The sequence below is a fragment of the Apodemus sylvaticus genome, chromosome 1 (assembly GCF_947179515.1).
Source record: "Apodemus sylvaticus chromosome 1, mApoSyl1.1, whole genome shotgun sequence".
NCBI lineage: Eukaryota > Metazoa > Chordata > Mammalia > Rodentia > Muridae > Apodemus > Apodemus sylvaticus.
The window spans coordinates 192,639,628-192,711,716 of record NC_067472.1 but is presented as its reverse complement, the minus strand read 5'-3'; the positions used below and the strand labels follow the sequence as shown (position 1 = coordinate 192,711,716).

Below are 72,089 nucleotides of genomic sequence, written 5' to 3'. Positions count from 1 at the left end.
ATGGGACATCTAGGTTATTTCCAGCTTCTGGTTATGACATATAAGACCACTATGAACATAGTGGAACACGTGAACCTGTGGCATGGTGGGGCATCTTTGAGGTATATTCCCAAGAGTGGTATTGCTGGGCCTTCAGGTAGATCTATTTCCAATTTCTGAGAAACCTCCAGATTGATTTCCAGAGTGATTGTACCAGTTTGCAATGGAGGAGTGTTCCTCTTTCTCCACATCCTCTCCAACATATATTGTCGCCTGAGGTTTTGATTTTAGCCACTCTGATTGGTGTAAGGTGGAATCTCAGGGTCATTTTGATTTGCATTTCTCTGATCACTAAGGACTTTGGACATTTCTTTAGGTGCTTCTCAGTCATTCAAAATTCCTCAGTTGTGGAATCTCGGTTTAGCTCTATACCCCATTTTTTGATTGGGTTTTTTTTTTTTTTTTTTTTTTTTTTTTTTTTTTTTTTTTTTTGGTGATTAGCTTCTTGAGTTCTTTATAAATTTTGGATACTAGCCCTCTATCAGATGTGGAGTTAATGAAGATTTTTTTTTCCCAATTAGTAGGTTACCTATTTGTCTTATTGACTAAGTTCATTGTCTTACAGAAGGTTTTCAGTTTCATGAGGTCCCATTTATCAATTCCTGATCTTAGAGCCTGAGCCATTGGAGTTCTGTTTAGGAAATTTCCCTGTGCCAATGAGTTCAAGACTCTTTCCCACTTTCTCTTCTATTAGATTCAGTGTATCTAGTTTTATATTGCATCCCTGGGATGAAGCCTACTTGATCATAGTGAATGATGGATGTGTGTGTTTTTAGTCCGGAAGACTGGTATTCCAAGATTAAAAGTTAGGTTGGATAACTTGTATCTGAAGGGTTCAGAACCCAGGGTAGGCGTCAAATACCAGGGTGTAGCATCCTACTAGACCCAGTTTTGGTCCAGGCTGGAAGCAAGCACATGGGGACTGTCTGTGAAGAATAGGTCAAGGGAAGCCTGACAGATGGATCTGTGTGGACGGCAGACTGGTACAGAGAGCAGGGGACTGGTCTCTTGGATACAGTTAAGTTATCGTTGAATAGAGTTGTTCAGCTTCCATGTGTATGTGGGCTTTCTGTTGGTGGTTGTTGTTGTTGTTGAAGAACAGCCCTAGTTCATAGTCTAATAAAATATGTGGGATTAATTCAATGTTCTTCTTGTATCTGTTGAGGTTTGTTTTGTGTCCGATTATATGGTCCATTTTTGAGAAAGTACCATGAGGTGCTGAGACGGACATACGTTCTGTTCTTTTAGGATGAAATGTTCTGTAGATATGTGTTAAATCCACTTGGTTCATAACTCCTGTTAGTTTCACTGTGTCTCTGCTTCTGTTTCTATGATCTCTCCATTGATAAGAGTGGGGTGTTGAAGTCTCCCACTATTATTGTGTGAGGTGCAATGTACTCTTTTAGCTTCAGTATCATTTCTTTTACAAATGTGAGTGCTCTTGCATTTGGAGCATAGATGTTCCGAATTAGGAGTTCATCTTGGTGGATTGTTCCTTTGATGAGTACTTAGTGTCTGTCCCCATCTTTGCTGATGACTTTTGGTTGAAAGTCTATTTTGTTGGATATTAGAATGGCTATTCCAGCTTGTTGCTTGGAAATATTTTCCCATCTGTTAACTTTGCAATAGTGTCTGTCTGTCACTGAGGCATGGTTCCTGTGTGCAGCAAAATGCTGGGTCCTGTTTACATATCCAATTTGTTAGCCTAAGACTTTTTATTGGGGAATTGAGTTCACTGATGTTGAGAGATATTAAGGACCAATGATTGTTGCCTCCTGTTATTTTTGTTGTTAGAGGTAGAATTATGTTTGTATGGTTCTCTTCTTTTGGGTTTATTGTGAGATTATTAATTTCTTGCTTTTTCTTGGGTGTAGTTTCCCTCCTATTGTAGTTTTCCTTCTATTATCCTCTGTAGGACTACACTGGTGGAAAGATATTGTTTAAATTTGGTTTTGTCATAAAATATCTTGGTTTCTCCATCTATGGTAATTGAGACTTTTGCTGGATATAGGACCCTGGACTGGTATTTGTGTTCTCATAGGATCTGTATGCGATCTGCTTTTAGAGTCTCTATGGAGAAGTCTGGTGTAATTCTGGTAACAATACCTTTATAAGTTAATGACTTTTTTCCCTTACCACTTTTAATTTTCTTTTATCTATGCATTTGGAATTTTAATTATTGTGTGACTGGAGGAATTTCTTTTCTGATCCTATCTGTTTGGTATTCTATCTATAGATAGACAGACAGACAGACAGACAGACAGACAGAAAATAGAAGAAAGAAATTTCAAAGGAATCACTGAATAAAAAGGGAAAGAAAGTCACGAGCTCATTTCTTGCCACCAAATAAAACTTACAGTTCTAAAAATGGGTTAATTGGGCCATTGTCAAAACGAGACCTATGGAAACATCCAAACAACCCAGGCTACTGCTAACACTATTAGTTGCTCTACACAAAATGAATGTAAGGCCCTATTGCTGAATACAATGCTGACACGGCTTATTGAACTCTGGTGAAAGCTAATGGTAATGGAAAGCACTCTGCATGCTATCTAAAGATAAATGTAAACATCAGCCCAGCTACAAACTCTCTGATTAACAATAGTTTCCTTCCTCCAAGATACAAGTATGCAATAGTGCAATAGAGGCATAAAACTTATGGACTAACCAAGCAATTTCTGGTTGTATTTAAGGCCTATTCCTCAGTGAGATGGAACCCAGCACTGCCTGGGCTGCCAAAAACCTGAAACTAGATAGGCCTGGAATGAGGCAGAAACCAAATAGTGTTGTTCTGCTAAATGAATGATAAAATAAAATGTCTCATTAGAATATTCTGTTATATTCATAGATCAGTGTTTTACTCAACAGTCATTAGGCAAGTTCCCTACAACAGTAGCACACTCAACTCTAAATGAGATGTATCCATAAACCTATTCAGGGCTCAGAAAATGCAGAAGTGGATTTGAAAAAGTAAGAGCCAGAGAATATGCAAGAAATGAGGTCTTTTAAACATAACTAGACTGATGGATGTATGAACTCACAGAGACTGGAAGCATGTTGAAGACCTGTACACAAGCCACCATCCTTAATTCAGAAGCTATTTGGAAGCTATAACAAGCCCCCATCCCTAACCCAATGGCAAATACAAAAAATAATTGTCTCCAAATGAACCTTTTTTTTTTTTTTTAGAGACAGGGTTTCTCTGTGTAGCCCTGGCTGTCCTGGAACTCACTCTGTAGACCAGGCTGGCCTTGAACTCAGAAATCCACCTGCCTCTGCCTCCCAAGTACTAGGATTAAAGGCATGTACCACCACTGCCCAGCAGGGGGTTAATTTTTTAGCTATGTATGACATTTGTATACTATGTATTTTTTGCTGTTGTTATGTTTTGTTTTTATGGGTTTCTACAAAAGAAAACACAACAGGTGTATCTCTGCATCTCTATGTATCTCTGCTCCTTGTTCTTTTTCTTTGGTTCATTGTATGTGTGTGTTTATTTGTTTTGTCCTATTTTGGTTTCTTTATTTTTATCTTACTGTATTAGAATTTTAGATGCCTTTTTGTTATCTAGTAACAGAGAGAAAGAATGGCGGTGGATTTGTGTGGTATGAGATGTGGAGATGACCTGAGGAAAGTGGTGGAGAAGAAAATGTAATAAAATATACTGTGTGGGGAAAAAAAACTAAGTTTTATGAAAACTAAGAAAGGGGGAAAGAATATGCCTGTCCTAATTCGAGCAAATACTGAGAAGATATTTAAACATGGATTTTTGGAAATAGAAGCATTCAAACTGTAAAAGTCATTGCACTAAACTTAACACATATGATATGTGATATGAGTCTTCCTCCTAAATATTGTTCTACATTCTGTTCAGGTTTAAGTTGAGGAACTACCAATGTATTTTGGCCATGATGTTTGCCATTGAAGAGATCGACAGCAACCTCTATCTTTTACCCAACATATCTCTGGGATTTCATGTCAGTAATGTGGCACACGGTCAAAGGTACACTCTGGTCAACACGTTTGACTCACTTTCAGCATCTAATTATGACATCCCTAAACTACAGAATAACTGAGAGCAATGCAGCTGCTGTACTTACAGGACCATCATGGGAAATATCTGAATACATAGGGACACTGATGGATCATTACAAATTTCCACAGGTGAGAGAAAGTGATGGGATATAATGAGGTTAGTTGGACATTGTGCCCTTCCCCCAGCCTTGAGTAGGCTAAAAAAAAATCCGTGATGTGCCACACCAAACCCAGTAGAATCTGTGTGACAAGTTTCACAGACCGAGGAGTTAGACTTCAAAAGAAGGAGGTCTCCTAGAATCGGTTGTGGAACTCTTGGCCCGAGCAAACATGTTGAGCTATAGTTCTCAGGGCAATTTATCTGTCTTGTTTTCTTTTATTCCTTTTCTTATTTACATGGTCCTGGTAGCTTGGACCAAAACCTTAAGCAAGAATAATTGTTGTGATCATAAAAAGAGAAAGAGGTTAGAGAATATGTTCTGTGTCAGTTGGGGGGAAGGGAGTGCCTCAGTGGGCGCATGACGAGTCACCCCTTGCCCTGAAGGACCAGACAAACACCAGCATAGTATAGAATAGAGTTTATCCAGGGCATGGGATGAGAGTTAAGGTGGGTTGGGGGAGGGGACGCAGAGAAAGGGAGAGAGAGAGAGAGAGAGAGAGAGAGAGAGAGAGAAGAGAGAAGAGAAGAGAAGAGAAGAGAAGAGAAGAGAAGAGAAGAGAAGAGAAGAGAAGAGAAGAGAAGAGAAGAGAAGAGAAGAGAAGAGGAGAAGCCAAGGCTGGCCATGACCATGTGGAGAGAGAGAGGAAGGAAGGAGAGAAGCTGAGAGTGAGAGAGGTAAGAGAGAGATAACAGACAGAGGAGGGGTGAGCAGCCCCCTTTATACCTACCTGGCTATTGCTAGGTAACTGTGGGGTGGAGCTTACACAGAACCCTAACAATAATGGGTAAGAAACAATCCCTTGAGATAGGGTCACTAACACGACCTTATCTCTGGGGAAACCAATGCTTTACTTTATATATCATTTACAAAATTATATAATAGTATTTTGATAGATAAAAACTTTCCAAACAATAAAATTTCATATGGCTACATGTGTGTCATTAGAGGTGTGCTTTGGTATATGGTAAAGAAAGCCTTAAATAAAAAATTAAAATAGTTGAAATTTATGCATTGGGGATTTATAAAAAAAAAATAGGCATTAGATGTTAAGCAATAATTGATCACAAAGATTTCTTAACCTGCTCTTGGAAATATGCCACTAGCTTTGGATGACTGCCCACTGAATACATCCTTTCAGAGTTGTTATATTTGTATGATTTCTATTAATAGTGATGTTACCTGTTCTGTTTGTGCTTCACTGAGTACATATTTTCAGAGTTGTAATGCTTGGATGATTTTTTTGTGCTTTACTATGCCAAATGATAATGTTGGTATTTGTGATTGCTTCACCGAACGGTTTCTAAGAGTTGTAATATTTGGTTTTTTAGTGTATAAAAAACCCTCTAGAGAACTGCAAAATACACTCAGATTCAAACTGCCTCTGTGTTTGTTTCTGTTTGTCACCGCTGAATCCTTACCCACCTAGACGTCAAGGACCCTCATCCCAAGGACCTCCATACCTGACTGGGGTGGTCCCAGGCAATGATGGTTTTACAACCTAGCAGGAGTCTCCTGGCCTTGCTGCATTTGCAGTTTCCTACCTGAGCTTTGAGGAGTTGACCGCCTGCTGACCTGGCCTTGCAGCTCAATCTAGCTGAAGAAAAGGATGGGTCTGTGGGGTTTCCCTATATAGATGCAGAGCTCAAAATTAAACTTTGAGCCTTGATCAGAAACCTTTGTCTTGGCTTCATCTTCTCTTGTCCACCCATTCTTTTTCATTTCCAGCCTCCCTTTCAGGTACCCAGTTCATCCATGGATGCTGGACAGCTACAAATATGGTGATATTTTAAGAGGCTGTGAGAGAAAACAGGGAAACTTAAATCACTCTTCACAGATAGGGAGATGAGGCAGATAGTTAATGGTACGTTTGTATTTCTGTAGCTAAGAATAGATAAAGGGGGAAGGTAAAGTAGACACAGCACACTATTTAACTTAAAAAAATGTTTGTACTTTTCTGGAAAACACATAAAAAGGCAAGTTTGATCTTCAGAGCAGGATTGTCCTAAAGACTTCAAACCATTGCTGTAGAATCAAGTTGAATTTTACGACAATGTTCTTGTGTCTATTTTTTTTTCCTACAGCTTACTTTTGGGCCTTTTGATAGTTTCCTGAGTGAAGAAAGACAGTTTTCCTCTCTATACCAGGTGGTCCCAAAAGGCACACCTCTGACACATAGCATTATATCTTTGATGCTTCATTTCTACTGGATCTGGGTGGGGTTATTCAACATTGATGACTACAAAGGTGCCAAACTCTTATCAGATATGAGAAGTGAGATGGATAAAAACAGAATCGGCACAGCATTTGTAGAAATGATCCCAGTCATCAAGGATTCACTTTTTACCAAATCCTGGAAAAATCAGGTGCAGATCCTGGAATCGTCATCAAATGTCATTATTATTTATGGGGACTCTGATTCTTGATTAAGCATAATAGTAAATATTAAGCAGAAGTCACTCACATGGAAAGAATGGGTACTGATCTAACAATGGGATGCTTTTAAATTTGATGATTATTTCATGATAGACTCGTTGCATGGGGATCTTATTTTTTCACACCATCATGAGGAGATTCCTAATTTTACAGATTTTATGCAGAAATCTAACCCTTCCAAATATCCAGAAGACACTCATCTTCATGTATTGTGGCACATATTCTTCAACTGGTCATTTGTTAAGATTGTAAAATTGTGCACAACTGTTTGCCTAATGCCTCATTGGGATTCTTACCTGGGAACATATTTGACATGGCCATGAGTAAAGAGAGTTACAATGTGTACAATACTATATATGCTGTGGCCCATGGTCTGCATGAGATGATTCTCAATCAAGTACAATTTCAAAGTCATAAAAATGGAAAAAAGATAATATTCTTCCCTTGGCACGATAATATCACTTCAGTGGTATTATGATATCAGCAACATGACACTTGAAGACTATAAATTCACTCAAACTAGGCAATACATAGTTTAGATTATTTTGTCAACAATCTGCAAGAGAGACTGTACAACACACACACACACATATGGGAGAGAGAACTATCACACCTCTAAAATGCTTACATTATATAAATGATCACTCATAAAATCATTAATTTTACAGTGTGAAACTCTAAATACGTTTAAAATGTAATTGGGTATGACTATTTTCAAAAAAGCTGAGTGTTTTTTCTATGCACCATCATGACTTAAGGGTGCTTGGTTCTAACTATTTTAATGAAACTGCTTTGAACATTTTAGAAGATAATGATGTTTTTGGTATCAAGTGTGATTATAGATAGATATGATTGATACCTATATTAAAGATGCTTTTCACATCAGGGATTAAAATCAAATAGAGATATTTCCTGATTCTGCTTGGCCTTCACCTGTCTGGAGTTTATGTAATATAATTGCATGCATCTCTTTTAGCATCACCCCTTTCTAAGAAAACACAATACCTCAAAATAAGGATGGAAAGAATGTGGTTCTGGGTTGGAAAAGGAAATCACATGTAGAGTATGACATTCTCAACTTTTGGAATTTCCCAAAAGGTCTTGGGCTAAATGTGAAAGTAGAAACATTTTCTTCAAATGTTCCAAAGGACCAGAAATCATCAGTATCTTCTAACATGATACAGTGGACCACAGGATCGACATATCTATATTTTTAACAGTATGTAAATCTCAAAATCATGTTTCTGAGTGCCAGGATTCTTCATCGCTCACACAGGACCCACTCAGGCAAGTAATGACCACCAATATACAGAATTAACACCTAATTTTGCAAAATGAACTATTTATTTTCCAATCTTCTTATTTACTTAATATCATGAATACAGAATTTTAAGGATGATTTCCATCACTATGTCAGACCATCTGACAGCAAGTTTGTTTTGATCCTGGCGTGGAAGTTTTCAGTTAATGGTTAGTTGGCCTTTTTCTTCTAGGCTCCAGTCAGGACAGAAGATAATGATGGGAATGTGTAGCTGTGTTATTTATTTGTTTTGCTGTTGCAAAAATGCTACCTAGCAAAGTAATGTGGGAGCATTTTTCTAGGCTCACAGTTTGAGAGCATATTCCATCACTGCAGATATCCATGTTCTTAGGTGGTGGAGACAGTGGTTCACATTACACTAACAGTCAGGGTACAGATTTGCTGAGTGTTTCTGTTAACATCCTTTCCTGCTTTTCATTTATTCAGGCACCGTGGTCAATAAATCAGAGCCACCCACTATTAGAGATGGTCTTTTTACCTCAAGTAAACTAATCTAAAAAAAAAAAAAATTCTCAATAATTCTCATAGATTCTTTTTTTTTTTTTTTTATGAGACAGGGTTTCTCTGTATAGCCCTGGCTGTCCTGGAACTCACTCTGTAGACCAGGCTGGCCTCAAACTCAGAAATCCACCTGCCTCTGCCTCCGAGAGTGCTGGAATTACAGGCATGCACCACCACCACCCAGCTATAGATTCATTTCTACAGTGATTCTAAAACACATCACACTGACATGATGAACATTTACCCATGGGAAAAATGATTTGTGTTTGTAATAAAGAGTAAAGAGGTGTAGATTTGTAGTCAGACCAAGATATGATATCAAGAACATAAACTTTTACTTCTATGATTATACATCGAAACCTTTCAACAGTTTTCTAGCAAAGTCGCATTATTAGGGCCAAGCATGGACTACATGGGCCTGTGAAGGACAATTCCTAGTAGTAAAAACAATTCAACTATCTGCCTTTAGAGAAATTGACATAAGTAAATTAATGGTTCTATATTCAAAACTACTCTCCTGGAGATTCTATTCAAAATCTGACCATTTGCTATCATGCATTCCATTCTGATTCCACAGTCTGTATGTAGTGAGAGTTGTCTTCCTGGATTCAGGCAAACCCACCAAGAGGGCAGGGTTGCCTGTTGCTTTGACTGAACTCCTTGTCCTCAAAATGAGATTCCCAATGAGACAGGGATGTGTCAGTCATGCAGAAGATATTCATACCTGTCCACATCTGCAATATCTAAGCAAATGAAAAACATCTGTTAAGTAAACTGCAATCAGTTCACTTCAGTAAAGATAATTCTTTTCCTTCCAAATGTCAGAAAAGCACACATTGCAGCTCATTTTTTCCCATTGAAATAATACATTCTTTACAGTGAAATTCATACCTTCTTTGTGTTCTTGAACCACTGCGGTTGAGGCTGCCTGCAGATAACCACTTTTTCCACACCAATACTCTGTTTCATTTCACCATCCATTTTGTCTTGGTTTCTTTCCTATGGATATGACAAAGCAATGTGATGAAGTGACTTATAAAAGAAGGCTTTTAATTAGCTTATATTTCCAGGTACTTAAGAGTCAGAGTACAGGCATGTGTGATAGTCTGGATGAGAAGGGCCCCCATATGATTTTATGGTTGCATACTTGGGCTACAGTTATGAAACTGTTTGGGAAGGATTAAGAGGTGTGGCTATAATCTCTGATAAATGGATATTAATTAGTCCAGAAGCTCTGAATACCCGAGGCACAATTATCATAACAAATGACTCCCATGAAGAAGTAAGGAGAAGGTCCTGATCTTGGAAAGACTTGAGGCAAAGGAGGGAGGTGACTGGAGAAAGGGTGGAGAGAAGAAGGTTTATGGGACATATGGGGAGGGGGGAACTGGGAAAGGGGAAATCATTTGGAATGTAAACAAAGAATATAGAAAATAAAATATATAATCAAAAAAAGATCAGGAATAAATTATTCAAAATGGCTCCTATGAACGGAGAATCAATGATTCAGTTAAAAAAGAAAAGAGGTGTGGCTATATCAAGGAGGACTGTCCCTGAGGGTATCACTGCATTTAGCATTCACTCTCCCTCTCTCCCATCTCTCTCCATCTCCCCTTCTCTCTACTCTACCACCTCCAAGCTTTCTGCTATTTTTTTCCAGACCCCTTCCATCCCGTGCCGTTTGCCATGTTCTCCACGTGAAACTGTGAGTCTGCAAGTTAAATGCTTTCTTTTATAAGTTGCCTTGGTCATGATGTCTCTTCTCAGCAATTGAAAATTAACTAAAACAGCCGGGTGGTGGTGGTGCGTGCCTGTAATCCCGGCACTCTGGGAGGCAGAGGCAGACAGATTTCTGAGTTCGAGGCCAGCCTGGTCTACAGAGTGAGCTCCAGGATAGCCAGGACTACACAGAGAAACCCTGTCTCGAAAAAACAAAGCCAAAAAAAAACAAAAAAAAAAAAAGAAAAAAGAAAAGAAAATTAACTAAGACAGTATAACAAGAACAGTTGTCAGCTCACATGCTGATCCACAAGTAAAGACAAAGAAGATACACTGAATTATTAGATCCTTAAAGCATTTCAACAGCAGCATGCCTCTCCCAATAGAGCAGCATCTCCTAATCCTTTCCAGATAGTTGCACCAGTGAAGGGCGAATGCATAAAAATATGTATGGGGTGAGGAACATTCTCATTCAAACCACATTTTGCTCCCTAACACCTATGTTCTTGTTAGCAAATCATAATGTTGTTTTTTACTTTGAGTTTATAAAATTTTATGTATTATACAACACATCCTGAGCACAACTTCCATCCTCCCAGTCAACACCACTGACCTCCAAACTCCAACAAATCCAATGCTCTTCCAGTTCCCTTCAGAAAATGACAGAGATATCAACTGAATATGCCATGACAAGATGCTGGGACTGTGCATAAGCCCTCACGTCAAGTCAGGACACGACAACCCAGAAGGAGCAAAAGGGTCCCACAAGCATGTGAAAGAGTCAAACACAATCTACTTTCACTATTAGGAATCCCATTTAAAAAGCCAACACCTCTGCCTCCCAAGTGCTGGGATTACAGGTGTGCGCCATCACCGCCCAGCTAAAAAAAAATCCTTAACACATAGATTCTGTGCTTCTGAAATTAAACATCATTGAAAGCTATTTGTTCTTCGCTATCTGAATACTCACATATAAAGTTACAATTGAACATTTGATGCCACGGGCTATTATTTCTTTAGGTAATCACTTTAACTTGCTGGGTGGTGGTGGTGGTGGTGGTGGTGGTGGTGGTGGTGGTGGTGCACGCCTTTAATCCCAGCACTTGGGAGGCAGAGGCAGGCGGATTTCTGAGTTCAAGGACAGCCTGGTCTACAGAGTGAGTCCAGGGCTACACAGAGAAACCCTGTCTCGGAAAAACAAAACAAAACAAAACAAAAACAACCAAAAAAAAACATTTTGCCTCAGAGAAAAAGGAGGGAGGTGATTGGAGAATGGGTGGAGAGAAGAAGGCTTATGGGACATAAGGGAGGGAGGAACTGGGAAAGCGGAAATCATTTGGAATGTAAACAAAGAATATAAAAAAGAAAAAGAAGAAATAAAATGAAATGAATTTTTAAAAAGACATTTCATAAATTTGTCATGCTTTCCATAAATATGTTTTATTCTGAAGAAATCTAATTCCTTTGTATTTGATGTAAGCTTTCATGAAGATTATTCTATATCAGGTTACTGCAAATGAACTTACATACTAAGTTATTGTGAGCTTAGGACCTTATTTTATAACTCACTGCCAAATGTCAACCAGAAAAACTACGTTGCTGTCAGTTTATAAAATCACTCTTTGAATTATGGTGATATTTCATATGTGTGGATGTAACTACTGCATCTGACTCTGTATTCACTTCTCTGTTTTAGTCCAAACATCTAAGCAGCCTTTATCCTTTTACTTCTTCACAGTTCAACACCTTTCATTAAATTAGAACATATTGATATGTTATTAAATGTTTTAAAAGTGTTTTACTTTAATTAATTTTCTATGTTCATCAGGAAAACAAATCTATAAAAAATATATATATTTGTGTTTTTTTAAGACAGAGCTTCTCTGTGTAACAAGAGTCCTGGCTGTCCTGAACTCACTTTTAAGACCAGGCTAGCCTCAATCTCAGAGTTGTACCTGCCTCTGCCTTCTAAATCTTGGCATAATTAAAAGCATGTGCCCCAGCATATAATTTTCTTCTTTACTGTGTATCTTTCTGACTTTGCTATCAGTGTGATGCTAGCTTTGGAAAAAGGTTTTCTAATTTATAGAATAATTTGAGAAGAATTGATACCTGCTAGAAGAGTTAGTGAGATAACTTAGTAGTTAAGAGCACTGGCTGCTCTTTAAGGGTGGTAGGATTTGATTCCCAACACATACATAGTAGCTTGTAGCTATCTGTAACTCCAGTTTCAGAACACACAGCAACTTCTGATATCTGCAAGCACCAGACATGAAAGTGGTACAAAACATAAATTCAACCCAGGCACATGTATGTATGCAATAAGACAATTTGGGGTGGGGGGGGGCGTTGAAGACAGGGTCTTTCTGTGTGACTTGGGTTGTCCTCAAACTCCCTCTGTAGATCAGGATGGCTTTGAACTCACAGACATCCACATTCCTCTGCCTCCCAACAGCTAGGATTAAAGGTATGTGCCACCACACCCATCTAAAATAAATTTTTAAAAATAAAATAAAGATATGGAAGTGAGTACTAAGAATCAAATCCAGGTCTTCTGGAAGATCACCCAGTTGATCCATCTCCCCAGAACACTTTATGACTGTTTCAAACTCATGGTATGTCATGGATTTACTCAATTGTATATCATAACTTGTTTTTGGAAATCTACCCATTTATTTGCAGTTTCCTGAATTGGTGCAATACAGGTTTTTACCATATGTCTTCTGGGGGTTTGGAATCTCATGCAGTTTATAGTAATTACTCTCTTTTTACCTCCAATCCCAAGAGTTTGTATCTGCTAGCACTTTCTTTTGGTTAATTTGGTTAAGGGTTGGTTAATCTTATTTATTTTTGCAAAAAAAAGTCTTTACTTAATCTGCTTTTTATATTATTATCTTATAGTAGTTGTTTGTGTTCATTTATTCATGGCAACACATAATTTCTTTTCTATTCTAGTTTGTGCTCACTTCTACAATGTCTTAAATTACAACCGGTTACTTGTTTAGGATCTCTCTTGCTTTATGACTTAGACACTTGGAATTGTGGGTGTACCGCTCAGGGTGACCTTTATTATGTCCCATGGGTTTGGCATTTTTGGTTCATTTTCAACCAATTCAAAGACTTTTTCGGTTCTATCTTAATTTCCTCTCAGAGATATTCAGTACTTGTTAGTATTGCTGGTTATTCTTCACAATGCTTTGTTTTCTGTCACTTCTCTGGTACTCGGTTTCTGTCTTTACCCCTTTGTACTCCGGTAGAATACAGGAAGTTCTTTCAAATCTCTCCTATATGTTGATACTTTCTCTGTGCCTTAATTTGAGATCCTAGACCAAGCCCTATAGTCTGCTTTGAAGAATATGTGTTCCAGCCTGTTTGAGTAAAGTGTCCTGAAGATATATGTCCTTTCACCTACCTTTGCATTTAACTTTGTTAACTTTGTGTCTGCGTGACTACTCCCTTGGCAAGGGCATCAAAAGAGGACCTTTCAACAGCTCACAGACATTTCTAGGAAAGAGGTAGACATTTCCAGGTGAAGGTAAATGACCCTAAAGTTGGGAAGTGAAATCTGCACCATACATCCATCATCTCCCCACCACCACATTGCTTATTGCAGGATTGCTCATAACCCCTAAAAATGCGGGTAGGATATGAAAAACTTTGTGGCATCTGGTCAGGGAAGAAAGCAAGCATCACTGACTATGAGACAAGCCCACCAAGGGAGTCTGAAATTCAAAGATGCTCATGAACATCCGAGTGGCATCCGTAGCATGAAGGAACCCTGTGGCATGAGCTTTCAGTCAGAAATTGCTAAGTATGATGGGAATATCCCTGGAAAGGCTGGGGTATTTTGTTTGGTTGTTTGGTTGTTTGTTTGCGTTTGTTTTTGTAGTTGGTATTTGTTTTTGTTGTTTAGGTTTTTTTTTGTTTGTCTGTTTTTCTGAACAGAAAAGGAGGAGGAGTGGAACTAAGATTGAGGGGAGATGGGATGGGAGAAAATGAGAGTGATGGGGGAGGGAAACTGCAGTAGAGATGTATTGGAGAAAAACAAAACTGCCTTCTAGACATATGGGGCTATACTAGGGTGCCAAACATTTGAGTAGAATAGACTTTCAAGTGGCTATACACTGTGTCTACACTGAGTAGTCATCCCTGTAGCAAATAGAGATGACAAATTTTAGAAGAAATCGTAGAAATAAGCCCATTCTCAATTGCCTCAAAAAATAAAATAAAACATAATTAATATGATACAAGGTCACGGGATAAACAAACCAGGCAGGTAAACACCATAACAAAACATTTACTAACGCTCCTTGGACTGCGCATGCTCCACAACCTGGACCACATTTCCCAGAGGCATCTGGGCCGTGCCATTGGGACTGAGATGCATGCTGGGAAAGAAGAATTGCAGTGGTGGAATGAAGAGTTGGGAGTGTGAATAATCAAAATACATTGTATACAAGTATGAGATTCTCAAAGAATATGTTTAAAAGAGTGATTTATACATATAGCGGGCCTACTCCTGGGCTTTGGACAGTATTTCCCAGAGGTGTCTGGGACAGTGCAGATTGTGCCTTCTGGGAGGTGCAGTTTTGAAAAAAGGTTCCATCTGGGCGCCATCAGGATTCAACTTAATCTTGCCTCAGACTGGTGCCAGGGATAAGAGTGGGAACTGAGCACTGGACTGAAAATTGTTTTCTCGCCAGATGAAATCTGGAACGGACTTTTGCAAGGACTCTATAATAAAGGAGAGGACCTTGAAAGACAAACCAAGCAAGATGGAATATGAGACACTATCTCAAAAATAAAAATGGAAATTGGAGCCGGGCGGTGGTGGCGCACGCCTGTAATCCCAGCACTTGGGAGGTAGAGGCAGGCCTGAGTTCAAGACCAGCCTGGTCTACAGAGTGAGTTCCAGGACAGCCAGGGCAACACAGAGAAACCCTGTCTCGAAAAAAACAAATCAAAAAAAAAAAAAAAAAAAATGGAAATTGACTGGAGCAACCTAGAGGGATATGAATCACATACCACATATGAGACGCTACCACATCCCAGGACGGACATCTGTGCTGTATCTGGTACACGCCACCTGTGATTGTTTCCTTTGATATGAGCCTTCTCTGGGGACAATGAAGTCAAACTGTGTGAACATCTTTATAGAGTTGTGAGCAACTGTAAAGCGTGTGCATGTAGACTCCGGCCTTGTTGAGTCACCTTAACCGTTATGAATTATGTCTCTATTATAATTATGTCAGTGGGTGTGACAAGGGGCAAAGTCCTTGAGTACATGGCCTGTTAAGTGAATGCAGGTGAGTGTTAGTTCTGTTAACTTTAGCTTCTTCCAACTGCAGGGCATTGTTTGTGGATCCCTGGGCTGCAACAGTGTCGAAGCATCTTTCCAGAACTTTCCCTCCCCTTTTTAAACAACTTTTTCGTTGTTGTTACTTAAAACAGTTTCAGATGTAAAGAAAAATTACACTAGTAGCTCATAAATGTAGCTGTCCGCAGCCATGATGAACTGGAGTACCTGAAAAGGAGGCTGGGAACGAAAAAGGAGGGGTGGGCGAGAGAAGGATGAATCCAAGACAAACGTTTCTGATCAAGGCTCCAAGTTTAATTTTCAGCTCTGTGTTCATGTGGGGAAAACCCAGAGACCCATCCTTTGCTTCCGCAGGATTGTGTCGCAAAGCCAGCTCAGCGGGAAGTCGGCTCCTGCAGGAAACTGCAGGTGCAGCGAGGGGCAGAGACTCCATCTAGGTCAGCCAGGTGTGGAAGAACAACCGTGGCAAACAATTAAGGTCTATTTAGCTTGCTCAAGGCTGGGGGAAGGGCACACACGAAGGTTTTTATTTTGGTTTTTTTTTTTTATAATCTTCATCTACATTTCAAATACTAAAACCTTTCCCAGTTTCCCTCTCCCCAAAAACTCCCAACCCCTCCTCCTACACCCTGCCTCCAAGTAAATGCACCTCCACCTGACCCACACCCACCTCCCCACCAACACCTCAATTTCCCTTTGTTGGGGCAACTATTGAGCCTTCACCTGACCAAGGGCCACTCCTCCCACTGATGCCCAACAAGGCAGTCCTCTGCCACATTTTAACTGGAACCATGTGTACCCCTTGGTTGATGGTTTAGTCCCTGGGAGTCATGGGGTGTCTGAGTGACCGACATTGTTGTTCTTCCCATGGGGCTGTAAACCCCTTCAGCTCCTCCGGATCACCCTCCAACTCCTCCACTGGGGACCCCACGGCCAGACCAATGGTTGGCTGATAGCATCTGCCTCTGTATGACACACAAAGTTCTTAAACATACTGCACACAGTTTTCTCTACACAAGGAAGAGGCACTTGTTATAAACCAATCTTAAAATGAATTTGTTCTTTTACAGTTTAACAAATACTGTTCATATTCTCCCTATTTTTCTCTTATTCCCCTCTCTTCCAACAAGTCCCCCAACTACTTTCATGTCTTCTTTTGTTTTATTTTGTGGGACTTTGTTGGGAGAGAGGGCATGCTGCACTTAACTAGGGTTGCCTGCCTGGGAAAGGGGTTATTTACTTGAGCAAAGGTAATATAGCAGTGGCTAGGGAGTATAACTGGAACTGAATGGTAATAATCCTATTTTAATGTATCTTTAATTAAAATTCATAAGCTGAGGATATGGTTCTGAGGGCAATCGGACTTGCATGTACCACACATGTCACATATTGCACACACAAAGTTCACCACTATAGTGATATGTATAGTAAAGCCTTTATGTCTGACTTTAAGTGAAATGTTTCAGCAAAGCCTTTGCTATGCTTTGGGTCAATCAGTAGAGGGTGTTTTGAGACTGTTTGAACCTTAAAGAAATATTGCCTTTCTAAAGAATCTGCACTTGGTACTACATGAGAGCTTGCAGCTGCACCAACTTTAGTCCTAAGACACTCCTGGCACACCTGGAGTTCTTACTTTGGATTATGTCTACCCATGGTCAAAAGGGACTGAGGTTTGGGAGGATTGTCTGCTCTCATGGGCAGCAAGGACAAGATAACTTTGGTAGCTGGGACCTTTTCTGACCTCAATTAACCTTTTAATAAAGTAACTGTAATGAGCAAGCAGGTGTCAGTCTTTTCCAAGAACGCTGAACCCCCGTCCTTCTTTGGGAAATGAAGGCTTAGCATCTTGGTCAGTTCTCTCTCTACTGCAGCAATCATGACCAACGTCAATCAATACACAACTTATGCCCACTTCCCAGTGTTTAGCTCCCATTCTCTGTCTGTTCCAGGGTACCACATCGTACTGTGCTATCACAGCATTTAGATCCCTCCTGACTGTGCTGACATCATTCTCAATGGCCTCGGCAGTTTCTGAGGTAAAGTACTTTTATTGGATGTTTCTCTAATGGAATGTTTCTGCTGTTTCTCATGAATTCGCTGGGACTGTCCTGTTAGGGGTGGGCAGGATGATCTATTTGCCATTTTTGACCCAGAACCATTCCAGGGTCCTCGATGACTACATAGCAAGGTGAAGGACAGCCTGGAATACAGGAGACCCTGCCTTCAGAATAATAGAATTACAGAACATATCATGTTACTGAGCTCAACAACCCAACTTATATTAACTCAGGCAGTGCAGTTTAACTGTCCTTTTTGTTTGGTTGATTGATTGCTTTGCTTTTTTTGTTTTTTAAGAAATAGTTTCTCTGTAGAGTCCTGACTCTCCTGGAACTCACTCTGTAGACTAGACTGGCCTCAAACTCAAAGAGATCTGCCTGCCTCTGCCTCCTGAGTGCTGAGATTAAAGGGGTGTGTCACCACTGCCCTACTTAACCATCCCATTTTTAAAAGGCTTAGGAATTTGGGATCTTTGCGTTTGGGATCTCTTCAGATTTGGAGGCAGTTGGATAGATTTCCATTTTACCATCTGCTTATGAAAAAAGAAATCTAGAGCAGTTGGAGATTTGAATATTTCAGTTAGGAATATTCAGTGTATTTTCCCTATTTTGCTTCATCATCATTTAGAGACACATTGTGCATGTAAGTGTAACAGACAGAATTCTTGCCTGGCCTACTGGTCATCGGGCCTTGATTCCATCACCTATAAAATAAAAGAGTCATAACATATAGCCAAGTTCCACTTGAGCTCACAGAGAGCCTGTGCATTCCCCCTAAAAGGGGGGAATGGGAGTGGTTGATACTTTTGTGTGGACAGCCTTATTGGGGTGCCACGCTGCCTGGCAGTAGCCTGACATTGACCAAGGACAAGGGCTTCAAGCAGGAATCTGACATTAGGGCATAATAGGGAAGTAGGTAACCACAGGAATTTTTATCTTAGGGTGGAATGAGAGAAGCTGGCTTCAGGCAAGATTCTGGGCTTGGACAAGGAAATGGGCTCAGGTATTTTGGTCACCCTTGGAAACAACTGTCACTGAAGCGATGGGGGACTTTGCTTACTGCCTTGACAATTTTGTGTTTACTGTCTTGCTTATTCCTCATTGTGCTGCTTTTGACCTTAATTCCTGCATATAATTAAATCGGTATTAAAAATGGATTGAGAATTATTAAACCTGCCCTTTAATCTCAGAATTGACTGGGGTCATACTGCACTTTTATCTAATTGTCTCTTTCTTTTCTTTTTTTTTTTTTAATTTATTTTTTTAATTTAATATCGGCTTCAATGGTAAAACCTTTCCCAATATCCCCCCTCTCCTAAGCCCCCCAACCCCTCCCCTTCCTCCTTCCCCCTGCCTCCAGGTATATGCCTCTCCACCCAACACACTCCCTCCTCTACCCCCCCCCTCGGTTTCCCTTTGTTCCGGCCTCTGCAGAGCCTTTACCTGACCAAGGACCATTCCTCCCACTGATGCCCAACAAGGCCTTCCTCTGCCACATTTTTGGGTGGAACAATGTGTGCCCCTTCGTTGATGGTTCAGTCCCTGGGAATCTTGGGGTATTGGGTGGCTGAAATCATTGTTCTTCCCATGGGACTGTAAACCCCCTCAGCTCCTCTGGACCATCCTCCAGCTCCTCCATTGGGAACCCCATGCCCAGTCCAGTAGTTGGTTCTTAGCATATGCCTCTATATTTGTAAGGCTCTGGCAGGGCCCCTCTGGAGACAACCATGGCATGCTCCTTTTGGTATACACTTCTTGTCAACCATAGTAGTGTCAGGGTTTGTTGACTGTTTATAGGATGAATCCCCAGGTAGGGCATCTCTGGGTGGCTTTTACTTCAGTCTCTGCTCCACACATTGTCTCCCTTATTGCTCCTGTGACTATTTCGTTTCCTTTCTTAGAGGAACCAAAGCACCCTCACTTAAGTCCTCCTTCTTCTTGAGCTGGATGAATTGTAACTTGTTTATTTTGAGCTTTTGGGCTAGCATCCACTTATTAGTGAGTGAATACCATGTGTGTTCTTTTGTGATTGGGTTGCCTCATTTAGGATGATACTTTCTAGTTCCATCCATTTGCCCTAAAATTTCATGAATTCGTTGTTTTTAATAGCTGAATAGTTCTCCATTGCGTATATATACCATAGTTTCTGTATCCAATCCTCTGTTGAGGGACATCTGAGTTCTTTCCATCTTCTGGCTATTATAAATAAGACAGCTATGAACATAGCTTATAGAGGAGAAAGTGGGGACAAATCTTGAACACGTGGGCACAGGGGAAAAGTTCCTGAACAGAACACCAATGGCTTATGCTCTAAGAACAAGAATCGACAAATGGGACCTCATAAAACTGCAAAGCTTCTGTAAAGCAAAGGACACAGTCAATAGGACAAAACAGCAACCAACAAATTGGGAAAAGATCTTTACCAACCCTACATCCGATAGAGGGCTAATATCCAGTGTATACAAAGAACTCAAGAAGTTAGTCTCCAGAGAGTCAAATAACCCTATTAAAAATGGGTTACAGAGCTAAACAGGAAATTCTCAACTGAGGAAACTCGAATGGCTCTAAAGCACCTAAAGAAATGTTCAACATCTTTAGTTATCAGAGAAATGCAAATCAAAACAGCACTGAGATTCCACTTTACACCAGTCAGAATGGCTAAGTTGAAAAACTCAGGGGACAGCAGTTCCTGGAGAGGATGTGGGGGAAAGGGAACACTTCTCCATTGTTGGTGGAATTGCAAGCTGGTAAAACCACTCTGGAAATCAGTTTGGTGATTCCTCAGAAAATAAGACATAGTACTACCAGCGGACCCAGCTAAACCACTCCTGGGCATATACCCAGAAGATGCTCCTACGTGTAATAAGGACACATGGTCCACTTTGTTCATAGCTGTCTCTCTCTTTTCAATCGTCACTCCTGTGCTGGAGAACCTGTTGACTGACTGAACTAAAAATGTTGTTTGGTCATGTTAGGTGCGCCTCAACGTTGGAGCTCCAGAAAGCGAGATACAGTGAAGGACACCGTGGGGGGGGGGGTTGTTGGGGGGAGCGTAGTGCAGAGGAAAATTTGGGCCAGCAGTGATAAACCTTGTAGAAGGACAAGGTGACGGTAAAATGTGTTTTGTGTTATGTGTTTAGCGTTATGCTAAAGGTTAGAGAAGTGAAGGCAATTCTCATAGGTGCTTTTAGTCTTTGGACCCTGCCTAGAGAAGGTTTACACCCTAGACGTGAGAGAATGGGCTAAAGAAAAGCAGTCCTTGCCGGCTGTCTGGGAAGCTTTGGCAAAAGAGAAGGAAAATGAACTTAAGCTGTCTCAGAGCTCTCCTAGGGACAGGAGGAGGTCGGGAGACGCCAGGCCTCCTCTGGCTCCTACTGGAGGAATGTTTGGTTCTGGGTGCCTTAGGTAGGATTTCTGGGTCCCTTCGGGACCTCTAATTCTCTTCCCTCTCTGTCTATTGTCTGTCCTTGGCGCGCCAATTTGTCCATGTCTGTCAAAACTGACTGTTTTATGTTAAGTCTGTGTTTTCGTTTTGTGGTTTGATTGTTTGTTTGTTCATGTTTCGTGTTCAAAAGAAAAAATGGTTAAAACTCTATCTGCTGGTTGTTCACCCTTTGATTTAGTTTTAACTAATTTCATAAAAAGAGAAAAATAGATAATAAGCAGTCTCAGTCGGCCTTTGGAGCCCTACACCTGCAGTTAGGAGTCTGGCACAGCTGAGAGGCCCTTCCAGGAGCGTCTCTGTACAAGCCGATCATAAAGGGCCCTGAAGCTCTCGGCTTCTACGGTAAGGGAGCTGGTGGCTGTTTATCCTACAAAAATCTCTGTGATTGTGATTATTGGGTTCAGCATGTAACAAGGAGTTACTCTCTTGCAATTACAGCTAAAAAGGATAAGAAAAATGTTGTTTGGTCAAATTTATAAGATGTGTGTAGCCGCTTCATTTTGTTTCTGATTGGTCTTAAAGTTATAAAAATGTCCTGCATGTCTTGGTTATTGAGTATTGGTGTATTAGTTATTGGGTATGATTAAAAAAGTGTAACTCTGGTTAAAAAAAAAAAAGGTTAGCTTAAAACTGGTAACTCAGGGTGGGAGTCATTTTAAACAACATGTGGCATGAATCAGCCCAGGAAATCAGGCCACAAAAGATATTTCAAAATTGGGTTAATATTTCGTGTAATTCTTATCCTAAAAGTTAGACTTATGAGGGATAAGATTTAAAACAACAATGTTTCTTTAATGAGGTATTAAAAAGTTGCACTGTCAAGCATTCATATATAAGAACTGGCAGCCAAACTTTGTAACGTGAAAGTAATGCTTTTGGTATTGATTTTAAAGAGAATGGATTGTTTAAAATTGAGTTTTGTTTTCCAAAGTTGTAGTTATGCTCTAGTATTTCAAAAGAAACTTAACAATTAAGGCTGAACTGCCAAAAAAAAGGGGGGGGGGGGGCTGACCTGCCAGTGTTCCATTGACTGCAGTTTGCAGTCTGATCGCAGGCTCATGATTCTTAACTCACCCTTATTTTGTAATACAGGTATTTCTAGAGTGAGAAAAGGTTAAAAACAGCTGTGGCCAGTATGGGCCTGCTGCCACTTTTATGCAATCTTTATTGGATACAGTGGTAGAAGCAAGGGGATCTTAGTGGGAATTTATTTGGTATCAAACAGGCTTCTGATGAACTGTTTCAGGAATGTGTGGATAGACAGAGCTAGTAGAATTTTTGATTGAGACCCTCAAGCAGGGGTTTCTTTTGCTATACAATTGGCTTATGAGAATGCTAATGTAGTCTGCCACACAGCCATACAGCCATACAAAGCAAAGACAGACTTTGTACAGAAATTGGACCCTCTTACAATCAGGATCTGGCTATGACTGCTGCCCTGCAGGGGTCTAAAGTACAAGTAATGCTTTCACAGTGCTGAGGTGATAAGGAATGATTTAAATTATGGGGTATAAATCATTTTAGGAAAGATTGTCCAAAAAATTAAAGACAGACAGGAAGTAGAATTGCTCCCCTGGAGTCTGTCCTCACCATAGGAAGGGTCCTCTTTGGGCCTGGCCTCAGGCAATAGTCTCAGATAAAGAAATATTTACATTTGAAGTTGCAAAGCTCAGAGCTGCCTCAGAGGCTTGCATGACCCTCCTTGTCTAGGGTAGTTTTTTGGGTCCTCGCCTCGCCTTCAGCGAATTCCTCTGAGGTCAAAGCAGCATTATTGCAGATCTATCTAGATGTTGTTCAAAATAAAGTTCAAATTTAAGATTTATGAAAGGTTAACGAAGCTATGGAACTTATGAAGTCATTAAAATCTGGCCTGCCTGCCTCATAGAGTTATTGTGGATTTGGAGAATTGTTATTATGTTATTCCTTTGCATCCTGATGATGGTAAAGAGTGTTTGAAGCGATATCATTGGAAAGTTTTGTCTCAAGGAATGGCTAATAGCTTCACCTTATGTGAGAAAAAAAATTTTTTGTCTCTGTTTCAATACAAGAAGCTAGGACTTTGAATCTTTCAGTGTATATTATTCATGGAGTTTTATTACAGGCCTTTGCTCTTACAATGGGCTTTAAAATTTTGGGGGGTAGTTGTTGCTCCAGAAAAGATTCAAAGGCAATATCTTTTTCAATATTTGGGATATCAGTTATATCCTAAACGAATTGTAGCACAGAAAATTCAAATAAGAAAAGATAATTTACTTACTTTAAGTGATTTTCAAAAGTTATTAGGAGTTATTAATTGGCTAAGACCTTACCTTAAACTTACTACAAGAGAACTTTAACCTCTGTTTGATACCCTCATGGTTGATGCAAATCCTAATTCCCATAGACAATTAACTGATGAGGGACGAATAGATTTGCAGAAAGCAGAGGAAGCTATTAACTAACAACAGATATGTTATATAGATTATGATCAATTATTGGCTGCTTGCATTCTTGCTACAACTCACACACCAACAGCAGTCCTTTGGCAGAAGGGACCACTACTGTGGATTCATCTTTCTTTGTCTCCAAAGAAAGTTTTAACACCTTATTATGAAGCCGTTGCTGTGTTAATACAGAACTGTAGGGTAGAATTGAGAAAATACTTTGGGAAAGAACCTAATGAAATATTTATTCCTTATTCCAAACAAGAATTAAATTGATTATTGTAAAATATTGATATTTGGCCTATTGCATGTGCAAATTTTCTAGGCAAAATTGATAATTATCCAAAAGACAAATTGTTACAATTTGCCTCTATGCATGCTTTTGTATTTCCTGTGAATGTACACATGCAGCCCATAGAGAATGCACTCACTGTATTTACAGATGGCTCATCTAATGGGAAGGCAGCATATATGATTGAATCACAGGTCCATTCTCTTGAGTTTCCCCCTACTTCAACACAAATAATTGAACTATGTGCTGTGGCTGCTGTTTTTGAAACACTGAAAAACCAAGCTTTTTATTTGTATACTGATAGTCAATATATAGCTCATGGCTTGCAATTACTCAGAGCTGTTCTTTTTTTTTTTTTAGATACTGCAAATTGTCAAATTTTGCAATTATTTATGCAAATACAGCTCAATTTAAGAGAACGTACAGTTCCCTATTGTAGGCCACTTAAGAGCTCATACTGGATTGCCAGGACCCCTTAGTGAGGGCAATGCCACAGCAGATTTATATACCAGGAAAGTTATAGGGCTTACACAGGAACAGTTAGCCAAACAATCTCATTCTTTACGCCATCAAAATAGTAATAGCTTGAGACAGCAATTTGGTATTTCTAGAGAATGTGCACATCATATTGTAAAGATTTGCCCTGAATGTCCTCGATTTCTACCTGTACCACATAATGGTGTTAATCCTAGAGGACTTGTACTTAATCAATTATGGCAAATGGATGTTAATCACATTTCTGATTTTGGAAAATTAAAATATGTACATGTGAATACTGACACCTTTTCAGGGTTTCTAGTTGCCACTGCTTTAAACAGGAGAAGCAACTAAAAAAACGTTATTAGTCATTGCCTGCGCTGTTTTTCTATATTGGGTGTTCCCAATCAGACTAAAAACAGATAATGGAACTGGCTATTACAGTCAAGCATTGGAGACGTTTTGTGGATTTACTATTACCCATATTACTGGGATTCCTTATAAATCCTCCAGGACAAAGTATTGAGAAACAGGTATCGTGGAACTTTAAAACAATATTTTCATATAACAAAAAAAGGGGGAGCTTATATCCTCCATATATACACCACAAAATTATTTAAATCGTGTTCATTTTAAAAAATTAAAAATTTGGATGCCAAGGACTCTCTGCTGAGTGTCTATGGCACCCTACAACTAGGCATACTTATGCGTTGGTGAAACAGAAGGATCCACATACTGGCGTATGTCATGATCCTGATCAGGTATTTAATATGGGGAAGAGGGCATGTTTGTGTTTTTTCCTCAGGATGCTGAAAGAGCGTGCTAGCTGCTAGAGTGATTGGTGTGACATGCTGTTGCTAGGACAAAGAATGATGCTGACCTGTAAGCTTGATAAGCGCCCTGACAATGGTGACAGAAAGCTGTTTTGGACATTTGTTCCTGACCCACCTTTGCTTGCCTGTATCCCAGTTTGGACAAGCTGCCTTGCCTCAAACTTTTAGACCTTGTGGGACAGAGAACATGGAGACTGGAAACTGAGTTAGAAAAATCAATCAAATAGAGAAGTTGTTATAATGACTCTTCTCTATTCTTTACTGTGATCAGTTATTCTCACTCAATCATGGACCGGTATAGAACTCAATCCAATATTGGAAATGACAGTCTTCATTTGGAAGGCTGGTTCTGGACATTTTCAGAGACATATTTGGAAGTGAGCTGCAGTTCTCTATGATGTTATGTTAGCCGTAGATAAAATTGGGCTACGATATAGATTTCAAACAAGTATTAGTGCATGTGTTAAAGCTCCCAATCTTTTAATTGGTAATGTCAAAATTACTTTTGTCTCTTCTACAGTATTTAATGTAAGTTGTATCGATTGTACACTTTCTAATTGTGTTCGTGTGTTGAAAACTGGCATGTCTGTTATGGTGGTCTATCAACCAGCTTTTGTCTTATTACCTGTGAATATTACAGGACTTTGATCTTCTGAGAGAAGCTGGAAGTCACTGGAGGAAGTGAGTCAGGCTTTAAGCAGAAGCAAGAGAACAGTTGGTTTGATTGTTGCTGGTAGAGTAGGTTTAATTGCATTGATAGCTAGCACCACTGCCTCTGCAATTGCCTTGACACAAGAAGTCAAGACAGCTAATTTTGTTAATCATTTAGCAAAAAATGTTACTAATGTTCTGAGTATTCAAGAGGATTTAGATAGGGATTGGAAAAACAGATTGATGCTCTTTATGAGACTATTCAAACTATTAGAGAGGCGATCCAGAGTTTAAGAGTAAGAAGCCCATCTTGTGTCATGCTAAATACCAATGGATTTGTGTTACTTCTAAAGTTTACAATGATAGTCACTATAATTGGGAAAATGTTCAAAAACACTTGCAGGGTATTTAGCATAATTCCAACACCTCTCTAGATGTTTTAGCTTTGCATACTGAGATTATGAATTTAAAAAATGCTGCTCCACTGAGCTTTGGTGCTGCCGATATTGCTAGAAAAATTATCCATAGCCTGAAGCCAGTATTTCCATCCTGGTCAAGCTTTGAGAATGGCATATATGGCTTGATCATCCTAGCTCTTCTTGTCCTGGAGATACTTTTATTCCTACCCATCATGTTAAAGCTTGTCTTTAACAACATTAATGTGTTGGCAACCAAGATACATGGCTTGAAACTGAGAACAAACCCCCAAACAGAGTCACTTATATAACAGGCTGGCAAGCCAGAGACAGGTAAGATTCTGCACAACTCCTTACTGACCTAAGACAGAGACATGTGCCAAAATGCCGTGTTTATTAATAAACACTAATAAGGCCGTGTTTGTTCAATTAATACAAACAAGCTGCTCATGATCTTGACGACGGGTAAGGAAGGCTTTCTTGTGAGAATGACCTAAGACAGGCTCATCCTTGTTTGTAAAATAAAAAAGGAGGAGATGTGGACAGCCTTATTGGGGTGCCGCGCTGCCTGGCAGTAGCCTGACATTGACCAAGGACAAGGGCTTCAAGCAGGAATCTGAAATTAGGGCATAATAGGGAAGTAGATTACCACAGGAATTTTTATCTTAGGGTGGAATGAGAGAAGCAGGCTTCAGGCAAGATTCTGGGCTTGGACAAGGAAATAGGCTCAGGTATTTTGGTCACCCTTACATACCCTTGGAAACAACTGTGGGACTTTGCTTACTGCCTTGACAATTTTGTGTTTACTGTCTTGCTTATTCCTCATTGTGCTGCTTTTGACCTTAATTCCTGCATGTAATTAAATCTGTATAAAAATGGATTGAGAATTATTAAGCCTGCCCTTCAGTCTCAGAATTGACTGGGGTCATACTGCACTTTTGTCAAATTGTCTCTTTCTTTTCAATCCTCACTCCTGCACTGGAGAACCTGTTGACTGACTGAGCAGGCTTGGTCACTTTTGTCATTTTTATACTGTCTTTACCAATAAGGAAATAGGTTAGTAGCTCATGGTGCAGACACACCTTCTAAAATCCAGACCACCATGTATAGTCTTAATTCCACTAAGATATCAGCACCCAAAGTATACATTGATTTCTTTAAGTTATATTTATTTATTTAGTGTATTTATGTGTGTAGTCATGACATTGTCACTAATGGAGGTCACAGGACAACTTTCAGGAATAAATTCCTCCTATCACATGGATCCTGAAGATGAAATTTGGGCTTGGAAGCATAAGCTACCACCTGCTGAGCCATCTCCCCTAGGTTTATAATCTGCTATTTTGTAATTCATTATCAATTTTTTCCTCAGTTAATATCATAGTGAATGTAGTCTATGCCTTACATAAACAGACTTCTTTAGTTACCAACAATAAGATTTTAATATTTAAAATTATCCTCTAAAAATGTACACAACAGCAATGTTTGTATTGATGCCACTGACTTGAGGGTGCTGTATTATAGTTTCATAATTAACCTCTATTGCAATAATTCAAGTCAGGGCATACCATTATTTTCTGTGTATGTCTTACAAAAAGATGTGAATTTCAACTGTCTTAGTGTATTATTATATACATATCATTACCTGTACACTTTAATATTAAAGTGAGCACAGGCTCCTCTAATTAAAAACAATGACGTTGCCTGACTTTGTGGCCCATGCTCTCTGGAAGCAGAGGGAGTGGTATCTCTGTGATTTCAAGGCCAGCCTGGTCTACATTGTGAATTCCAGGAGAGCCAAAGCTGCATACTGAGTACCTCTTTAAAAAAAAAAAAAACTGTATACATTAAACAATTTCCTTAAAGAAAATTAAAACTATACAAAACATGGTTTAGGGGAAAACCTAGTATGGTGTTCAGCACAGACTCAGCTATGGAGAGCCTTACTACATAATCAGACCCTCCAAACTGGGGGTAAATTACTGCCCTCCTGTAATTCTGGCAATAGGAAACTGAGGCAGGAAGATTGCTAGTACAAGACCAGTGGGAGCTAAGTAGTGAAACCTTGTCTCAAAAGAATGAAAATAAAATCACACTGAGCTTAGTGGTATACACACTTTTAGTCCCAACACTGGGGAGGCAAAAGCAGATGGGTCTTGTTGAGTTCAAGGCTAGCCTAATCTATTTATCAAGTTCCAGGTCAGAGAGCGCTGCATAGTGTGATCATCTCAAAAAAGGAAAAACATCTGTTGGGGGTGGCAGTTGGCGAGAGACCTCCTCCATTAAAAGTCTTGCTTCCTTTACATAGGACACAGGTTAGATTCTCAGCATCAACATGAAGGCTCACACCTGTCTGTAACTCCAGTTCTAGACCTCTTTTAACATCAAAGGACAGACACTACAAGCACAGGTCACGTACATATATGCAGGCAAAACAACCATACAAAGTGAAAATTTGGTGTCAAACCCTATTCACCCAAATCCTTGAAATCATCAATTACCACCACCACCCACGCATAGGACCCAGGCACCTCTTTGTTAGGTTTCAAACCTGGGACAATGGTTGACACACCTAACACTCTTGGACTTCATTTCTCAGAGACAGTTGTCGTCGGATGTTTCTGTGAGTTGCATACTGGGACAGCATACGACTGGGTTTCCACGGATACCTCCTTGCCTCTCCTAGAAAAGTTAAGAGGTAAACTGATGCTTTTACCCAATGTAACTGTTGGTTGCTGTTGGCATTTAGTCTAAGCTCCACCCCACAGTTACCTGGCAACATCTAGGTATGCCTGACTCACCATAAAAGGGTTCTCTTGTTTTTGCTCCCTTTTCCTCTTACCCCTGCTCCTTCTCCTCTCTCCCCATTCCCCTCCCACCCCCTCCAAGTGCTCAAGGCCAGCCTCTAATCTCTCTCTCTCTCTCTCTCTCTCTCTCTCTCTCTCTCTCTCTCTCTCTCTCTCTCCTCCCTCCCTCCTTCCCTCCCCCCCTCTCTCTCCCTCTCTTTCTCCCCCCCCCACCTTTCTCTGTCTCTACTTCCTCAACTCCCCTCCCTAGGTCCTGAATTAAGTCTATTCTATACTATACCTAGTCCTGTGGCTGGTACCTCAGGGGGAAGGGATGCCTCAGCCTAGGCCTGAAGAGGCACCCCCTACCCCTACCCCTACCCCTACACCTTACCACACCCCCACTAAACATATCTCTGCGGTTTTTTGTTGTTGTTGTTTGTTTGATTTTGTTTTGTTTTTTATAAAACAGCAGTCACAGTGTTGGTGCATATGCATTGTGGTTGTGGGTGTGTGCAAACACTTAGACTGTACTCACTATCATGAGACGAGTTTAATCCAGCATTTGTGCTATGCGCATGCGATGTACATGCATGACGACACATGGGCACACCTGTCATCATTGCAAGCCTAACCCACAATTATAACTCACATGTGAATAGAGTACCTGAGCCCCTTGGAATTTTTTTTTTCAAATGGTGCTATGCACTCTTCTTTTCGTCTCCTTTCTTACAGAAAGAAAAATATGGCTAAGAGAGATGGCTCGGTCAGTAAAGTTGTGAGACCTTTTGGAATGTGCACTCTGCCGCCAAGGTGACAGGGAGAAAAGAGATATTGTCACAAGTGGACTGAAGCCAGAATCGCTCCGGAAAGGCTTACATCCCAGGTCTAATTTGCATTCTTATTTTGTACTCTAAATCCATGAGGTGGGGCTGGAAAGTGAGGGAGATTTTACAGTGGCTCCTCAGGTTGAGGGCAACAACCCATTGTTGCAGCCAAATCCCCAGGTCGTGCTGGAGAGCAAGCGAAGCCGTGCTTACAGATAGGCAGTGCAGTCAGTGCTTTAACTGAGATCACTAAATAAATCATTATTATTAAAAATATATATATTTTTTCTACATAATTCTACTTTAGGGATTCCTACTCCTAGGGTTCGTAGCACAGTCAGTGTAGTCTTACTGGTCAACCTAGGCCCCAGTGAAGACCCTGCTTCAGATATCAAGGTGATCTGGATGTGGAGCAGAGGCAGGTCAATGTCTGGAAATTGAGGGCCAACACGGTCTACACAGAGAATGCTAAGTCAGCCAAGGCTACATAGTGAGACCTTAACTTAAGGAAGAAAAAAAAAAGAAGAAGGAAGAGAAGGGGGAAAAAGGGAAGAAACAAAATCATACATAAGGAATTGAAATCATTTAGAAATTCCATTTTTATCAGATCTTTTGTAACTACCATATCCAACATTCGAGGCACTCTAACCATTATATGGTTAAGAGGGAATCACAAAATGGTATCAATTTGTATTTTTTTTGATGGCTAAGGATGAAGAATCCTTAAATGTTTAATGCTAACTTCTAGTTTTCTTTTAAGGATTCTCTGTTCTGCTCCTTAGCTGGCCTTTTTTTCTAATTGGCTTTTTCTTTTTTCTTTCTTTCTTTCTTTCTTTCTTTCTTTCTTTTTTTTTTTTTTTGTTTGTTTGTTTGTTTGTTTGAGTTCTGGGTGTGATATTCTGGGTATCACACTTCTGTCAATGAATAGCTGGTGAAATTTTTCTAGTCCATTCTTTAGGACATATTGATTATTCTGTGGAGGAGAGGTGCATGGTTTTGTATATACTCTAAATATACCTGACTGTTTGCATATCTTGGCTCGTTCTGCAGAGACAGCTTTCCTGAGCTGGGAGAAAGAAGACTCAAAGGAAAGTTGTTTCACTTCCGTTGATATGTCATTAGTTAGGTCTCATGTCTCTTTTCCATTGTACTGAATGAGCATAGGTCGGAGTGAGCTGTACCAGAGCTCAGAAGTCTGAAGTGTGTCTCACTGTGCTAAGACAAGATGTTGAGGCTGCACTGTTAGGAACTCTGCCAGGTGTCCTGTCCCCTGCCTTGCCAGCGTCTAGAAGCCTTCAGCATTGTGTGGCTCTTACCCTTATGCAACTCTCAAGCCAGCAAAGGTAAGTCAGTGGCTTAGCCCCTCGCACTGTCTCAACCCTGACAGTGCCTCATCCAAATTTAACGCTGTTTGTAATTTTACTGAGCCTACCAGATAATTTGTCTGTCTTTCTACTGATAACCGACTGAGCTAGTCCCTCTCTGAACTTAGCTCTGGCCATGTTCCCAGATTCATAAATCAATATAATACTGATAACAAAAACCGGGGCCTGTCAGAGGCTGGGTGCTGAAAGGTGCTTTTAGTTAACTCTGACTATACAGCAGGATTGAGAAGTGGGTGGTTTTAGCATAAGAACATAGAAACAGCAGGTTTTATTCTATTTTATTTTATTTTTTCAAATAAAGTTAGAAGGCTGAGGAGATAGATTGCTTAGTGGTAAAAAAAAAAAAAAAAAAAAAAAAAAACACTTGCTGCTCTCTCAGAGGAACTGGGTTCAATTCTCAGCACCCACACAGCAGCTCACAACTATTCATAACTGTAGTTCAGGGAATCTGGCCTCTATGGACACCAGCCGGACATGTGGTGCACAGACATACATGCAAGCAAACTGCACAGAAAATAAGTCTGAAAAAATAAATAAATCCAGAGCTGGCGATTGGGAGTCACTCCTGTTATCCCAGTACTTGGGAAGTGGGCATGGTAGCATCAGAAGATAAAGGTCAAAAACCAGGCAGGCTAGGTCTAGTCTAGGTTTATAGAGAAACCTGTCTCCTCCCACCCCACACCACCTCTGGGGAAAAAAAAAAAAAAGCATCAGGCACAGTCGTGCATACGTTTAATTCCAGCACCAGAGAACCAAAGACAGACTCTGTGAGTTCCAGGCCCCACTGGCTAAACATCAAGGCTCTCTACGTAGTCCCAGTTGTCCTGGAACTTACTATGTAAACCAGGTTGGCCTCAAACGCAGGAAATCCACCTACCTTTGCTTCTCTGGCACTGGGATTAAAGCTGTGTGCCACCAGGGCACACCTCGCTGTTTATGTTAACAGTCTACAAGTCCCTTTGTGGTGTCAACAAGAGCTAGTGCAATGTCCAGCCAGGACTGAGCACCTGACGTTGTGTTGCCCGGCAGCAAACCCTGTAGACTTTAGACACTGCAAACAAGGCGGGGACCTTTACACCCATGAAGTTAAGGCAGGAAAATTGCTGGTATGCAGCCAGAAGGAGCTGCGGAATAAAACCTTGGGGGGTTGGAGGAGTGGAGTGGCTTCTTTTTTTTCTTCATTAATTTACTCATTATAATATTATCTGGCCTGGCCCAGCGGAAGGGTTCAAGCGAAGGGGAAAAGGCTGGAGCTGGAAAGGGGACATGCCTCTGCCACTCTGGCGCCACTGCTCCGACCACTACACGGCCAAGCCAAGCTGGCTGGCAAGCTAAGAGTAGGAGAGCTTCTGGTGGCGAAAGCAGTCTTACAGCTCTTGTGACAGACGCTCTCAGGCAATGGAGTAACTCTCACACATCTTGATTCCTTCTGGGTAGGATTTTATTATATACAGTCTTGGGGTGTGGGTTGAATCTCACAGCAGGTGATTCCTATTGGCTTGGCCCGAGATGCCTCATCTACATGAGGAGGGACTTTTGGGCACTGTCCCTATGTGACTGATGGCCGTAATTCTTTCTATGGGGCTCTGTGGCTCTGTGACAGGGGCCTGGTGTCTGGGGCAGATGAAGCTCCTAGCCCTCCAGGGCTTCAAGCCTTAGTTCAGCCTTACCAGGCTTCCTCTCCCTCTCCACACGCACCTCTTCTCCTTGGGGGAGGGGAGCCCTGCCTCCCATATCACCCTACCCTGGCACATCAAGTCATTGCAGGATAGGTACATCCTCTCCCACTGAGGCCAGACGAAAAGTGTTCAGGGGAATGAGATCTGCAGACAGGGAACAAATTCTGTGACAGTCCCCGCTCCTGTTGATGGGGGATCCACGTGAAGACCACACTGCGCATCTGCCACATATGTGCTGAAGGAGTGGTTTATATGTCAAAGCCTTATTCACCCCAGAAAGATTTAAAGATTTATGAAAACTGTCTCAGCCGTTAAGAGCATGGGCTGCTCTTCCAGACACAAATTTGGCAGCTCAAGATGGTCTGTAATTCCAGTTCCAGGGAATCTGACACCCTTACACAGGCATACATGTAGGCAGAACACCACAGCACATGAAGTAAAGTATTTTTAAGTAATTTTTTTTAAGTGCACTGGTATTTTGCCCTAATGTCTCTGTAATGATGTCGGGTTCCCTGGAACTTGGAGTAACAGACCAGTGTGAGCTGTCATATGGGTGCTGAGACTTGAACCCAGGTTCAACTGCAGCAGCCTTCAGTGCTCTTAACCACTGAACCATCTCTCCAGCCCAACAATAAATTTTTAACAAGAAAAAAAAAAGGTCAAGTGGTGGTAACACCTATCTTTAATCCCAGCACTCAGAAGACAGGGGCAGGTGACTCTTTAGTCTACAAAATGCATTCTAGGACAGCCAGGGCTACACAGAGAACCCAACAGGGTTGGGCTAGCCTCTTAGTGAAGACACTAATCCCTAGACTCCATGCCCTGGGCGCAGCAGTTGCTGTATATAGCATGCTGGGACATGCATTTTGAAATTCCCTTTCCCATTATACCTTCAGGCTTAGACTCTAAAGGGGAGTAGTGGTGGGAAATGATCATGTATTTGCATGGTATGCATACAGACAGGTTAAAGTGGAATTATAATGGATTTGCATGGTATGTATACACACGGCACACACAGAAGGAAACTTGAGGTGGGTTGTTTACCCAGTGGTGCGCTTGCTCAGTCTACATATATTCTGCCTCAGCTAGTCTCTTCAACTGTGATACCTGTGCAAATCTGCACCGCTCACATCTGTACGAGTAGCAAACATTACTGTGGGAGTGGCAGTAGTACATTATCATTTATGTCTATGAAGCAGCTACAAACCCACGGAATGAATGTTCTTAGGGTCCTCAGGAAGAATCTCTGTCACCATAAATTTCTACAGTGATATATCACAGAAATACTTATAATGCATGTAGCCCTGCCTCCATGACTCCACTTTTACAGTCATGTTGCAGTAATCTTTCTAGAATAAACACTCCCGCACCAAGGACAGAGAAAGAGAGGAAATGTTTGTGACCAGTGGACCAAAGCCTTGTTAAACTGATCCCAGAATGACTGCCTTAAAGGACCTTGACTTAGGGTTCAATTTATATTGTCATGTTATTTGAAGGATTGGTTAACGTTATCCTGAAACAAGGTTGCCCCCCCCCTTCCCACCCCGGACAAACCCTTAACCCTAACCCTGAGTCTTTCGAGAACTGAGGCAGGCAGGTGTGTCCATACTCTCAAATTTCCCAAGAGTCCTTTGAGAGCAGTGGAAGTAGGTGGCCAGGCACAATCTCAAAGGAGAATGACACCTATATGAACTGTACTTACCAGTGGGAGAACTTCTGCTGGAGGGAGGTCTGTTTCTTGGCAACAGGGCCAGTGTCATTTTGAAAGTCCTATTTTCTCAATTTGTCCTAAATATTAAAGGTGGTATGCCATATATGCAAATGTCAAGTTAATTCTCTCTGTGGGTAGCAAAGGCTTTTACCAAACCTGGAGGGGGAAATTACACACCACAACCAGCAAGGTGTCAGTCCCCTCTGCTGCAGAGAACATCAATAAAGTCCACTTGTAAATGTTTAAGTGGCTAGGACCCCTGTTTTCGAGTCGACGTGTGAGCCTTGCACCACTGGTTAGCATTGTTCCAAGCACACTGTAGACAGGCTTTGCTAGGTTACTGGGTCCATGCAGGCACCTTCAAGACCACAAAATATCTTTGCAATATATTTTCCAGGCGGGTTTTTTCATGAGCTTGCCAGACTAGGCTGAGAGCTGTCATCACTAAAATTACTATTTTCCTATCTACCGTAATCAACCAGCCTCTTGATTTTCAATCAACCAGCCTATTGATTTTCTGCAGCTCTACCATTTGTTTTTCTTTTTCTTTCTCCTGGTTTCTATGAAGGGAGCTCCCTCCCAGCACCCAGAGGGTAAACAAACCTCCTCAGGAATAAAGAAGAGGACTGCAGGGCTGTGTCTGCGCAGCTGTATGATCTGCTAGTTGGTTTTCCAGACTCACTCTACCTTGACTCTGTGTGAGCCTGGCTCTGTGCCAGAGCCACAGTGGAAGCCGAGGGCCAGCAGATAGCTTCTAGGACCTGTAGAATTTGGTCTCTGCTTTTAACTGTTTTGTCCCTGAAGTAAGCAGTCCCCCTTTATTGATAAATTGATGCCTTGAGTGTCTTCATATGAGGGGATATTCTTCCTGTTGTGGGGTTTCACGCCCATCCATAAAAGGTTCCACACCTAAATTAAGGAGCAGCTCATCCTGTAAGTCTTCCTGTAAGAAGAATATCTCCTTTATAGTTTCTCTAACATTATAGGACTCTCCCTCCTCTCCAGGCAAGGGTGTGGCTGAATCTCAGACCTGGTAACACAGCTGTCATCTTCTTGGATGGGGGAGGGCGCAGGGCCTGGCAATTTCCTCAGTGGTACGTGTTGCAAAGGGTTTTGCCCAGGAATCCAGCTGAGCAAAGTCCGATGAGCATCCCCATGTAGTTGAGTCAGGCAGAGCTGACCGGCCAGCAAAGGTCAGTGAACACTGTGTCGAGGTGGATGCCCCTAGATGAGCAGGATCTTCCAACTGCCTCGGAGTCTTGTAGTGCTGGCAGTTGGAGCTGGTCGTGAGGTGGCGGCGCAGGCAAACTTTCATACTTGGGGAAAGCTAAAGGGATGCTTCCTTGGTGTCTTCAAGCAGCCAATAGGATCTAGGATTGAGAAGGACCCAGTATCTGGTAGCAAAAGCCATCCTAGTGGGTCTCAGGCCAAGAAACACCATGGATCAATATATTAGGAAGTAGTCTGAGTGGCCAGGTTGTCTCAAACAGATCTCTTAGACTCTGTTAATCAGAGTAAATCTAGAGTTCCTTCAGGTGGCCAGCTGACATCAAAGGAAGGCCAATCCATCTCACAGAATATTTAATTTAAAGGACGTCATCTTTATTCCATAGCCAGCCATAAAGCCTCCTTTAATGTTGTTCATCATTAAATCATCATTCATCAGCTTGTAGGGCTGGGTCACTCTGGGACTGTGCAGACTCCACGATTAGAAGAGTCCCCTAACCAGGATCTTAAGGAAGTTATAAATGCCTACCTGTCTGTGGTGCCTAGGATGGGGTGGTAAAGACCAGCTTCTCCCTTAAAGCAGGTGTATGCCTGGGCAGCCCCCAAAACTAATTTAAGGGGTCTTACTTTAGGGCCATATGTATATGAAAAGACTAGGCTAATTCCATGCCAGACTTCAAATTGGCAATTAAAGAGAGGAGGCCCAAATCTCTGTTTCCAAGAACTGGGCAAGTCCAGGCCTCACAAGCTGCCCACCACCTGGCTTGAGGCAAGGAAAATGGGTCAGCAGCAGTTTCCAGACATGGCCTGGCAAGTTTCCAGCCAGCCCCCATACTCCAGTAATGGAATGTCTGTAGAGATGGACCCAACTGATTAACATAGAGGTCACCTACCCAGGAATTCCCCAGTGTGCTTTAAATCAGGCCTGCATGCTCACCTGGGTGTCTCTCTGTTCTGGTAATGGGAGACTCCAGCATGCTGGACTTCTGCAGAATAAAACATTCTTTGCCGTTTACATGCTATTTGAGTCCAGGGTATCATTCTTTGGCAAACCATGCACCCTTACGTTTGTCCTCACGCTTGGTTACTTCCTGTTACTGAAGGAGAGAGTGCCCATTCAGGTGAGATGACCTCAGTTTAACTTCAGGTTGGCACTCGGTCAGATCCCATACCCACAGGGCCATGGGACTGTTACAAGCATTCACACATTCGTTCATAAATTATACATTCCCATTTTAAATTCCTAGTCTATTCCTCTGGCCAGTCTACTATTCTCTTGGAGACCAGTGCAACCACAGTATGCCATCAAGGCTTTGGATGCATTCTCCTGCAGGGTAGCCAAGCCCATGCTGGCTCTTCCTGCCTATCTCCCCAGGGATCCTTACCTAAAGGGCCAGCCTAGTCTCCTCCTCTTCCATTCCAGTCCTGACTCTCATTGTCCCCTCGGCCATTCGAAGGGAGCCCAGCAGTCCAGCTGGGATCTCATGCTTCCTAGTTACAGAGACCTTCAGTGGGCTGAGAGGCCAGGAAGTGGCAGCCTCTCCAGGCCACTTGGGGACCTGGTAAAGAAGCTCTCACTGGGGCCTTCAGAAATATAGTGGGACTCTGTGGAATAAGTACTCCTACACTGTTGTGGGTTGTCCTGATGCTGTTTGAATTCCGATGTTAATTCTGCTTCCTCAAGAGAGATTGTGCCCAAGGAGCAGTCAATCTCCTGTGATCTCCTGTGACCCTTCTCCCCATTCTATCTGGTCAATAAAACCTGTGATTGGACCGTGGAGGGGAAAGGTGGGACAGGGGTTTGGGAGAGTGAAAGAGAGAGGAGGAGGAGGAAGCAAAGATGGAGCAGAACCATATGGCCAGGAGAAACCTCAAGTAACAAAGGGTCTTTAAGCAGTACTTTAAGTAAGTCACTAAATAGGTAGATAAAATAATATCTAATAATTGAGATGTTTTAACCTTATTTTATTTCACTTGCACACTCCTCTGGAGGGCCCCTGTATATATAGATTTAGCTGTACCACTGTCAAAGTAGCGGGGCTTCAGGTGACTCTGAGCCTGTGTCTGGTGAGCAGCCATTTTGGAGACATCAGGCACATTGTCTTTTGAATGACACAGGTGCTGAATTGTACCCAATACTTGACAAACGTTCTTCTTCTTTTACCATTCAACCCTATGGCCACCGAGCCACAGAGCAATGGTACCTGGCAGGACATGAGAATAATAATCCTGTCATCTAATGCCCTGGGGTGTTGCTCATTGAGAGGTATAGCATGTGTTTAGCACTCACAGTTTCATCCCCAGGACCAAGACAAAAGGGCAGAAAGAGTGACCAGGGTATCTTAGGTGAGGTTATCAAATGTACTCTAGGAAGGAGGCAGGCGGCATAAATGACAAGAGAAAGACTCAAATGTGCCTTTCCATTCCCTGTCATTTCAAGATTTTCATAACAAACATTTCTGACATGAGACACGGTAGAAGGAACAACTGCCTATATTAGTGTCACCTCCCATAAACACACTATTCTTTCGGATAGTTTTTTTTTTTTTACTCTTTCACAGTAAAACCATACATTTTTTACCTCTAGTAGTCGTCTTTGCCTCCCCCTATTTAAATGTGTGATGGCTATTCTTGGTTGACAATTTGACTACATCTATAATTAACCAAAACCTAAGTGACTGGGTACCCCTATGAAGGACTTTTTCTTCTGGATCATTAGAGATGGGGAAGACCCTCCTTAAATCAGTTACCACATCTTCTGCTGGCATAAAGGGCATGGAAGAAGGAAGTTTTGGCTCTTTGCCTGCTTGCTTGCTTTGTCTCTCTATCAAGCATATTCCTTCACTGGCATTAGATCCTACTTTGGGGGGATTCAGACATGAACAGAAGACCAGGTGAGACATTCAGCCTCTTGAACTGGATTCTGAACCTTGCACTGGTAGACAGCCATTGTTGGACTAACTGGACCACAGCCTGTAAGTCACTCTGATAAACGTTTAAACTTCAGAAAGGTCCTAATGTCTCAACCATATACTCTTCTTTCCTCCAAGCCTTCTGAAAAGGAATCATCCCAAGACAAAAGTTTCCAACTGTAAGGTAAAGGTGAGTTGCCATTTTGTTATGAAAGATCTCTTTTCTATGAGGTCATCCTATTTTCGTTCTCCCTTGATAGTAGTGGGCCCTGTAATTGCTCCCCAAAGATGTGTTGGGGGTACACAGCAGGCTCTCTGCTGATCAGCCTTCTGTTAATGTACAGGTCCATTTGGAGAACTGTTTAAATGCTCCTGTAGGCTCTGCTTTTCTAAGAATCTGATGGTACAGGAAAATGCTTCCAAGATGCCAGTTTAGTCTGTTTCTTTGATCTAAGAGAGGGAGCATTTGTAATTTTGGGATTAATTTATAGGTTTTTTTATTTATGTGTATATATGTGTGTTTGTATGTGTGCCCTATATCTGTGTTGTTCCCCCAAAGACCAGAAGAGGGCATTAAATCCCCAAGAAGTAAACATATGGTTAGTTCCACCCAACATGGATGCCTAGAATCTAATTTGCACCTTCAAAAGAGAGAGACATTCTAAACCACTGAGCCATCTCTTCAGCCTGTGATTACTTCTTTAAAATACCATTAGTATTTCAAAAAAAAAAAAGATTAAGTGAGCTAAGAATATAGCTAAGTGGCATTTGCCTCAAGTACAGAAAGCTCTGTCTTCAGTCCCTATACTGAGAAGGAAACATTGACAAATGTGCATTATGGTTATCTTAATTACTGCTCTATTGGTGTGAAGAGATACCATGGCCAAAGCAACATATAGAAGAAATATTTAATTAAGGGCTTGCTTACAGTTTGAGGGTTAATCCTGTATCGTCATAGTAGAGACTGTGATGGCATGTAGGCTGGCTGGCATGGTACTTGAGACAGAGAGCAAGTAGAGTCAAAGATTGAGACTGGCATGGACTTTGGAAATCCCAAAGCACAACGCCAGTGGCACACCTCCAACAAGGGCACACCTTCTAGTCCTTCCCAAACAATTCCATTTCCTCATGTCTAAACAGGCAAATATAAGAAACATTGTTGCCATTTTCAATCATACCACCACACTGGTATTTCCAGAGCTTAGGAAGTAGAGGTGGGAAGATCAAAGTTCGAGTTAGCCAAGTCATGGTAGAGCACACCTTTAATCCTAGCCCTTGGAAGACAAGGGCAAGTGGATCTCTGAGTTCCTAGATAGCTAGGGCTACACAGAGAAACCCTGTCATGGGGGTGAGGGGGGAGCACGGGGCTGATTCAAGGTTACTTGGGAGGCAGAGATAAGTAAACCTCTAGATCTCTGAGTTCAAGACTAGTCTGGTCTACATAGTGTGTTCCTGGACAGTCAGGGCTATATAGAAAGACTCTCTCATCTAGGCTATGTAATACCAAACAGTGTCTTGAAATTTGTATAGATTCTGGATCTATATCAAGTTCTAAATCAAGTTGACCTATAATCCATCCCTCCCCAATGCCCCTAGCATAGCTGTGGTGTTGTGCCTTTAATTCCAGCACTCAGGAGGCAGAGGCAGGCAAATCTTCATGAGTTTGAGGTCAGCCTGATCAACAGATTGAATTCCAGTACAGCCAGAACTACATAGAAAACCCCTATCTCTGTAATCCCAGCACTTGGGGAGGCAGAGGCAGGCAGATTTCTGAGTTTGAGGCCAGCCTGGTCTACAGAGTGAGTTCCAGGACAACCAGGGCTGCATAGAGAAACCCTGTCTCAAGAAACCAAAGAAAAAAGAAAAAAAAGAAAGAAAGAAAAAAGAAAAACCCTATCTCAAAGGAGGAAAAAGGAAAAGAAAAAGCCTCCATGGACCCTGCTATACCTCTCCTGGGCATATACCCAGAGGATTCCCTGGCATGTAATAAGGACACATGCTCCACTATGTTCATAGCAACCTTATTTATAATAGCCAGAAGCTGGAAAGAACCCAGACGTCCCTCAATGGAGGAATGGATACAGAAAATGTGGTATATTTACACAATGGAGTACTACTCAGCAATTAAAAACAATGAATTCACGAAATTTTTAGGCAAATGGTTGGATCTGGAAAATATCATCCTAAGTGAGGTAACCCAATCACAAAAGAATACACATGGAATGCAATCTCTGATAAGTGGATATTAATTAGCCCAGAAGCTCTGAGTACCCAAGGCACAATTAGCATAGCAAATGACTCCCATGAAGAAGTATGGAGAGGGTCCTGATCCTGGAAAGGATTGATCTAGCGTTGGATGGGAGTATCAGGACCGAGAAAAAGGAGAGAGGTGATTGGAGAATAGGTGGAGAGAAGAAGGCTTATGGGACATATGGGGAGGGAGGAACTGGGAAAGGGGAAATCATTTAGAATGTAAACAAAGAATATAGAAAATAAATATATATATATAAAATGGAAAAAAAGCCTCCATAAGATCAGGCTCTTTGCAAAGCTGTAAAAACATTTTCTTAATTAGTGATTGACGAGGGAAGGCCAAGGCCATTGAGGGTGGTGCCGTCCCTGGGCTCCTAGATACTGTAAGAAAGCAGGCTGAGCAAAGCCATTAAGCAGCAAAAGCCCCTCCTGGCCTCTGCATCTGCTTTTGCCTCTGAATTCTAGTGCTGCTTGAAGTTCCTGTCCTGACTTCCTCCTATTATGAATAGTGATGTGGAAAGGTATCCCAAATAGTTCTTTTCCTTCCCATGTTGCTTTGGTCATGGTGTTTCATCATGGTAATGATGACCCTAACGTGTGGGTCCTTCTATGTCCTCTGCCACTACATGTCCCTGTATGCCTGCGTATCTGTGTGCACTCACACGCACATGCTATTGCCCGTGTTTGTATGCTCCTGTGCACATGTGTTTACTGTGAATTATCCTGATTTGAGGCCGCTGATGATAGCCTCTCTCTGCAATGGTGCCGCACACTGACGGGTCACTGACACTGGTGCTGGGCGCTGATACAGCCAACTGTTGCCTTGACAATGTGGCAGGCAACTGCAGTTCTCCCACCCACCTCTGTCCCCTCGGGCACCGAGGAGCCTTATAGGCATTTGCAGCCACCTGTGAGAACACTTACAGTTCCTCTGCCCTTCATCTGGTGTGGGACACCAACGTGATTTGCTTCGCTGCTGAGGTACACCAAGATAACACGTGTGAGCTCAACATGCATGTGCCACGACTGTCCCAAAAGGAAGACAGGACTGAGCATTAGTGGTTGTTGATGGGGGTACACTGTAAAACTCTGAAACTGACCCCCACAGGCCTGACTTTACCTTCTGTCTGCAATTTGGCCCTAGGTAAAATGACCGAGGGGAGCAAAGGCAGTCAGATGTGATGACAGTTTTGGAGTCAGTATTATGTATGCAGGCTCCCTAGATGACAGAAACAGATGCCCTTGATATAATCCCCTCTGTGAGAATGGAAAGGTCCCTCATACTGCAGGTAGGGATGTTAAAGGCAGGTCTTTGGGAATCTGGACAATTCAGAGCCAAAACACAGGGTTTTACCAATAGCCTGTAAGCAGTTGTGCCTTGGGTGTATTTTCTGTTTTAACCCACTCTCCACAGAGCCCTTGTTCACATTGTTATCCACCTCTCCCCTATCCTCCAACCCCTTCAGGCCAGCCAAAGAGACCGTCTTCATTAGGAAGGACTATTAGGCATCTTAAAGGCAAAGATGAGTTTCTCTTTTTGATAGAGAATTTTGCCTTGCAGGTTTTAATTTGACATTTAAGGTTTTAGTACCCATACTCAGGGGTGGGGAGGAAATGGTATTTATTTGGAAGAAAATGCAGGTATCGTAGGGACCAATAAGTGAGTTCAAAGATAAGACCAGTTACAAAGAAGTATGTGGTCTTGTGACGCACTCAGATTGTATCCATTTGGGGCAGTATTCAGTGACCTGCTGTAGTGGCTATTCCTGGTTATCAACTTGACTATATCTGGAATGAACTACAATCCAGAATTGGAAGGCTCACCTGTGATCCTGATCTTGAGGCTGGGAGATACAAGTCTCTGACCTGGATCTTGGTGTGGAGATCTTGAGGCATAGTGGCTGTGAATCCCAGGAGATCTCTGAGTTCAAGGTCATCTGGGACAAAGCAAGTCCCAAATCTGTGTGTGGCACACACCTTTAATCTGGGCCACACCTTCTGTTGGAGACCGACATGAGGACATTGGAAGAAGGAAGATTCGCTCTCTCTTCTTCGCCCGCTTGCCTTGTGAGACTGAGCAGCTGCTAGATCCTTGGACTTCCATTCACAGCTGCTGCTGACCATTGTTGGGGAGTTGGACTACAGACTGTAAGTCACCAACAAGTTCCCTTACTATATAGAGATTACCCATAAGTTCTGTGACTCTAGAGAACTCTGACTAATACATCAACTAACCAACTTCCCTATTCCTTCTCCTTAGCTTTTCGGGAAAGGTACTCTATCTACCATTTAGTTAGGTCTCATGGGCTGTACTGTAACTCACTATATAGCCCAGGCTTGCCTCAGACTTGGGGAAGTCCTTCTTGTCTCTGCCTTCCAAGTGTTTCAATCACAAGTGAAGCCCCTATGTTGTGATTCTACCCTCTGCTTCAGCAACCACAGGTTTCTTTGCTTTTTCTTTCTTTTAATCTTTGAGAAGTTTAGGCATGTACACAATGAAATATGATTATATCCTCCCTCCACTTCTCCCCTTCACCTCCCTCAACCCCTACATGTCCATGTTCCCCTCTCAACTTCATTCCTCCTTTTCTTTTCACACTAAGTCCAGTTACTGCTGCCCCTAGATGTAGGGGTATGGGACAGTCCTCCAAAGGATGAATAGGTTACCACCTACCAGTTGCCATGTTATTAAATTACCTTCTAAATATTTATTTTTTTAAAAGTTATTTATTCATTTTATGTATAACACCATCACTGTCTTCAGACACATTACAAGAAGACATCAAATCCCATTACAATGGTTGTGAGCCACCATGTGGTTGTGGGGAATTGAACTCATGACCTCTGGAAGAGCTCTTAAGCCCTGAGCCATCTCTCTAGCCCTTGTGTTTACTTTTAGAACTCTTTGTCCTCACTGGAGCAGAGTCACTGCACAACAATCAGTGTCCTCTCTCCTTTGGCTTTAACATGAATTCCCATGGTGTTTCTTCACTAATAGCTGTGGTCCTAGAATATCAGTGCTGCTACGGAAGGCTTTGATTTGTGCTTAGCTTTTACCTTCTGATTCCCTTTAAAAGAAACAAATGAGGGCTGGAGAGATGATTCAGTAATTAAGAGCACTGACTGCTCTTCCATAGGTCCTGAGTTCAATTCCCAGCAACCACATGGTATCTCAACAGTCAAGAACACTTGCTGTTCTTACAGAAGACTATGGTTCGGTTCCCAGCACTCACGTGGTGGGTCACAACCATCTGTAATTTCAGTTCTAGGTGATCAATGCCTTCTTCTGACTTCTACTGGCAGCAGGCAGGAGCAGTACACATGCGGAAATGCAGTCAAAACAAGCATATACCTAAAATAAATAAATTTGTTTTCTTATTATTTTCTTTCAGATATGGAATCATCCCATGAGACCAACAAGTTAGCTATTAAAAGAAGCATTTATGGACTGAGCTTTCGAGAGAAGTTGACAAGTAACAAAAGTGTATCTCCTCACCCTGAGAGGATCAGTGATGGTGAGTCTGAACAACCACGGGGCTCTGGAAAAAAAGATGTCAATGATTTAATAGACTGGTCTAGAAAAGCACCCACCAATACAGAGAATACACCTATACTCTTTGTGAGACCTCAAAAGAAGAGTCTCTTCTCATGTCAGGACTGCTTTGCAGGAAGGCCTATAGTCATAGTGACTATAGTGACATAGTCATAGGTGTCGACAGTAAATCAGCATTAGAAAATTCACACTGCTAAGGAGCCCTGTGAATGTAAAGACTGTAAAAAAGCCTTCCTATGGCATAATCAGCTTACTCAACACCAAAATATTCACACTGGGGAGAACCTTCATGAATGTATCAACTGTGGGAAGGCCTTCTGCTGGGGTTTGAGCTTTGTAATTTATAAGAAAATTCACACTGGTGAAAAACCATACTTATGTAAAGACTGTGGGGAACCCTTTAGATGAGGTGATGAACTCAATCTGCATCAGCAGGTTCATACTGGGGAGAGAGACTGAGTGTAACAATTGTGGGAAGATGTTTAGCCACCGCTATAAACTTCTGCAACACAAGAGAATCCACAGTGATGATAAGCTCTATGAATGTAAAGTCCGTGGGAAGGCCTTTATTTGTAGTTCCAACCTCAGTCAGCATAAGAGAATCTACACAGGTCAGAAACCCTTTGAGTGCCAAGAGTGTGGGAAGTCCTTCACTAGAATCAACTACCACACTCAGCATCAGATGACTCACACTGGGGAGAAGCTACAAGAATGTCAGGAATGTGAGAGGGCCTTTCAATGGGTGTCAAGCCTAGTTAAACACAAGAGAGAGCATTCAGGTGAGAAACCCTATAAATGTGCAGAATGTAGGCAGGGCTTTAGTTGTGACTATCACCTCACCCAGCATGAGAGAATTCACACTGGGGAAACCCCTTAGAAATGTAAAGACGCTGGAAGACCTTTATAAATAGATCAAGCCTTCTTAAATGTGAGAGAATTCATACTGGAGAGAAAACCCATGAGTGTGAGGAATGTGAGAAGGTCTTTAGTCATGGCCACCAGCTTAGCTGGCATGAGAAAATTCACATGGCAAAATTGTGTAAGGAGTATGGGAGGGTTTACAATAATATAAGCCATCCCAGAGAACATCCGAAGACTCACAAACATTGAAAGCATTGACCGCAAAGAGCTTACCAAGGCCTCTGGCATACATCCATTCTTTCTTTGGTGAGTAATTTATCTTAAGTCAGCCTTCCATGGTCATTTTCCAGAGGTGAATTTGGGAGAGTATAAACATTACTTTTCTTAATGATCCATATCTTTCCATACTGGCATTTTTACTGAGTAAGTTGGTTGAATAAATTCATAGAAGCCTACCAACACTGTTCCACCATTTATTACACTTCAGGTTTATTCTAGGGAACAACCCTGCTCATGTAACACTCTTGGGAAAGCCTTAAGTCTTGGCAAAATACCATGCTAGCTAGCATCACCATCCCACCCCTTTGCTCTCTGTGAGACACTCACTAGCTGCTCACTACCCCTGATAAACTCATCATACATCATAATTGAAGAAAAGCAATTGAAAATGCATTTAAGGCACCTTGCTAATCAAGCACCACAGTTTTAACCCAGCCATCCTCAAATGTGCTGAGAACACACCCTTTGGCCTGGACAAAATCCAGCACAAAATCCAACTTATTCAGTAATAAGATGTTGAGTGCCTCACATAATTTCTTGACTGATGGCCAGGTATGGTTGTGTGTGGGTGTGATCTCAAGAAGCTGAGACAGGAAGACTGAGAGTTCAAGGCTAGCCTGAGCAACACACCGAATTCCAGACTAGCCTACATAGCATAATTCAGTCATAATGGTACACACTTGAGTACCATTGTGATATTGAAGAGCCTATTATTCTATGATTATACTAGGTACACTGTCACACCATCTTGAAGTTCAAAACTTAGAACTTTTCAGTTAATAGGAAAATGAGTAGATGTATTGAACCTATTTTCATGCCATTGCAGAGTTGAAACATCCGTGGTAGTATCGAAGTGCTTTTGTGCTGTCATAAAGTGAAAAAAAAAATCAGTTATACTTACTATACTTTGTGCTGTCATGAAGCTGAGAATTGGTGTCTGTGTTGGCTGTGCTTTCACAGAGTTAGCAAAGCCAGTGGTCATATTGGGTCTGCTTTTCAAAGCTGAGATCAGTAATCATATTGAACACCATTTCACACCATTACAAAAGTTGAAAATCAATAGTTATGCAGATGCGCATCATAAAAGTAAAAAAAATCAGTAGGTGCATGTAGACACACATTTACACCATTGTGACTTGAAAATGCTGTGGTTATATGGATAGCCTTTGTGCCTTCATAAAGTTGAAAAACTAAAAGCTAAAACCTCCATAAACCAAGACAACATGTGTAAAAACTGTGTGTTCTGTGCATTCCTTGTACACTAGAAATTAAATGGTCCGTGTAAACTTCTTGAGACAGTCTCCTGAGAGACAGCTCCCTAAGTAATGCCTATTTTTGTTCTTGTGACCACCACCATTAGTGTTGCTGTTCATGAGCTTTTCCAGGAAAAGTCCCTGCAGATGCAGTAAGGTTTAGCAGAGGCTCCTTATTGCACACGTCTGAATACACCAGGCCAACCTCAGATGGGACTCAGAAGCCCTTACCTACTACGGAGGGAAGTGGCCTCTCCCTTCCCCACCATTGCTTTGTAAGCAGGAAATAGATGTGATGAGAACAAAGGGAGAATGAAGTGAGAGGAGAACCAGAGGGATTAGCAACAAGAAAGAGAGGGCATGGTGCAGAAGAACAACAAGAAATACAAGGCCATGCACAAAGGCAGTATGATGGCTTCTATAAACTCAGACCTGGGAGTGGCACTATTAAAAGGTGTGACCCTGTTAGAGTAGGTGTGTCACTGTGGGTGTGGGCTGCTCCCTGGGAGTGAGTCTTCTGCTAGCCACCTTTGGAACAAGAAGAGGAACTCTGAGCTCCTCCAGCTCCACATCTGCCTGGATGCCGCCATGCTCTCACCTTGATAATGGACTGAACCTCTGAACTTGTAAGCCAGCCCCAATTAAATGTTGTCCTTATAAGAGTTGCCATGGTCTATGCACTCACTAATAAGTGGATATTAGCCTAGAAAATTGGAATACCCAAAACATAATCCACACATCAAATGAGGTACAAGAAGAACGGAGGAGTGGCCCCTGGTTCTGGAAAGACTCAGTGTAGCAGTATAGGGCAAAACCAGAACAGGGAAGTGGGAAGGGGTGGGTGGGAGAACAGGGGGAGGGAAGGGAGCTTATGTGACTTTCGGGGAGTGGGGGGGGGCAGAAAAGGGAAAATCATTTGAAATGTAAATAAAAAATATATCAAATAAAAAAAATTTAAAAATTAAAAAAAAAGAATTGCCATGGTCATGGTGTCTGTTCACAGCAGCAAAACCCTGACTAACAGTCAGTGTGGCTAGTGTTCAGATGCAAAGGAGACATAATGACCCAGTTTAACGCTAGGTGTGCTGGACCATGAGCTTAATCCAGCACTTCGGAGGCAGAGACAGGTGGATATCTGAGTTCTGTGAGTTCAAGGCCAGCCTGGTCTACATAGTAAGTTCTAGAACAGCCAGGGATCTGAACTCTGGGCCTTATGCTTGTCAACTGAGCCATCACTCTCTCAGGCCCTTTTTTGTAACCGTTACATAGTCTAAGCTGGTCTTCACCTCCCGGCATTATCCTGCTTTAGCCTACTGTTCTGAGATGACAGTAGTGCACCACCCCACCCAGCCTTCCTTTGACTATCATTCTTGTTTTCTGATATCTAAACAAAGTAGGGCTACAGCTCAGGGACAGAGCAGTTACATGCAAGATGCAAGTCTCTGGCTCTGATGCCCATCACACAAGAAAAAGCTCACATTTCAATAAAGCTTCAATAGTAAATTTTGTGTTTGCCTAGTCTCTATATGCTATTTTGGTTTTCGTGTGTGTGTGTGTGTGTGTGTGTGTGTGTGTGTGTGTGTGTATAGCTGACTGTATGCCCACGCACCGCATGCTTTCAGGAGCCTGCAGAGGCCAGAAGGAAGTGTTAGATCCTTTAGAACTGGAATAGCCGACAGTTGAACCACCATGAGAATGCTGGGAATCAAACCCAGGTCCTGTACAAGAGGAACAAGTTTACTAGTGGAGCCATCTCTCCAGCCCATGTGTATATATATATTGCTTTTCTGATATTCCCTATACCGCCTGCCTACATCACCATGAAGGCTGAACTGGCCTCACACTTGTGATCCTTCTACCAAAAATATGTTTTCAGGCATATGCCATCACACCCAGCCAGTCTCTGAATCTTAATAAGAATCGAGTATTTGTCCATCTAGCTGGGTGTGGTGGCATGTACTGCAATCAGCACTCAAGAGGCTGATACGGGAAGGTTGCCTGAGTTGGAGGCCAGCCTCGGTGACACAATGAAACTGTGTTTTTGATTTATATTTAAAAAAAAAAAAGTGGTGAGATGACTCAGCTAGTAAAGGCACTTGCTGCCAAGTCTGATGATCTGAGCTCAAGCCTGAAGCCCACACGGTAGGACAGAACTGATGTCCGCAAGTTGTTTTCTGGTGTCCACATGCACGCATGACACGGGTGTATCCACATATACACACAGAAAATAGCCATATTTGTTCAGACCTCATTTATTTCACTTAACATAATATATATCCTCCAGGTTCATATATATGTTTCCACAGATGAACAGTGTTACAAAATTTTTTAAATGTTTTCATCTCAAAACATAAACATAGGGCTGGGGTGGGGGTAGCTTGGTTAGTAAATTTGTTGTCCTGATGTGCTTAAAGCCCTGGCATGATTTTTAGCACCATCGTAACTGAGCATGGAGACAGGCCAGGGGTGGCCCATGCCTTTAATCCCAGCATGGGGGTGGGGGTGGGGGAGATCTCTGAGTTCAAGGCCAGCATGGTCTATACAGTAAGTTACAGGGATAGCCAGAACCACACCAAGAAACCCTGTGTCTTGAAAACCAGAACAAAAAACAACAATGACCACGATCCACGCCTGTAATATCAATACTTGGAGAACTGGTGACAGAAGGGTCAGGAGCTCGTGGTCGTTCTCAGCTATGATAGTCTTTGAGGGTGGGGGGCAGGGATATAGGGACCAACAAGATGCCTCAGTGGGTAAAGCGGTTGCCACAAAAGTCTAAAGACCTGAGTTCAGTCCATGAAAGGTGGAAAGGGAGAAGGAATCTACAAAGTTGACCTTTGACCTCCACAAACACTGTGGCACATGTGTGCTTGCTCTCTCTCTCTCTCTCTTCATAAATAATATTCAGAAGATCAAGTTCAAGTCTGACCTGGGCTATACGAGACTAACCCTAACCAAACATAAAAAGAAACAGATACATTAATCAGTTTTATTTAGCCATTCTATAATATGTGAATATCTAAATTTTATTGTCAGTTAAATAAAGGGGCTAGGAATGCAGCTCGGTGCTAGAGTATTTGCCTAGCATAGGCAAAGTCATGGATCCAATTTCAACACACACACAAAAGTTAAGGAATTTGCTCACAAATAACAATGCTATAAAAATAAGTCCATCTACAGCCCACAAATATTCAAATTTTTCCTTGACCTAAAGACACCTGCAGGAGATAGTTCAGTGCTGCAACATTTGCCTCAGATGCATAAGACTCTAAGTTCAATTCCCAGTACTGCCTTCCCAACACACACATACACACACAAACACACACACACAAACACACACACACACACACACACACAGAAGAAAAGGAAGGGGGAGAGGAAAGGAAAGGAAACTGACACCCCTGGGGTCCTGGAAGCATCCAGTTTCTATAGTTAAGGTAGCTCAACACGAGTATGTTCCTGGAGCACCTGAGAACTTGAGACTGTTGGCTGTTGGTCATTCTTCTCTTCCAAGCTGTGCCGGATCCCATATCCAAAGTAGATAGTAAATCCTCAAAAGGAATAAAGAGAGTGAGGTGCAATTGGTCACCCTTTTGCCCAGGCACCCACCCACTGGGGAATTCTCCGCATGGCCTCAGAACCTTTCAAAGACAAGCAATTATAAGACTGTTGGACTCAGCTGCCAGTAAGCTACTCACCGATCACCATCCAGATTCCAAAGCGAATCCAGGTCCCAGAAGTCATTTGCATCATCAGGTAGATATTCACAAAGATACTCAGTGCAGGAAGCACGGGCAGGGCTGGAACCTGTTAGCACAGCCTATTATAAATCCCTGTGTACACCAGACACTTGAGCTCTGCCCCATGAGTAAAAGACACAGCCCCCTCCTTGGCCTCTGCAATAAGTTCCTGCTCATATGGGGCGGGGGAGGTTCAAGACAAGGTTTTTCCGTTTAACAGTCTTGGCTGTTCTGCAACTCTTTGTAACCCAGGCTGGCCTTGAACTCAGAGATCTGTCTGCTTCTTCCTCCAGAGTGGTGGGATTAAAAGCACATTGAAGGCATGTACCACATACCCAGTAGCAGTGTCTTTTTTTTTTTTCATTTTTAAAATATTTTTATTAAGATTTATTTATTTACTTTATGAATATTAGTGTTCTACCTGCATGTACACCTGCATGCCAGAAGAGGACATCAGATCCCATTAAAAATGGTCATGACCACTGGGCCATCTCTCCAGCCCCCAGAAGTCTTTTGTTTGTTTGATTTTGGTTTTTTGAGACAGGTTTCTCTGCGTAATCCTGGTTGTGCCAGAACACATTCTATAGACCAGACTAGCTTCAAACTCAGAGATCTGCTTGCCTCTGCCTTCTTCCTGAGTACTGGGATTAAAGACACACACTACCACATCCAACAGCTGATGTCTTATTTTTTGGACATAGGGTCTCAGAGAAGTTCCTGAACGTCTGGTTCTCCAGCGCCTACACATCCCGTGTGCTGGGCTCACAAACATGCACCACTATTCTTGATTCATGTGGTGCTAGTATCAAACCTAAGACTTCATGCATTCTAAACTACTGTTCCACCAACTGAGGCATTTCCCCCTCCCTCTGGCTTTTATTCAGTACTGGCTATCACACCCAGAGTTTCATGCATATTAAGCAAGTTTTCTACCGCTTAGTTACAGCTCCCAGACTTGGGGGAGGGGACACTTTGGGATTTTTGTTTGTTTGCTCAAACTGAGCATAGCCTTGAATTCCTGAGTTCCCTTTACCTCCCTAGAATTAAAAGTATAGGTATGTAGCAATGTTAGCATGCCTGTATTATCTTTATTTTGAGACAGAATTTCACTATACTACTAGTCTAGAAGTAGCTGCAGCCCATGCTGGCCTTTAATATGTAATCCTCTGCCCCAACCTCCTGAGTATCTAGGAGCTCTGCCTATTGGTGTATTTGGGAAGGGTCTGTGAAACAGGCTCTTACTATGTAGCCTTTGCTGGCCTGAAATATTCTGTGTAGACCAAGCTGGCCTCAGACTGGAAGATTACCTGTTCCTGCTTCTGTCTCCTGAGTTCTGGGACTAAAGACAAGGACCACCATGTCCATCATGTCCACTGGCCTTATCAGTCCCCACCCCTTCCTTCCATGGTAAAGTAAAACATGCTTAGACCTTAAGTCAGGCATGACCACCTCCCTAGGTGGATTATCTTAGAGAAGTCAGTCACCTACCTTGAAGTGGAGAGGAGTGGTACTCTGAGGCTGTAGCCAGATGACAGTGACCACCCCAACAGTAAGAAGGAACAGTAAGGCAGCCACAGCTATCAAAACTGGGTCCCCAGAAAATAGCTGTGTGGACCACTGGACCATGATCAGACACAGGAGCATCAGAAGAAGGACTGCAAGTCAAGTTGGGGAGAAGTCTGTCACAACACTGAGCTCCATCCAACCAAACCTGTCTGAACTGTGCCTCCCGCCTCCCGCTCTGCTAATGACACCCACCCCGTGCTATCAGCTTCCAAATGCCCAAGGAGGAAAGTCCCAGTGATCACCAAGCAAGGAAGCACATCCATAGACAATCCGGCCAGATCTCAGAGTCGGGGTGGTGTCCTTAGTGATACAGAGTCTCCTTGCGATCTGTGGAGTTACTCCTGGAGAAATAGACTCCACGCATGAAGAAAGTTCAAGCCCAGGCTCCGTCTCAACAGCTTCCCTCTCAGATTCCTTCTTCTTACAAGAGCTTAAGTTCTGGTCTGGCTGGTACCTGAACGAGTGAGATGGCATGGGAACATGACCAGCCACCCCATGCATCCAAGGGACAGCCAGGATAAGCAACTGGCTCTCTTCCCAGCCCCATAAGACTCAGCCAAGGTGCGATGGCGTCTCACCTGAGGATCAGAACAGAGAAGGCCACCAAGGAGTAGGCGAGCAGCGTCCCTATGGAGGAGAGGTCCACCAGGTCGCTGAGTTCAACGAGGAAGGCCATAAATGCTGGAGGGGTAAGAACAACGTCTGTAAAACCTGTGAGGCATTAGCTGGTGGGCATAGCCAAGCTGATGAGACTGGCAAGGCCGGTTGTCTTACCTGCGATGAGTCCACAGAGGACAGTGGCCAGGACTGGAGTTTGTGTTCGAGGATGAACGTGGGCAAGTTTCCGGAACAGGAGCCCATCCTCTGCCATGGAATACACCACCCGAGGGACGGGGAAGATGGCACCTATGAGGCTATCAGAGAAGAGGAACCTAAGGGACTCCAGAGAGTCAATGAGCAGGCCCCGCTCCTTTAGCCATCTAAAACATTTCCCCTCCCTCTCGTCTCTTCTATTTCAAAGGCCGGGACAGCTGAGGATCTATCAGCAAATGAGAAAAACCTTTGCTAACCAACCTGGATGAAAGGGCACATAAGGTTCCCACAGCTACTGCGTAGCGGGCAGGGTCCCATCCAACATGGATAAATGCCTGGGGCAAGGGGCTGTTGATGTCAATCTGGTAGTAGGGCATCATGAGGGTGAGTGCCGACGAAACACCAAAATACATCAGAAAGCAAATGAAGAGTGAGGTCACGATGCCCACTGGGATGGAACGCTGCGGACGGCGGGCCTCTTCCCCTGAAGGGATGGAACAGACCTTGATTCAGAAGCACTCACAGGTCACCACACACACTCCCTCCCCTCCTAGGCTCCCAAAAGCAGGCAAACCCTCCACCAGCCCTACATGTATATGCTTTTGATAGGACAGAGGGACTACTATTCACCTGTGCTCGCAATACAGTCAAACCCAATGAAGGCGAAGAAACATGTTGCTGTACCACGGAGAATCCCTGTGAAGCCAAAAGGCATGAACCCTCCAGAGCCCAGTGGTCCCAAGCTGTGGCAAGAGAAAGAAGGAGGAAATCATTGTAGGGACACAGGGCATAATGGGATGTGCCTATAATCCCAGCACTCATAATCTCGAGGCTGAAGGTTCACAGCCAACTCTAACTACATGCCTCAGAGCCAGCCTGAGCTACACAGTAAGACCTTGTCTGAAAACCCAAGAATAGTGAAGATACAGGACAAGGTATGCTAGGACATAGTTCAGTTGGTACAGTATTTGCTTAGCATACATATTATGGGTTTGATCCCAACATAGGTATGTATAATCCTGGCACTTGGGAAATAGAAGCAAGAGACTCAGAATTCTGTGGTTATCCTTCATGACACAGTAAGTTAGATGCCAGGCTGAGACCCATGATACCCTGCCTCAAAAACCACCATAAAGGAGACTAGACAGATAACTTAGCAGTTAAGAGCACTGACTGCTCTTCCAGAGGTCCTGGGTTCAATTTCTAACACCGATATGGTAGTTCACAACCATGTTTACCTCCAATTACAGGGGATCCAATGCCCTCTTCTGGCCTCCACATGCACCAGGGCATGCACATGGTGAATGTATATATCCAGTCAAAATCATTCATACACAAATATTAACAACTGTCAGACATGGAGCTAGAGAGATGACTCAGCAGTTAGGAACACTGGCTGCTCTTCCAGAGGTCCTGAGTTCAATTCCCAGCAACCACATAGTGGCTCACAACCATCTGTAATGGGATCCAATGCCCACTGCTGGTGTCTGAAGACAGCTGTATTGTACTTACATATATAAAATAAATAAATAAATCTTTAAAACAAACAAACTTACCTGCCAGGCATAGTGGCACACACCATAGCTCCCAGTAGTTGGGAGGCAGAGGCTGGACCTCTGAGTTCAAGGCCAGCCTGCTCTACACAGATCCAGGACATTTAGAGCTATAGAGCAAGACCTTGTCTTTAAAGAAACAAAAAATGCTGATGGGGGTGGGGCAGGACACAAGCCTTTGACGCGCACTCAGCCTAGCCTACAGAGTGAGTTCCAGAATAGCCAAGGTTACACACAAAAGAAACCCCATCTCCAAAAACTGAAAGAAAGAGAAACAAACAAATGAAGAAAAAAAAGAGGAAAGAAAAGAAGAAAAAAAGAAGAGAAACGAGTGGTCTCAAAATTAAAAATGATTTTTTAAAGAAAACCATTGAAGGGTTATACACAACTTCCACAGTATCCCTCTGTTGGCACATTCTAGGCTGCTACATGCCTCACTTGGGCCCAGTAGCCACACCCCTACTCTGTGCCCCTTCCTGCCCTGAGCTGTGTCATTTGGGGCTCCTGACCTGTCAGTGCTGTTGGATCCTGACAGAGCCAGCTTGTAGTCATCCTCTGTGAGCTGCCAGTTGTGTAGTTTGCCATTAATGAGGCCAGAGAGGGAGATGAAGCACAGCACCAAAAGATTCATTCCCGTGAAGACCCTGGTGACCAGGGCTGACTCTCGTGCTCCCAGGGCCAGAATTCCTGCACAAAAGGGAATGGAAAGAAGGCAGTAAGAACCCGGACCCTTAGCCGGGCGGTGGTGGCGCACGCCTGTAATCCCAGCACTCTGGGAGGCAGAGGCAGGCGGATTTCTAAGTTCGAGGCCAGCCTGGTCTATAGAGTGAGTTCCAGGACAGCCAGGGCTATACAGAGAAATCCTGTCTCGAAAAACAAAAAACAAAACAAACAAAAAACAACAACAACAAAGAGTTTAACCAACCCAGATAACACAAGAAGGGAGCCTGTGGGTCAATGCCAAAATCTCAGGCTGGTCAGATGGTTCATCGACGAAGAACACTGGCTACTGTTGCAGAGGACCAGGGTTCGGTTCCCAGAGCCCATATGGTGGCTTTGATACCTCCTTCACAGGCACTATGGCACCAGGCAGATACTTGGTATACAGACATACATGCAGTCAGGCAAAACACATACACATAAAGTAAGATCTAATTTTTTTTAAAGATTTGGTCTCCATACAGAAGAAAGGCTTGCAAGATGGCTTATCAGATAAAAGGCCTTACCAAAAAGCCTGGCGATCTCAGTTCTGTCTCCAGGCCCTTACACGGTAGAGAGGACCAACTTCCACAATCTGTCCTGTGACCTCGATGTGCATGTAACCCACACACATACACATACAATCAATCAATGTAATTGCAGAAGTAGAAGCTAATTCTACCTCAGTGGATCTCAGCAGAAGGTTGGAGAGGGGCGGGGTACCACAGACTCCTGGCTTGTAGCAGTGGGGAAGAGGGCACCTCTAACATCCAGTGGTTGGAAGCGAGGCTTGTTGTTACTCAGTATTTTACTTACAGACCCAAAGCCCCCAGTTTGGGAAAGACCCCTGTCTCACACTCTACCCTCCGGTGCCTTGGATTTCACATCTTACACCAGTTCCAATCCTCCCACACACGCACCGCCCCTCTCCAGCCTCTCTTACCAGTGAGGACTATCACCAGGCCAAGCGCAAAAAAGTCTGGATACTTGGCCAGAAAGCTGGGCACTTGGATAGGGAACATCGTCTGCATGACTTGGGAGATCCGATTCCCTATGAGGCCATCAAAAGCTGCACTCCAGGCCCGAGCCACACTGGCCGCACCTGCAAGAGGAAGGGGAACCTTCATTTACAAGCAGAAAGTGAACTCTTAGAATACAGACAGGAAGAGAGAGAAGCATGCCTAATCTCAGTCTCTGCTGTGAGGCGCAGGGATGAAAATCACACACAAAATATGTAATCTCTCTGTTCCAGGCAATTCAGACACTGCCCCACCTACGGATCCAAACGCTGATGCTATTGCTGATGCAGAGAAGCACTGGCTGACAGGAGCCTGGTATGACTGTTCCCTGAGAGGTTCTACCAGCCCCTGACCAGTACAGACGCAGATACTCACAGCCAACCATCAGACTGAGCCCGGGGACGCCTGAACTAGAGGAAGGACTGAAGGAGCTGAAGGGAATTACAACCCCATAGGAAGAAGAATATCAACTCACTGGACCACTCAGAGCTCCCAGGGACTAAACCACCAACCAAAGAGTACACACGGAGGGACCCATGGCTCAAGATACACACGTAGCAGAGGATGTCTGACATTGATGGAAAGCGAGGCCCGTGGTCCTATGGAAGCTGGATGCCCCAGCATAGGGGGATACTGGAGCAGTGAGATGGGAAGGGTCTGGAGAGATGTCTGAGAGGTTACAGAGCATGTAGCTCTTCCACGAGACCTGAGATTAGTTTTCAGTGCACATAACAAGTGGCTTGTAGCTCCTGCTAAGGGGGTGCCCAATGCCTCTGGTCTTTGTAGACACCTGCACTTGATATACAAACCTACACACACACACACACACTCACTCACTCACACACGCATAATTAAAAATAAAATTTAATCTTAAAAAATGAAATGGAAAGAAGAGATGGGGACCAGGCCTGGCCAGATGACACATGCCTTATAATCCCCGCACTCGGGATGTAGAAGCTTGCGTATCAGAGATTTGAGGCTGTGTTTTCTGCTATATAGCAAGTTTGAGGACAGCCTGGGCTACCTAAGACCCTGTATTCATAGAAAAGGAAACAAGAGGTCTTGTAAGGCGTGGCAGGTCACACCTACAATCCTAGCGATAAGGAGGCAAAGCCAGGAGTATCTCCACAAAGGTGAAGCCAGCCTGATCTCCAGAAGTGAGGCTGTCTCAGAGAAAAAGACATCTGTGCACTCACTACAAGTCTCACTTCTTCTACGTTTAATTAATCCTTGAAGGAAGCAGCGAAAATGGAGACTGGCATCTGGGGCCCCCACTACCCAGGCTCCCAGCCCCAGGTGACAGCACTTACAAATGGAGGATGGAAACCTGCTTTGCCTACTCCACCCCACCTCACACCCATGCCTATTCTAAGTCCCCGTCTGCTCACCAATGACATAGTTGAGTATGAGGTTCCAGCCAGTGATGAAAGCCAACAGCTGGCCCACTGTGACATAGCTGTAGAGATAGGCAGAGCCCGAACATGGCACCCTGGCCCCAAACTCCGCATAACAGAGTCCAGACATCACCGAAGACAGAGCAGCAATGAAGAAGCAGATGATGATGGACGGTCCAGCTTTCTCTCTGGCCACCTCCCCGGCCAGTACATACACGCCTGCACCCAGGGTGCTGCCCACACCCAAGGACACCAGGTCCAAAGTGGTCAGACATCGAGACAAGGAAGACCCAGACTGTTCGTTTGCTGCCAGGGGCCGCCGGCGAACCAACTTCTGGCCAAACTGATGGAGGCTCTGCCCTAACATCTTCAGTGTCTGGTGGAGGGATCCAAACTCTGCTGGAAAACAAGATAAGAAATCACCAATGATCCTCTGACACGGTGTGGTGGCTTATAACTTTAATTCAAGCACTTGGGCCAGGGAGTGGTGGCACACGCCTGTAATCCCAGCACTCTGGGAGGTCGAGGCAGGAGGATTTAGGAGTTCGAGGGCTCACCTGGTCTCCAGAGTGAGTTCCAGGACAGCCAGGGCTATGCAGAGAAACCCTGTCTCGGAAAAACCAAAATCCAAAACACACACATACACACACACACACAAAAAAAAAAAAAAAAAATTCAAGCACTTGGGTGTTCTTTTTAACAAAATCTCAACTGTTGCATTTTACCAATGAAGACTCTCTAGAGCCAGATGCTGGGGTGAAAGCCTGCTAGCTCAGAAAAGCAGAGAAAGCACCCAGCTGACCTTCCTTCTCAGATGATGTCCCAGAAAGAACCCCCTCCCTCAAACCCATCTGCAAAACACCTCCTTCAAACTCAGTGTCCCTCCCTTCTACTTCCGGTGTGTCTCTCTATCCGACCTTCTGTCTCCCTCTTACACTGTTGTTTTTTTTCCTTAAAAATCCTGTGTTCACCTCCTGCCAACTGGTTGCTTGCTCCGCTTGTTAGCCTATGGTTGACTCGAATCTAGTTTAAAATGTTCAAACAAAAAACTCTTAGATTAAAAGTGCGTGCTAAGACTGAGTCACACCTCAACTAAAAACATGTTTTTCCGGTAAATAACATAGTCTCGGGGTTCACAGTCCTGCAACACGACAACCCCTCCATAGTTATGGCTCTAGTGGGATAGTCACCCGTGCAGAATGTTCAGTTTGAAGATGCAATTTCTTTCCTGAAACTTCCATTCCCAGCACAGAAAGCCAGGAAAGGAACCTAGTAGCTCCAGACACATCCAGACCCCGCCTCTGTCCATATAAAGTGGATGTTTAAGATCTTTTTTGTTCCTGCTGTATTCACAGCACAAATCACTTCTCTGACCCCTACATCCTAGTTAGGGTCAGTATTGCTGTGGTGAAACACCAAGGGTTTATTTGGCTTCTACAGCACTATCATATCAGGACAGAAATTCAAATAGAGCAGGAAGCTGGAGACGGGCTGTCTGTCGCAGAGGCCATGGAGGGATGCTGTTTACGGCTTGTTCCTCATGATTACACGGCCTGCTTTCTTATAGAGCCCTGGATAACCAGCCCACAGTGGCACTGGGTCCTCCCCCCAACATCCCAGGTCATCTTCTGCCTCTCAGGTGCATTGCACATGGGGCTGAACTAGAGGGAAGGAAGTTTAGCCAGGCACAGGTGAGCACAGGCAGGAATCTTGGTCCATCTAAGAATAGCATCTCAGTTAGTTTATTCGGGGGAAAGGGAGGTGTTTATGCTCCTGGGGAGCTGGCCAGAGTCTCTGTTATCATGTACCATTAGTTCAGGGCAAGAGTGTTGTTGTACGCTACTTCATTTGTACAAGGAGAAAGTCCAGGTGCTGACAGACATGACCTTATAAGGGAAAAGGAAGTGTAACCTGGCTACAGGTTACGTGACCTCCTCTAGTGAGAAGCAAAGGCCTCACAGGGCTATGTGAGCAGGGTCAAACAGGCCCTGGGGCAGGAGGGTAGCAATCCTACTCTTGCCATCCTCAAGACAGAAAGGTTGGGGTTTTGGACATGTCTCTACCCGACAGGTGTTCCAGGCCTGCTCCTCCTGGTCCCATGGCTCCCTAGCTCCACCCTCCCTCATCAATCACTAACTAAGATGTGCTCTACAGGTCTGTTCAGCACATCCCGACACCCCAGAACGGCAGATACCAGCTAGAGGCCCATGAATCAAATCCAGTTCTGATACGGTCTCTCTGGAATTAACATCGAATCCATAAACAGAGGGCTATGTTTATGGCCAGCTACCACAAAGCTGGCCATTGTTTTCACTTACCTTCAACCCCAAGCCTTTCCAACCTATCAGCTACAAATTGGGGACCCCAAAGCCCACTCCTCAAATTTTATTAATGAGCTAAAGTATCTTATAGAACTCAAAGAAACACTATCCTTACATTAATTATTTCAGAGTTTGTTTTGTTTTAGGGGGAGGGGGTGGGTGGATTGTGATTCTTTTGTTGAGACAAAATCTCAATATGTAGCTTTGACTGTCCTGGAATTCACTCTGTAGACCAGGCTGGCCTCCAACTGAGATCCTCCTGCCTCTGCCTCCCAGAGTGCAGGGATTACAGGCAGACGCACGCCTTTAATCCCAGCACTTGGGAGGCAGAGGCAGGTGGATTTCTGAATTTGAGGCCAGCCTGGTCTACAGAGTGAGTTCCAGGATAGCCAGGGCTACACAGAGAAACCCTGTCTCAAAAAAAACAAATCCAAAAATAAAAAAATAAAAAATAAAGGCGTGGGCCACTACACCCAGCTTGATTATTTCATTTTATTTTATGAGACAGAATCTCATGTTGCTCAGATTGGGTTCAAAACCACTAGGTTAAGATGACTTGACCATGTGACCCTCCACGGAAACACCGCCACCGGCCATGTGTTGGGAATCTGTATAGGTGTACACAGCCTCCGTGGATTTAAGTGGCTCAGGGCTGAAATCCCAGAACTCAGGAGATTGGCATAAATGATTGCCAGGACTCTGAGGTCACCCCGGGACCCTGCAGACTGAATCCCTGTCTTGAGAAAAGTAAATAGTTTAAAATGAATAAAAGACATTTAAACAAATATCATGTGTCCAGCCTATAATCCCTGCATTCAAGAGGACGAGGCAGGATAAACAAAAACAAAAACCCCAAATAATCCCAAGCTGGGTTATGAAACGAGTTCCCTACCCTCCCAGTGTGTATGCACTTAGTAAAAACCAAAAGAAACCAAAATAAGTAAATGAATGGAGTTGATTTTTTGTTTGTTTGTTTGTTTGGGGGGGTTTGTTTTTGTTTTTGTTTTTGTTTTTCGAGACAGAGTTTCTCTGTATAGCCCTGGCTATCCTGGAACTTACTCTAGCCCAGGCTGGCCTCAAACTCAGAAATCTGCCTGCCTCTGCCTCCCAAGTGTTGGGATTAAAGGCGTGCGCCACCACTGTCTGGCTGGACTCGATGTTTTGTTTTGTTTTTTTGGTTTGGTTTGGTTTTTTTGGTTGGGTTTTTTTTTTTTGTTTTCGTTTTTGTTTTGTTTTTGAAGGATAGCAAAAAGGCAAAGAAAGATTGGAATCAAGTCTGGGCAGGTCCCTAAGTTCAATTAGGGGCTGCCCTTTTCCCAGGCACCCGAATTTGTCTGTTTTCCTTCCTGCCTGCCTCTAAGACTGCTTCCAAAAGCCCCTTTAACCTGCGCTGGGGCAGCAGTGCTCACAGCTTGGAGAGTAACCAGCAAGACTAGTCGGTTTAGATTCCGGGTGCTAGCCCTCTCACTCTCAGTGAGACATTCCTTTCTTCCAAATTTGGAGCAGGACTTATGTGACTCACCTTGGGAAAGAGAATTGAATATCTCTAGATATGGCCCCAGGGGATAAAGTAGAGCCAGAAACTGAAAATAAAAGTCAAAAAAAAAAAAAAAAAGCCAATAATAACACCAAAACCAAAACCAGAGGCACTGGTGGTACACACCTGGTATTCCAATAGGAAGATGGCTACAGTGAGTTCTAAGACAACAAGGCAGCCTGGTCTATACAGAGAGCTCCAGTTCAGTCAGAGCTACATAGTAAGACCCTGTTTCAAAAAGAAAACAAAAAACAAAAAACAACAACCAAAAAACACCAGTAGGACGGATCAGGAGCAAAGGCAGCTGCCAACATGACAGACAGACAACATGAATTCGGAACTCAGCCCAGCAGGTTGTACACTACAGAATTCATGTGCCCATCTATGTACAAACTCACACACAATGAAAGTTTCCTTTTCTTTATCATACATAAAATCCTTCAAGTCCTTGTCACACACAGTTCTAAGCCTTTCTGCCTACCACAAAGCAGTGTGAAACACTCTCCCAAGAAAGTCTTCACAGACTTACCAGAGACGAGTGCTGGATGAAATCCTGGCGTGCTAGATGTGTTCCTGAGGCTGAGGTCTGGATCTGTGCTGGACAGAAGCTCAAAATTCTTTAAGGCTGTAGGTAGGACTCACAACCTTCAAGTAGCTACGGAGAAGTGCCTGGAGGGCAGGGTGGGGACAAACAGGGAGGGACACGGCTCATCTGTCCTAAAGACCTTTTCCCTAGTTCTGAAGATTCTCTCTCTCTTCCTCCCTCCCTCCTCCTCCTCTTCCTCCTCTTCTTCCTCTTCCTTCTCCTCCTCTTCCTCCTCCTCCTCCTCCTTCTTCCTCTCTCTCTCTCTCTCTCTCTCTCTCTCTCTCTCTCTCATTGAGTTAAATTCATAGCAGTCCACCTGCCTCTGCTCCCAGATAACTTGGATTATTAGAAGCACCTTTACACTTTTAAAATTATAATTAAAATAGTGATACTATAGAACTGGAGGGGATTTGCTATTCTCCCAGAGGATGGAGGTTCTGTTTCTAGCATCCATTTCTGGCCATTTGAAACTGTCTGTCACTCTAACTCCAGGGGATCTGACGCCTTTGGCTTCTGTGAGTACATGCACGGATAGTACTGTATAGACCCCACTACACACACATACACATCATTTAGAAAAATAAGTCTTACAAAAAAAAAAAAGTCAGGCCTTTAAATCAGCATTCTGGAAGCTGATTCAGACAGATTTCTGTGAATTCGAGACTAGCCTGGCCTCAGCTCCCTAGTGAGGTTCAGACCAGCAAGTAGCTCTAACTACATACTGAGACACTGTTCTCTTCTCTCTGGTTTTTTGAGACAAAGTCTCACTATGGAGTCTTATCTGTCCTCGTACTCACTGTGCCTGGCCTGAGACTTTCAAATACTCACCTCCCAAGTGCTGGAATTAAAGGAATGCACCTTCACACTTGGCCACATTCTGTCTCGAAAATAAACAGGGCTAGAGAGCCAGGTGTTCTAGTGCATTCCTTTGGTCTAGCACTTAGGAGGCAGAGGCAGAGCGATCTCTGTGAGTTTGAGACTAACTCATTCTATATATCAAGTTCCAAGATAGCCAGGGTTAAGTAGTGAGACCCTGTCAGGGGAATACAAAAAAAAATCACTAAGATGTAGGGCTGAAAGAGTCGGAGGTCCTGAGTTCAAATCCCATAGGAAGAACAATATCAACCAACTAGACTTGCCCCCAGAGCTCCCGGGGACTAAACCACGAACCAAAGAGGACACATGGAGGGACCCAGTTCCAGCTGCATATGCAGCAGAGGATGGCCTTTTCAGGCATCAGTGGGAGGAGAGGTCCTTGGTCCTGAGAAGGCTTGATGCCCCAGTGTAGGGGAATGCCTGGGTGGTGAGGTGGGAGGGTGTAGTTGGATGGGGGAGCACCCTCATAGAAGCAGGGGGAAGAGGGATGGGATAGGGGATTCCCAGAGGGGAAACCGGGAAAGGGAATAACATTTGAAATGTAAATAAAGAAAATATCCAAGGAAAGAAAAGAAAAGAAAAAGAAAAGAAAAGTAAATAAATAAAATATCCAATTTAAAAAAAAAAAAAACCCTAAGGACTAGAGAGATGGCTCATCAGTTGAGAGTGCCGACTTCTCTTCGGAAGGTCCTGAGTTCAAATCTCAGGAATCACATGGTGGCTCACAACCATCTGTAACAAGATCCAATGTCCTCTTCTGAAGTGTCTGATGACAGTACATAATAAATAAATCTTTACAAACAAAAAAAACCCTAAGATTTAATAATAATAACAAATAATAACAGATAAATGGGACTGTAGAGATGGCTCAGTGATTAAGAGGGCTGGTCCTTCATCTGAAAGATCCGAGTTCAATTCCCAGCACCCACATGAGCTTAAAACAACCTGGAACTCCAGCTCTAGGGGAAATCTGACACTGTGACATCCCAAAATAAAAGTAACTATATTGCCGCGCACGGTGGTGGCGCACGCCTTTAATCCCAGCATTTGGGAGGCAGAGGCAGGTGGATTTCTGAGTTCGAGTCCAGCCTGGTCTACAGAGTTCCAGGACAGCCAGGGCTATACAGAGAAACCCTGTCTCAAAAATAATAATAACAACAACAACAACAACTATATTTAAACTTACAGCTAAAAAGATAAAGGTGTCAAGTTTGAAGACCTGGACTTTTGTTTTGTTTTTGTGTGTGTGTGTTTTGTTTTATTTTGTTTCTCTGTGTAGCCCTGGCTGTCCTGGAACCTGTTCTGTAGATCAGGCTGGCTTTAAATTCAGAGAGCTGCTTGTCTCTGCCTCCTGGGTTCTGGGATTAAAGGTGTGCGCCACCACACCCTGTCAGTCACTTCAAAGTTCCCCCAGTTTGGGCTTTAGCTTCAGTTTATTTTGAGGTTGTTTTGACAGGTTCATTTGTTTGTTATTTTTTTATATAGTTTTACTTATTCATGGGGATAATGCATGCATTCTATAGCATGTATGTAGAAGTGAAATTTTTCAGGAATCTGTCCTCTCTCTCCATACTATTTGTGCTCAAGATAACACACACACACACACAAACACACACACACACACACGTCCCTGTTATCCCATGAACCAGCTCCCCAGACCCTGATTTTTGTCTGGAGTTTGGGATTTTTGTTTTGTTTTATTGTTGTTGTTGTTTGTTTGTTTTCCCCAGTTTCTCTGTGTAGCCCTGGGTGTTCCCGAAATCACTATGTAAACCAGCCTGGCTTCAAACTCAGAGTCACCTGACTTTTGACTCCCGAGTAGGGTTGTGTGTGTATGTGTGTGTGTGTGTATGTGTGTGTGTGTATAGAGATTTTGCCTTCATGATGCCGCACGCCACATTCATGATGACTAAGGAGGCCAGAAAAGGGAGTCAAATCCTCAAGAACTGGAGTTAACAGATGACTGTAGGCACTGAACCCAGCTCCTCCACCAGAACAGTTAGAGCTGCTTCGAAGTGAGCCTCTATGGAGCGCCCCTCCCCACTTTCATTCTTTCTTTAAATTGTATCTGTTTAATGAATGAGTTCTCTATCTGCATGTACAGCTGCATGCCAAAAGAGGGCATCAGATCACATTAGAGATGGTTGTAAGGCACTGCGTGGTTGCTGGGATTTGAACTCAGGACCTCTGGAAGAGTAGCTGATGCTCTTACCTGCTGAACCATCTTTCTAGCCCTTCTCATTTCTTTCTTAGAACAGTGTTCCCTGATGGCCTCAAACTCAATGTCTATCTGAAGACAGCCTTGAACTACTGATCCTCCTGATTCCATTTCCCAAGTACTGGGATAGCAGGTATGTACCACCACACTTGACTTAAAAGTTAATAATTTCTGTTGCAAAAAAAGATTCTTTTATGAGGGGTAAAACCTACATCTATCAGGCTGGGCAGGAGCCCAGGAGATCTGACCTTGAGCTTGGTTCTCCAGGGCCTTCAGGTTGGCAAGAAAAAACCAACTCCCAGGGCGGTAGAGAAGGCTCAGAGGTTGAAAGCACTTGTTGCTCTTGCAGAGGATCTGGGTTCGATTCCCAGCACCCATGTGGCTTCTCAATCATGCATAACTCCAGAAGGAGTTGCAAGGATTCACTGCTCTCTTCTGACCTCTGTGAGTACCAAGCACTCTCAGTGCACATAAATACAGGCAGGCAAAACATACTCGAAATAAAATAGATAAATCACACATGCTCCACTATGTTCACAGCAGCCATATTTATAATAGCCAGAAGCTAGAAAGAACCCAGATGTCCCTCAGTGGAGGAATGGATACAGAAAATGTGGTATATTTACACAATGGAATAGTACTCAGCAACTAAAAACAATGAATTCATGAATTTTTTAGGCAAATGGATGGAACTGAAAAAATCATCCTAAGCGAGGTAATGCAATCACAAAAGAATACACATGGAATGCAGTCATTGGTAAGTGGATATTAATTAGCCCAGAAGCTCTGAATACTGAAGACACAATTAGCATATCAAACGATTCCCATGAAGAAGGAAGAAGAGGGCCCTGATCCTGGAAAGGCTTGATCCAGCATTGTAGGGGAGTACCAGGACAGAGAAAAGGGAGGGGGAAAGATAGGAGAACAGATAGAGAGAAGAGGACTTATGGGACATATGGGAGGGGGACTGGGAAAGGGGAAAGCATTTGGAATGTAAACAAAGAATATAGAAAGTAATATAATATATATACAAATAAAGAAATAAAGAAATAAATAAAATAGATAAATCAATAAATAAAAAGAACCAATTCTTACAAGTTGTCCTCTAAACTCTTCATGCTCCTCACAACACATGCCCTAAACACACACACACACACACACACACACACACACTAAATGAACAGATAAATAAATGCAATGTTTAAAAATAAATCAAAATGGTGATTAGGATTTCAACAAGGAAGGGCAGTGGCTGGTACAATCTAAGCAAGGGTATCACTTTTAAAAAATAGATTTTATTTTACATGTATGAGTGTTTTCCCTGCATGTGTGTCTGTGCACTGCATATATGCCTGGTCCCTGTAGAGGACAGAAGTGGGCGTAAGATCCCCTGAACTACAGTTATAGACGACTGCAAGCCACCATGCGGGTGCTGGGAGCTGAGTTTGGGTCCTCTGGAAAAGCAACAAATATCTCAACAAGAATCTCTTAACTTTATTGCTTGTATAATTTCCTCCTCTTTTATCATATTTTAAATTTATTTATGTATATACTCTGTCTACACGAAGGCCTACTTGCCAGAAGAGAACGCAAAATCCCATTCTAGATGGTTGTAAATCACTACGTGGTTGATGGGATCTGAACTTCATACCCCTGGAAGAGCAACCAGTGCTATTGACTGCTGAGCCATCTCTCCACCCTTGCTTTTTTTATTTTATTATCTGAGTTTCATGTAGCCCAGGCTGGCCAACATACCCTATTTGTGGGGCACTAGGAATCAAACTCGGCGTCTCATACTTGCTAGGCAATTGTTCTGTCGGCTGAGCCACATTTCTTCCTTCTTGGATCTCCAAAAACTGGACATCAGAACTCCACTAGGGGCTGCCTAAACTCCCAACAACGAAAGAGGTCAAGGCAAGAGGATGAAGGATCCAAGGCTGGTCTGGGACACTGCATGAGACCGTCTCCAGGAGAGGGGGACAGGCTTGTTAGTGCACGCCTTTAATCCCCGCAGGCAGAAGCAGTGGCAGGCAGATATCTTCTGAGTCTGAGGTCAGCCTCATCATCTACACAGCAAGTTCTAGGAGAGACAGAGCTACCCAATGAGACCCTGTCTCCAAAAGTATTGTGATAAGAGCACAGAGCCCTTGATTCTGATGGTGCTTTTCCAATCTCTTGAGTTTGATCAACTAACAAAGACTAAGAGCAATGGTTAAGAACATTCTAGCTGTCAGGGGCTTGATTAAGAGCACTGATTACTCTTCCAGAGGTCCTGAGTTCAATTCCCAGCAACCACATGGTGGCTCACAACCATCTGTAATGGGAACTGATGCCCTCATCTGGTGTGTACTCATACATAAAAATAAAAAAATACTAGCTGTTTTTTCCTAAGGACCCAGGTTCAATTGCTAGCATCCACATATGGTGGCTTACAACCATGTGTAATTCCAGTCCTAGCAATCCAACACCTTCTCTGGCATTACATAAACGTAGTACACAGACAAACAGACAGACAGACATGTTCAAGAGAAACAACCACACACATTTTTTAAACTAAAATTTAAATAAACCCAAAAAGTCTTTTCTTTCATGTTTCTCTATATGTATGTTGTTTGTTTGTTTGTTCATTTGTTTGTTTGTTGAAGGCAGGGTCCTTTATGCAGTTAACCCAGACCAGCCTGGCCTCAAACTCACAGAGATCCCCATGCCTCTGCCTCTCAAATGCTGGAATTAAAGATGTACACCACGAAGCCCTGGGTGTCCTGGGACTCACTCTGTAGACCAGGCTGGTCTCGAACTCAGAAATCTACTGCTTCTGTCTCCCAAGTGCTGGGATTAAAGGCGTGCACCAACACTTCTTTAAAAAGATTAAGTGATAAGCTGGTGAATACCTGAGAACTGGATGAGTGGGTTAACTGTTTTGTTTTTAATTACATTTATTTAGTTTGTGTGTTAGCGCTCTTGCTAAGGCACCCACGTGGTGGAGGTGGTCAAATGACAATCTGTACGAGTCACCTTAGTGTCCGGAACTCAGGCTGTCAGGATTAACAGCAAGTGCCTTTACTTCACGAGCCATCATCTCCCCAGCCCAGAAGAGTTGATTGATTTGGGAGGGGAAGGGGTCCTTGAAGGAGTTAATTAAAACTGATTTTGAGCAATAAAAATAATCCTCTCCAGCTCCTTTGTCTTGGGATGGTTCTTCCTCTCAAGGCGCTTGACCATTTGCGGCAACATTTCAGTTGCCTGATTGTTTATTTTGTTTTTGTTTTTTTTTCGATTTTTATTCACTTTACATCCCAGTCAGTGTCTCCCTTCCTGGTCCCCCCACTCCCATGGTTTCTCCCGGCACATCAAGTCTCTGCAGGGTTAGGTGCTTCTTCTCATACTGAGGTCAGACAAGGCAGATGAGGTAGAGACCGGGATTCCACAGACAGGCTTTAGGGATACCCTCCAGCTGCTCGTTCAGGACACACCTGAAGACCTGAGAGAATGGCCAAGCAATAACTGGCCCAACTAGAGCCCCAAGCTGTTGAGTACGTGTGATGTGTTATCTAGCTGGGCTGCCTTGTCTGGTTTCAGTGGCCACACAAAGACTTGAAGAGCCAGGGTGGGGGGAGGGGGGGAAACCCAGGGGCTCCCCTCGCACTTCTCAGAGGAGAAGAGGAAGGGGAATGGGGGCAGGGCTGTGGGAGAAGAGCAGTGAGTGGATGTAAAGCAAATAAATAAAAAAATAAAATTAAATGAAAAAGAAACAGTGTCTGGGATGGGTGCTTGCCCACGGAATGGGACTCAGGTTGGTCCCGTTACTTCTTGCCCGTTGCTTCACGCTCTGCTCCATCCCCCCATGCCTGCATTGCTTGAAGACAAGATAAAATTTGGATTGAAAGTTGTGTGAGTGGATTGGCATCTCTATTGGTCCACTGGGGCTCCTGGCTGGCTACAGGAAATGGCCTCTTCAGGTTCCATGTGCCCAGTGTTCTGAGTCATGGCTAAGGTTACCCACACTGATTCTCGGGCACCTCCATTATCCCAGATCTCTGTCTCATCCTAGAGACGCTGCTCACCTTCTCACCCTATCAGTTGAGGATTTCCATTCATTTTCCTGGCCACCTGCCCATCCTTTCTGTCCTTCCCTACACCTGATCCTGATTCCTCCATTTCCCTCCCCATCCTTTCTCCCTCCCAATTCTCTCTCTCCATCTGCCTCTTATGGATGTTTTATTCCCCTTTCTAAATGATATTCAAAACTCCTTGCTTGTGTCTTCCTTATTATAGGATATCAGTTTTGCTGTCTCTCAGACAACCAGGAATAGTTCTACCTCAGGACCCAGCTATACCACTTCTAGGCATATACCCAAAAGATGCTATGACACCCCACAAAGACATTTGCTGAACTGTGCTTATAGCAATTTTCTTTATAATAGGCAGAAACTGGAAACAATACAAATGTCCCTCAACCAAAGAATGGATTAAAAAAAATGTGGTACATCTACACAATGGGAAACTATTCCACTATTAAAAACGAAGGCATGAATTTTGCAGTCAAATGAATGAAACTTAAGAATATCATCCTGACTGGGGTAACCCAGCTCTCAAAAGGACATAGATGGTATGCTCTCACTTACAAGTGGATATTAGCCATAAAATCCAGGTAACATCCTGCACCCTGACACTATTAATGATAACCTCTTAAGCTTGCAGAAAGGGGCATGTTGTCCTCTGAGACACTCCACACAGCAGATGACCAAAACAGATGCAGATACCCAGACCCTAACATTGGACAGAGCTTGGCGACTCTTTCTCCCACCCACCCACCCACCCACCCACCCCACCCCCACCCCCCACTGAGACAGGGTTTCTCTGCATAATCCTGGCTGTCCTGGAACTCACTCTGTAGACCAGGCTAGCCTCGAACTCAGAAATGTGCCTACCTCTGCCTCCCAAGTGCTGGGGTTAAAGGCGTGCACCACCACTGCCCAGCTAAACTTGGCAACTCTTATGGAAGAGGTGGGGCAAGGACTAAGGATTTAAAAGGGGATAGGACCTCCAGAGGAAGACCAACAGAGTCAACTAACCTAGACCCTTGGAGGCTTCAGAGACTGAAGCACCTACTAAAGAGCACACACATGCTGGATCCAACCCCAGCCCCAGCCCCAGCCCCCCACCCACCCACCCTACCCCCACCCCCCACACACTCCCCTGGCCATAAGTAGCCTATGTACAGCTTGCTGTTCTTGGGGGTCCTGAACAAACAATTCCTTCATTTTTGACTGTTTGGTTGGGGTTCTTTGTTTCCTTACTGACAGGCACTCTGACTCCCTCAATTGGACAGAGAAATAACAGTACCTCCATGACTATGACTAAACCTAACTTGCTCATGCAAGCCATAATCCCAGCTTCTTAGGATGTTGAGGCAAGAAGATGAACTCAGTGACTGTCTGGGTTACAGGATTGAGTTATGATGCCTTTGATCCCAGCACTCAGAAGGCAGAGTCAATCTGGTCTACATACAGAGTTCTACAACAGCCAGGGCTACAAGAGAAACACTGTCCAGGAGACAGGGGGTTGAGGGGAGGGAGAGGGGGAGAGAGAATGGAAAACAAAACAACAAAGACAGAGGACTTGACTTAGCTGGACTCATGCCTGCCAAGCCTGTTCAGAGTTGAGAGCTCCAGCTCATCTCTAGAACAGGGACTCATGCTTGTAACCCAGAACTCAAGAGGCGGAGGCAGGAAGATCAGGAGCTCAATGTTGTTCTCAGCTCTATTAAAACATTAAAGCCATCTTGAGATGCCTGAGACCCTATCACAAAAAATGAAATACAAATAAGAACAGAAAGAAAAAATGATTACAGAGACTAAATGGGGGTATGACTTAATGGTAAATTCAGTGTTTAGCCTGCACACTGGATCTCATCTTCAAAACAATCAAAAGAAACAAGAAAAGTGCAATTTTGGTGGTGGTGGTGATGGTGGTGGTGGTGGTGGTGGTGGTGGTGGTGGTGGTGGTGGTCAAAACACGGTCTCATGCTAGCCTAAAGTTCACTCTGGCTTGCCTCAGACTCAACAATCCTCCTGCCTCTACCGCCCCAGGGCTGAAATTGCAGGCATGCACCACCACACCTAGTTTAATAACTCTCTAGCAAAGGAATACAAAACAACAACAACTACTACTACTACTATTACAAAAAGAGTACATGGCCAAGGCACTTTAGAATTAACCTCTCTGGTACTTGAGGAGTGGCTTAGCCTCCTTCCAGATAGCAGGTATTGGATAAGGATGCTACAAACTCAGTTCCCCTTTGGTAAAAAACTCAAAGCCAAAATCCAATTCTTCTAAAGACCGGGGCTTATTTCTGCAGAGACGGCTCAGAGGCTAAGAGGATGTGCTGCTCTTCCAGAGGACTAGATTTCAGGTCCCAGCACCTAGGTGGGGCAGCTCACAACTGCCTTTAATTCCAGCTCTGATACCCTCTCTACCATCTGTGGGCACACAAACACAGACATATGCATTTTTTTAGTAAAAATTAAAGATAGGGGTGCCACTAGAAACTTCCCTCCCAAACCTTGAGTCAGAAATACCAGATAAGCGCTTTCTAAGTCTTACATTTGAACTAAGATGGAGCCTCCTGCAATTATTAACTCCCCAAAAATGATGCCACACGCCCACCATCACATCCAAACAGTAATGCCATAGCTTGTATTGACTCAAGTCTTTGAATTCTCTGTCTTAGGATATCGGCTCAGGGCACAGGCTCACCTCTGTGTGCTTTTGCAGACGAGGGCAAACTTTGTGCTTAAAATGAAGTCTCCTGTAGGAGGGCTGGTGTGGAACTCCCTATTTACCTGATGAGGACCTCCAATCTTGGTCTCAGGATTATAGATCCTGAGCCTAAGGCAGGATAAGACCAAACTAAAGTTC

The 72,089-nt window shown here is 43.1% G+C and overlaps 2 protein-coding genes and 1 pseudogene across 2 annotated transcripts; 2 read left to right on the top strand and 1 right to left on the bottom strand.

Moving 5' to 3' along the window:
• Window positions 1-3,625: 3,625 nt before the first annotated feature.
• Window positions 3,626-9,259, top strand: LOC127667471 (vomeronasal type-2 receptor 116-like; annotated as a pseudogene).
• A 24,038-nt stretch (window positions 9,260-33,297) lies between these two features.
• Znf331 (zinc finger protein 331) lies at window positions 33,298-45,563 on the top strand. Its single transcript, XM_052160394.1, is given in 5 exon segments — window positions 33,298-33,334; window positions 44,293-44,415; window positions 44,620-44,908; window positions 44,910-45,349; window positions 45,352-45,563. Coding segments are annotated over 5 exon segments (1,101 nt in total).
• A 4,715-nt stretch (window positions 45,564-50,278) lies between these two features.
• LOC127683346 (cationic amino acid transporter 3-like) lies at window positions 50,279-62,105 on the bottom strand. Its single transcript, XM_052180516.1, has 12 exons — window positions 62,018-62,105; window positions 57,625-58,029; window positions 56,161-56,319; window positions 55,028-55,205; window positions 53,596-53,708; window positions 53,227-53,449; window positions 52,927-53,066; window positions 52,731-52,833; window positions 52,395-52,606; window positions 52,075-52,241; window positions 50,545-50,653; window positions 50,279-50,397 (listed from the first exon to the last, which is right to left on the bottom strand). The coding sequence occupies exons 2-12, from the start codon at window positions 57,995-57,997 to the stop codon at window positions 50,279-50,281; spliced, it is 1,896 nt and encodes a 631-aa protein (XP_052036476.1). The 5' UTR covers window positions 57,998-58,029; window positions 62,018-62,105.
• Between the last annotated feature and the right edge of the window lie 9,984 nt (window positions 62,106-72,089).

Excerpts from the sequence above, each read along its gene's own strand:
- LOC127683346 (XM_052180516.1), bottom strand. The coding sequence starts at position 57,997 with ATGTTAGGGCAGAGCCTCCATCAGTTTGGCCAGAAGTTGGTTCGCCGG. Across the intron at positions 55,206-56,160 it reads CCTGGTGATAGTCCTCACTG|GAATTCTGGCCCTGGGAGCA; the intron begins GTAAGAGAGGCT and ends CCTTTTGTGCAG. Across the intron at positions 52,607-52,730 it reads TTCTCTGTTCTGATCCTCAG|GTACCAGCCAGACCAGAACT; the intron begins GTGAGACGCCAT and ends TCACTCGTTCAG.